This window comes from Leucopleurus acutus (genome assembly GCF_964270905.1).
Source record: "Leucopleurus acutus genome assembly, chromosome: 5".
Lineage (NCBI taxonomy): Eukaryota > Metazoa > Chordata > Mammalia > Artiodactyla > Delphinidae > Leucopleurus > Leucopleurus acutus.
Window position 1 is genome coordinate 79,928,941 of NC_139147.1, and position 72,089 is coordinate 80,001,029.

The window sequence follows — 72,089 nt, forward strand, 5'->3', positions numbered from 1 at the left end:
ATTCCATCTTTCCGCCACCAACTCCTTAACTCACCTGCATCTGCACCCACATACACTGCCTCCTTCCTATCAAGTGGAGAAAGTGTCACAACCTCTAAGGTCACCTCTTCCATGTGTCCTCTGGATCCTGTCTCCTTTCACGTACTTCTTTCCTGCAACATTATTTTCGCTTATTCTGTTACATCCATTCTATAAGCAAACAAATATGTCTTCATAACAACCATTAAAAAACAACTCTCCCTTGACCCTACACACCCCGGCAACTACCATCCCATTTCTCTGATGCCTTTACAAAGAACTTTAAAAGAGTGAGATCTACATTTCCTCTCTCCTTTGCTCCCATCCTCTCCTCAACAGTGCTCCAAATTTCTTCCGATCCTGTCTCTCTACATAACAGCCCTTATCAAGGTTACCAATGATGGATGTTTAGGAAACCAAAATGTACTGAACTAACTGGACTATTCAGTAGAATTCAACGTGGTTGATCCTTCCAACTTTGAACGTTTTCTTCTCCAGCCTTCCTGTGATTCCACACTTACCTCGTTTGCCCTTACCTGTCTCCTTGTCTCCTTGTCTGACTCTTCTTCTATATCAAATTTTGGAGTGCTCTGGGGTTCTTGTCTTAATTCTGTCTATACTCTTCCTAGATAAACTCCTTGAGTCCCATGGCTTTAATATACTATCTATATGCAGATAACTTTAAATCTCTATCTCTGTCTGACTTCTCCCTTGAGCTCCAGACTTGATAACTCTAATTGTATATCTAATAGGTATTTCACACAAACCATGACCCAAACCAAACAATTGCTTTATTCCTCCCCCACCCCCAGTTCCTCCTTCCCAAGCCTTCCCTGTCACGGGAAGTGGCCTTGAGCCTTCTAGCTATTTGTTCAGGGTCAATCATTGAATCATTCTAGTTTTCTTTATTTCCCTCAAAACCCCATGTTTAATCCATCGGCAAGTTGCATTGACCTTACTTCTAAAACAGGTGTCAACTTAGACTATTTTCATCATCTCCACAGCAACCATCTTATTCCAACTACCACCCTGTTTTTCCCATCTAGACTTTTGCTCCCCTACTCAGCTTTCTGTGCAGTCGCCAAAACGGTATTTGTAGAGTCATAAATTATAATGTTACCTCTCTGCCAACTCCTCTTACTGTGACCTATAAAACCCTGCGGGACCTGTCCCCTGACTACGTGTCTAGCATCATCTGCTTTCATTCTTAGCCTTGTCCACAATGTTCACTGGCCTTTTTCTCCCTCAGACTTGCTAACGCCTTCTACTCTGAGGACGTCTGCACTTGCTTTCCCTTCTGCTAGATGCTCTTCTTGCACATTTCCAATGACTGCTTCATCTTGTCATTCAAGCCTCAGCACAACTCTTGTCGTTCCCTGAGAACTAATTCGCTTGACCCACATTGCTAAGGTAGTCCCCTCTAGGACCAAGTAAATAAGTAACCTGCCCACCTTCCCCCACTCCCAAACAGAAGTGTGTTATTTAGGTTGAATTTAGGTGAATTAATTATATCCTCAACTTTCATAGTCAATATAAGAATTAACATTGAAATTTGTGACTACACTATCCCCTGTGGTTTAGAGCACATGATTTGGCATGTCATTCAGTGGACTTTCTATAAAGCCCCATCTGAGGAATTCTGTTAGGTCTAAGGGCTAAAAAGTTTGTTTCCTCTGAGGAACTAGTAGTGGGACACTGACTTTGATTTGTTTTTTGGCTTTGCTAATACAAAGCTCAGAACCAAAATCTTGGCTGCATTATTGCAAATGTGTAGAACTATAGCACCTGGTTACCTGTCTAGACAGCAGTGTCCAATAGAACTTTCTACAATCATGGAAATACTCTGTATCTGCAATGTCCAATAAGTAGCCATTGGCCACATGTAGTCACTGAGCACTTGAAAGATGGCTAGTGACCCTGGGAAGCTAGATTTTTAAAATTATATTTAGTTTTAATTAATTTAAATTTAAATAGATATATGTGCCATTGAGCAGCATGGGCCTGGGTATCCTATGGTCCATTTCTAAGACATTAGAGTTTATTTTTATGCACGCTTTATTATTGATGATTGGATTTCCTATAAGTTGCTTTGATCCTTTGTGGCCGGTAAAAAAATAAAGAAACCATATTTAAGTGAGTAACTGAGTTTGTAGGTAAGTTAGTAGGTTTAGAGCCTTAGGCGACATGGTCAGTGAATGCAGACAATGAGTCTTAAATCCTCTCTCTGTTCGGGAGCTCTGTGGAAAGGGCACCAGCAGCAAGTCTGAGCTCCGGGGTCTAATCTTTGTTTTGCGGTTGTGACTCCAAGTGATCCAGATATTCAGTATGTTCCCATGTAAAATGGGACTTACGGATTGATGACTTGGTGTCTTTGGCATCTGGGATGCCAGATGTGTAGCCCCTGCACCCATTCCCATGCTTTCTGGAGCCTAAGAAGCTGGCCCTTGGCTACCTACTTGGAACATAAGGCAGACCATCGGGAGGTGATTTCATTCATGCCTGTGCCTAAGGTGGGGTCATTGATAAACCAATTTAAAACAAATACGAAGAGTCCCATCTTCAAAACATCTTTAGGGAAGGAGAACCCACCCTAAGTGCTTAGGTATTTGGATGGTTTTGAATGCAGGATGAGGTATCATTTCTTTTATTATATAAAAGCATAGGACTGAAATCAGAAGACTTGGGTTCCAGTCCCATCTCAGCTACTAACTAACAACGTGACTTTGATCAAGTCAGTTTCCTTTCCTCTCAAATGGGAGGATTGAACCAGATGACATTTAATTTCCTGTCTCACACTGGCCATAACAATAAAAACTAACATAACAATAAAAACTTTGAGTGCTTAGAATGTACTGAGGTGCAATACCTTATCTAGTCCTATGGAGCTTGATAATACTACTTCCACTTTCCAGGACAGAAGAAACTGAGCTTCATTGTTTCCCGAGAGTTGGCAAATGGTGGATTCTCTATCTGAATCTGGTCTGCTTTCAGGATTCACTTTCTTACCTGTTCTACCTTCTTTAGAATTTCGTGTTTTTCCATAGGCCAGAACACTATTGTTTTTCTGGAGTTGCCTTAATCCTTTCAACCAATGCTTTCCAAATCTGGGCCCCAACGGCCCCAAATATTGTCTCCTTAGTCCTCGGAGTGACCAGAATAAAGGGGTTGGTTGTCACCATGCAAGAACAGCCATGTTCATTTGCCCAGTATGCTGTATAAACACTGTCACTTTCTAAGGATGCCATGATATGCAAAATGTTGGGAAGCATGTGGACTTAGACATATAACATGACTCATTTGAAGGGTTTAGCTTAGACATTTCACAAGTCATATCATGTACATTATACAAGATCTTATCAGGAAGAGATGGTCTGTCCCACAAATCCAAATCATCACTCCCTGAGATGGGAGTATCACAGTCGTTCCATCTCAGAACGTGGCCTTAAGCTGATCCTCAAAATAGAAGTTATTTTGCTAGGTGATAGAGTAGCATCCCTGTGTTGGTTAGAATTCTAGAAAGTTAGAGCCAGAAGGAAGTTTAGAAATTTTAAGTCCAACCCAAAGAGGGTAGAGGATTTTTTCAAGGTCAGTGTCAAAGTTGGAACAAAAACTCTGGTCTCATGCCCAGTCCAGGGCCCGTCCCCTACCTCTAAACCCCCAACTGATCATCAGAACTGCTTTTTTGGGGAGATGATGCAGAGGAAACATAACTGAAATTTCATCTCGCCTCTGCAGATGTCAGGAGCAATGGAGCACCCGTGGTAGGAGAACGTGCCTCCCTGGCTCCTTCAAAGGCCACAGACCCATGAGAACCATTCAGTGTAGCCTGAGCCACATGCCCGGAGGCCACAGCAGCACACAGGAAAGTGAGGGGAAGTGGAAACGTGTGAGCAGATGCCTCAAAGCGACGGGCTCACCACCGGAAAAAAAAATAAAAATAAACACGCTCAGAAATAGTGTAACTGATATGCAAAGGAGATCAAAACAAGGGTTTTAAAATATCTTGGCTGCTTTAGAAGAGGTGAGAGTGGTAAATGAAGCGAGGTTACAAATGTGTGTTAGGGGAATGGAGTGATAAGTGGAGATGGTTCACTGCAGCCTGCTGGGCCATGGGAACCTGGAACGCAGGGGTATTTCAAATGAAAATGTGGGAGGTGTAAATCCCCATGGGGAGCTCTGAGGCACGCATGGACCCGGGAGCAGGAACCCCAGAGTCCCATAGCCCCAAACTCCTCCCTCCCTGACCCCCTTGCTCTTCCCTGAGATTCTGCCCCCTTTGCAGTCATGGACATTTCTCCTGGGGCAGGGCATTGAGGCTCAGATGAGCCAGCAGTGGAGGCACCCCGAAGGCCACCCAACTTGGCTGAACTTCAAGGCTCAAGGAGCAGTTTGGAACCAATGTTCCAGGGTTAAGGGCTGGGGCTGAGCAAACTCACAGAAGACAAATTCCCCAGTCTTGCAAAGTGCAATTCCCTTTCCTTTCAGTGGGTCGGGAAGAACTGCAGACATGCACTCTCTTCAAAGGAAAGGTTTTCTTTCAAAACTGGCTCCTGAAATGGGAAGCCCAAAGGTTAACGATGGCTGTGCAGGCTGTTTATAGGCTCCCTCTGCCAGTGTAACCATCCCTAATAATAGCTCAAGGGACGTGGGACATTTCCAGCATCAGAAGGCCATCGGTCAACAGCATAGGTACAAAAGGGTGCACTTACTCCTCTATAGATCCAAATGGCCTCATGGATTTTAACAGGGGAAAAATACTGGGCAAGAGTCAGGGGTGGTGCATGGAGGGAAGAGCCTGGGCTTTGGAAATTAACCATCCCTCGTACAGGTCTAGCATTTATACTTACAAAGCACATTCACATCTATTATCCAGTGAAATGGGCCAGGCAGGGGCAATCACCCACATTTTCCAGTTGAGAAGACTGAGGCTCCAAACTGAACGGTACAAGGACACCATTAGCGACCCACAGTGCTGTGTGTTCATGATAGGGCCCCGAGGAGCCAGAGGTGGAAATCTGGTCCCTTTGATCTGAACTTGAACCATCCCTCATCCCTCTCCACCTCTTCCTTCTCCTCCCTACTCTTCCTCCTCCTTTTCTGAGGGAAGAGGTGCATTAACTACTTTAGTTATGGAATAGAAGATTTTTACTTTTTTTTAATTTATTTATTTATTTATTTATTGGCTGCATTGGGTCTTCGTTGCTGCATGCAGGCTTTCTCTAGTTGTGGCGAGCGGGGGCTACTCTTTGTTGTGGTGCACGGGCTTCTCATTGCAGTGGCTTCTCTTGTTGCAGAGCATGGGCTCCAGGTGCATGGGCTTCAGTAGCTGTGGCACGCGGGCTCAGTAGTTGTGTCATGCGGGCTCAGTAGTTGTGGCGCATGGGCTTACTTGTTCTGCAGCACGTGGGATCTTCCTGGACCAGGGCGCGAACCCGTGTCCCCTGCATTGGCAGGTGGATTCTTAACCACTGCGCCACCAGGGAAGTCCAGGATTTTTACTTTTGATCCAAGATTTTTTCTGTGTTTCTTACTTGTTTGGTCATGGGAAGGCAAATCCTACTCCCAACTTTTCTTGAACTTGGTATTTAGTAGAGAACCACCAATAGATGCATGTGACTGACCTTTTTCTGATGTGCAAAGCCTAGCCCTGGGCTGAGGCGGGGAGACAGCAGGTAAAGGCAAGCTTGAATCCTGCCTGATACAGGTTTGCTCTGAGGCCACGGGAGTAGGGTGGCTGACGCAGGCTGAGGAATGTCGCAAGGGAGAGTTCACTGTGGGCTGAGGGTATCCGGGGGAGACTTCTAGCAGGAGGTAGCCCTTAATGAAGCAGCATCTTGAAGGACAGATCTGGGTTGAAGTGTGGGGAGGTGGTCCAGAGAAGCCACAGGATAAAGGTCCAAAGGCTTAAAACGTGCAGAGGATATTGTCAGAAATTCAGTCAGACCCAACAGTTGGAAGCAGTGGAAATAATATTGAGGAGACACTTTGGAATCACACTCTGGAGGGCCTTGAAAGGCTAGCCAGATCACTGGAATTTTATCCTGTAGGTGGGAGGAATCTCTGAAGCTTTGTGGATGTAAGAGTAGTCTGAGAAAAATGGTGATCTAGAAAGCTCCTTTGAGCCAACTAGGCAAGATGGATAATAAAGGAGTAGCTGGGAGAAGAAGACTTACAAGGAGCACTGGACTTGGAGTCAGGAGGCGACAATGCTGCTTTCTAACTATGTAAACTTGGTCAGATCATGCCCAGATATATGCACAGCTACGGGATTGTCTCCTCTTGAATGTGAAAACCTGCCCTGCCCACCCCTCAGGGAGGTCCCGGACATCACATACAATGAGGTTAACATGCTTTGTAAACTATAAAACTGCAGAACAAACGTGGGGGGGCGCGGTAATAGTCCAGGCTGGCAGGAGGCGGTGGAAGCATGAGCTGGTTGGTGGCTCTGGGGTTGGGCAGTTGGGCGGGGAGGTTGAGTGAGAGGCTCCATTTAGGGGGGAGCATCTTCCCTCTAGAGGGATATCTTTTTTCCTCCCTGGCAAGTCCCGTGTCACCTGGCCCAGACGGGGGGCCAGCAAAAGATGGGGGCCTGTAGAGCCAGCCGTCGAGAGCCAAAGACCAGAAGTCCCCTGGGTCCCTAGTAACTTCCTCAAGGGAAAGAAAGAAAATACACAGCTAGCTCTTCAATCTTGATCTGGAAATAAAAACAAACAGTTGGGTTACTGTTTTGCAGAGTTGCCGAGTAATTGTGGAAGGCAAGGAAGAGCCGGTTTGCACAAGGTGGTTGCTCAATGGAAAAGTCTTACCAGAGGAGGTGTCCGGGAAGGTACAAGCAGAAGTCAGCGCAGCTGCTCTCAGAGCTTCTTGTTGGGAGAGAACTTTCTAGGCTTTCAGCCAGCCCTGGGCTGCTAGTGGAAGCATTTCACAATCTCCTCCTTTCTCCGTGGGTTATGTCCTTGGATTGAACAGCCAGTGGGGGCTTCTTGGGTGAGTGGAAAGTGCACTGGACTCGGGCCCAGAGCTCTGCATTCCAGCCTTGACTCCACCACTGCCCGGTGGTGTGACCCTTCCTCTTGGGGCCAGAGTTAGACTAGGCTGCACGATCCCTGGGGCGTCTTTCAAATCTAGACTCCTGGGAGGTGGGGGACAGGCCAGCCTGTCTCTTCAGATTGGGATTCAGAGGGGACAGCAGCTACTGTGAGTGAACTGACCTACGGCCCAGAGCCACTGAGCTCTGTGACCAGGCTTTAGCTCTGGCCACGACGGCAACACGGGGAATTTCAAATGAGGTCAGCCTGGGGCAGAGGCAACTGTGTGGTTGCCAACCAAGTCTGGCAATTCAGATGAATCAGAAAGCTGGGATCCCTCCTAGTTCACCTGCAGTGAGCTGTGGAGCTCCATGTAGCCGGGAGGAGAATTTTCCTAACAGATTCCATGTACAAGGACAGCATCTCCCTTTGAGCTTGGAAGAGCATAAGACACAGATTATTTCTCTCCCACTCCCATTCTCTTTCCCCAAGTCTTAGGAAATAGGACCTCTTCCCTGCCCCTTGTCCCGTTTCCCAAGCAGAGTCTCAGTCATAAATGCAGCATTTTCTCTCTCATACTCACTTCCCCTATTCTTTCTGGTCACCAGGAACAGGACTGGCCCAGGCTTTGGGAAGTATAACGTTGGGGCATGAGGGTAAAGTTCACTGAGCTGACCTGTTGGTCCCTTTGGCTCCCCAGGCTGTGCCGTATCCATTCAGGCAGAGTCGAGTATTGAGCGGCTCTGTCTCATTTCTAGAGAGGGACCCATTACTCCCGAGCAGCTCAGGATCACCAACAACTTTCTCCGGCCTTCTGCCCAGGGTCCAGGGGAACAGTCGAATAAAAGAAACCTTTACTGAGCACCTATGAAATGCTAGAATCCATCTTTAGATGAGACAAAGGATTCAGAGGTAGGTCAGTTTCTGCTTCCAAGGCAGGAGACAGGATAACTGGAAAATCACTATAAAACCATGTAGAACATGGGGACAGCCATCGTACAGGGACGCTTCAAAAGAAGGAGAACTGGTACTCGGTTGGAGATGATAAAAGGCTGTGTGGAACAAATGACTTAAGACAGACGAATCATCAACGTCATTACGAATATGGTTATGATTATAGCTAACTTTTGTTCAACTCTTACTATGTTCTAGGTGCTGTGCTAAGCTAAGCCCTGTGCCTTGTCTGAGTTCCTCTTTATGAAAGCCCTTCCCACTTACCGTGAGGCTCGGAGAGGTTAAGTAAGCTTCCCAAGGCCGTCCTGTGGGTAAATGATCAGAGCCCATGCTTTCCACGGAGGTACAGTGTGAGGTATGCCTAGTGGAGAATAAAGAATGACAGCTTGCAGTGGGAAAGGACAGCATAATTTGATGGGGAGCTGCGGATGTTAAGATCAGTGGGCCTTGAGGGCTAGTGAGGAGTTTGACTTTGTTCCGGCAGCTGCAGGGAGACCGGGGGTGTTTGAGCAGCACTTGGCTTAATGAGAAGCTGGCACTTGGGGTGGTAATTTAGCAGGGAGAGCAGGGGGACCGCAGGAGGACTGAAGATGAAGGGAATGAGCTGAGAGACCTGGGTGTAAGGATAGAGTGATGAGGTGGGAGGAGAGGAACGACCTGCGTCTGAACCCCTCTCCACCCATCCCCCTGCTCTCAGCATCAATGGCACGGCACGCAGAGGAGTGGAGGAGGGCGGCCTCCCTCTGGTGAGGATCCACAGGAGCCTGGGGAGCTTTCCTGTCACTCCAGTCTTACGTCAGGCCCCGGTGGGGTGGCTGGCACTCTTTCCGCATCCTCAGTGAGCGGTGCATCCTCTGACTTAGAACCCTCTGTACATGTCCGATTTCTACCTTTTCCATCACTCTCTTCTCCCCACTCTCAAAACCCCAAAGCAGCAGAACCAGATGAATCACAGAGCTCTTTTAATGGAATCAGGGTCCAAAGGAGAATACCTGGGCGGAACCAAAGAGAGGGTGCTGTGAGTCCTCAGCCACCTTCAAGAGATCAAGGAGGAGGGCTTCCCTGGGGACGCAGTGGTTGAGAATCTGCCTGCTCGTGCAGGGGACACGGGTTCGAGCCCTGGTCTGGGAGGATCCCACATGCCGCGGAGCAACTAGGCCCATGAGCCACAACTACTGAGCCTGCGCGTGTGGAGCCTGTGCTCCGCAACGAGAGAGGCCGCAACAGTGAGAGGCCCGCGCACCGCGATGAAGAGTGGCCCCCGCTTGCCACAACTAGAGAAAGCCCTCGCACAGAAACGAAGACCCAACACAGCAAAAATAAATTACTTAATTAATAAACTCCTACCCCCAACATCTTCTTTAAAAAAAAAGAGATCAAAGAGGAGGTGGGTCAGAGAGGGACAGAAGTGGGGCAGGTGGAGGAGGGAGAGTGTCCGTGACAGCGAACAGCGAAATCTGATGGAAGCCAGTGCGCAAACTCCATCTCCATGCTCCCGAGGAGCCTGCTGCAGCGACGGTGGCCAAGAAGGCAAGAATGAAAGCTGCAGAGTTTTTTGCCTCGGCCAGGTGAGTGTAGCCACCCGTGGTCATGCTCTTCCTACCAAAGAGCTGCTTTGACATCTCAGAGCAGCCCAGGGTGGGATTCCAGGCCTCACTGTCCCAACAAGAAATGCAGTCAACATGACAGCAAGAGAAAGGGGCCCCTAGAGGCAAGTTAATCCAATCTGTGAGTGTCCAGAGTGGGTATGTGACTCACTGCCACTCACAGTCACCTGTCTTCCCAGTTTGCTTTATAAGCACGTGATGCTTACGTGCCAGGCACTATCCTAAGCATTTTGTAAGTTATTAACTTATTCAATTCGCATAATGTCCTGTGACGTGTCTACCTTTACCCTCTCTTGATGATGAGGAAACTGAGGCACAGAGACATGAACGAACTTGGTCAAGTCCTCACAGTAATTGGTAGAATCAGGATTGAGCCCGGGCAGTTCAGCTACAGGGTCCAAACTCTGAACCCCTGAGCTCTGTTAGTCTTTATTCTAATTTCCTCTTTAAGTCCCTAGCACTCTTACAAAAAAGGGAGATCAGAGCAAATCATTTCTAAAGTTGCACCGAGCTCTAACACTGTGATTCAGTGGAATCAGTAAGTGGTTAGGTCTCAGGCTGTGAGTTTTCAGGGGGCTGTTAAATACGTTTTGGTGTGACACAAATACCCCGTGTGTGTGCATTTCACTGAGTTCTGGCGTTGGCTGGCCACCAGCCTGGCTGTGACTCAGTGGATCTGCTGGCCCATTGCAGGGCCCCATATCTTCACATCAGGGACTCGCAGATTCTGCACCTCTTTGCAAAGCTCTAGCCAATGGCATTGTGAAAACAGCACTCAATCTAAGCAAAGAAGTGAGATGCGGAAGTAACTAAAGATTTGGGCTGCAGGGGTACAGTGATTCAGTGAGATAAGGCTGGGAGGAAACACTTAGCCCTGAGCGCTGGCTGTGGAGGTAGACCAGAGGCTTCGGTTTCCTGAGCAAGGACAGCGAGGCAGGTGATTGGGTTGTTGGCAGTGGGGTTACTTGAGTGGAAGAAATATGACCTTTCTAGTGGCCCAAATGAGAATGGCTCTGTATGGTAATACAATCTCAAGTTTCCCAGTTTGTTTAAACATTCAAATGGGAAATAGCTAAATTCACATTGTGGATTCCCCGGTGGGAAGGTAGTAGGTAGAGTGGAAAGAACACGGGCCTGGCGTTTGGACATCTAAGTTCCAACCCTGGATCTTCCCCTAGCTAGGTAAGAGGTGTCAGACAAGTCAAGTCCCACCTTGGCCTCAGTTTACCTATGATAGCAGTGACAATTTCTTGAGTCGTTGGCACGCTGAGAACGATTCTCAGAGCTTGACCTGTATTACCCTTTCTTTTTTTTTTTTTTTTAATAAATTTATTTTGTTTATTTATTTTTGGTTGCATTGGGTCTTCGTTGATGTGCACGGGCTTTTCTCTAGTTGCAGTGAGTGGGGGGGGGCACTACTCTTCACTGCAGTGCGCAGGCTTCTCACTGCGGTGGCTTCTCTTGTAGTGGAGCATGGGCTCTAGGCGCGCGGGCTTCAGTAGTTGTGGCTCGCGGGCTCCAGAGCGCAGGCTCAGTAGTTGTGGAGCACAGGCTTAGTTGCTCCATGGCATGTGGGATCTTCCCAGACCAGGGCTCAAACCCATGTCCCCTGCATTGGCAGGCGGACTCTTAACCACTGCGCCACCAGGGAAGCCCGTATTACCCTTTCTAATTCTTATAGCGGTGCCGTGAGGGATGCACTGTGTTTACTGCTATAAGCCAGAGGAGGAAAAGGAGGCTCCGAGAGGTGAAGGAACTTACCCAGGGTCATACACTAAGCAGTGGACTGGGAATTGTTCCCAGGGTGTCTAGCTAAACCTCCCACATTCTCAGACATGACGCTCTACTGCCCTTGCCTTTATAGAGAGGGGTGGGTCTCTGGAGGGGCTACAAACAAACCTATTTAGGATGCTTGTGATGAAGATGGCCCTTCCAGGAGCCTGTCTTTGCTCATGCCTTTGTGCCCGTGGAGTTCGGCAGCTTCCATCAACCTCGCCTGGACGGCCAGCTCTGTGCGGGCAGGGCTCCATCCCTGAAGTCCTAGTGAGAAGCACCATGCTTGATCCGTAGTATCAGTGAATATCTGTTGAATGAATGTAAGGAAGAATCACGGAGCCTGGCGGAGCTGAGCAACAGTTGAAGTGATGGGAAGCATGAGAGAAGCAGAGTGGAACTAGCTCAGCGCAGTGTGAGCTGGTCCAGACAGTCTGAAACCTGAAGATGCTCACCAAGAGTTAAGATTCGGGCTTTCAGATCCCCTTGTGATCCCCTTGTAATGAACAAACTCTCCACTGAGGAGCTCATGTACAGAAATGCCTGCCCCGTAGGGCCTGGCTGCTAACGAAGGCCCTTGAGAGTGAAGCCCAGGTCTGTCAGCCCTCAGGGAGGCCTTGGCAAGCCATTCAGCCTCTCTGGGCTGGGCTTGCCTCCTCTATCTAATTCCTTCTCTAGCCAGTCGGGGTTGGGACTAAGCCCTCAGCCTCTTATGACCCCACCTCAGCTTTTCTTCCTGCACAGGGAGCATATCAAGCCCTGTTCTTCCCAGCCACCTACTGCCCATCACAACTTACCTGTCTTGTGTTCTGTGTCTTCAGGATCCTGTCCTCTGCTGAGCGACATTTATCCTTAGCTACTGCAGTGAACACACCTGCTGATGTGCACTTGGGTATTCACGTGCTTTGCCCTGGTAAAATAGTCACATTTCACCAGGCCCTTGAAGACATAGTTACTGATGGGACGTTTCAGCCCCGGAGAGGTTTGTGGAGGGGGCAGATGGTTATTAGTCACAGGGATAACAACTACCAGTACAATGGGCAAAACGCTTTGTCGTCCTTTATCTCATTTGACTGCCATGTGCAAGGGCAGGTTGGAGGGGCACCGTGGGCCTGTGAGAGGAGACCTGTGTGGCTCCAGCTCTGCCACTAACTGTGGGATTTCTTTCTCAGTGTCTTCGTATGAGAGAAGGTTGATGAGATGATTCTAGGGCTCCCTTGGATTGAACCTTCCTCAAATCTAGTGTTAGGGGCTTGTTTTACAGAGAGCAAGTGAGGTTTAGGTGGTTTGGCTGTTTAAACTGCATTATTACATGGCTTCCTCATGTGGCCTTCTTACTTACGTGGTTCCCCAATGTGTAAAGTGCTGGCCCATGCTGAGACAGGCAGCACAGAGGTTATTATTATTACACTCATTTCACAGACAAGGACACAGAGACTCAGAGAGATTAAATGAATTGTCTGGAGCTACACAAAGCAAGACGAAGGCACTGGGATTTAAACCCAGCCCTCAGGATGGCCAACCCTGCCTGCGGGGTTAGTAGCAACTCTTGGGAGCTCTTGGTCTGGTTTTTCTTGTGCTCCCCTGAGACTTAGGGCCAGATTGGCTCCCAGAGAGCTGCAGCAGGGCTCTAGGGTGACTTTACTCTGAGAGCATCGGGCTACTGCTTCCTCCTCAAATCCCAGCCCCTCAGATTCTGTGCTGTGCCCCCTTGCCTATGGCGGCTGCGAGCAGCTGTGTGCTGGGTGTTCTCTCTCTCACCCTCCACATTCATGCTCCTTCCTTCTCATTCGGCCTCTCCAGGAGATCAGTCATTTCCTCTGCCCTCTGGCTTCTGGTTGGATTCAGCTCAGCACTGATTAGGTGAGCAGAGGGTGGGAGAAGGGAGGATGGTTCTCTCCCAGCCCCTTCTCTGCGGGCCGTAGGCTGGCAATGGCTGCGTGCATCTGTCAAAGGCCACAGAGCCATCTGGACAGCCCTCTCCTAGCTCTCCAGAACTGCCTAGCCCACGAGGTTCTGGCAACTGCCTCTCCCTTTGCCCTTTCAGCCCAAGGACTGGTAACGGCTCTCAGTTATCGTTAGCCTCAGGGTGCACCATCATCTCCTGGCTTTCCTTAACCTTGTCTACACCTTCATAAATTATCCTTTAATTAATCTCTCTTTGGTCACCCTCTTTTGAGTGTGTCCTCTGCTTCCTCCTTGGACCATGACTGATATACGCTGCCTCTTTCCTTCATGTCTCTAGTCTTCCATTTCTTAAAGGCACGATGATCCCAGGCTTTTAGCATGAAGGTCTGCCGATATTGCTTCTTGCAGGGTTTAACAGAAAAACGAAACCAAGCTAAAGAGAAAAGCAAAAGGTTGAGGGGGCCATGGGGTATGGTAAAGGGCACTGAGCTTGGACCTGGGAGCTGAAGACCCAAGCTTGCCACTAACTAGCTCTGTCATCTTGCCAGTCCCCTGGCCCTTCCAATAAAAACAAGGAAGAATCATTTTTGCGTTATTTTCCCCGTAAGCCTCTTGGGCAGATCAAAGGAGGTGATGCCGGTGGAAGTACTCTGTGAATGCTGAAGTCTTTTCTGAGCATTAGGTGTTACTGTTGTTGTTTTTATCAGACACGACATGTAGACAAAATCCTCAAAAGGCCATGTGCTGCATTTTCCAATGCACTCAGATTTCCCTGTTGCCCATATGCCTCCTGGATTAGGAGATCTGGCATTTGCGGAATCCAAGATTGATGTCCAGGGAGGGTTGGCCAAGTCTGGACCCACATGAGCAGAGCTAAAAATACCCTTGACCTCAGCGGGAGCCTCTCAGTCCTGAAGAGGATGAACCCAAGGGACAGAGACAGTGAGGGAAATGACCTCCATCATTCATCGGCTGGGGTTAGGAGGGGGCAGGGAGAAGGTGGCCGTCACAGGCTGTCCTTGTCAAGAGCCAGTGGGAACACTGGCTTGATCTTTCTCCCTGTCTCTGTCTGTCGCTCTGTCTGTCTGTGAATAGGATTAACCTGAACCTTTTGTACTTTCCTGTTAGAGAGAAGGCTGCATCTTAAAAGCTCTTCCTCATGGCCAAGCCTCTTAGAGGTTTTCCCAACCTGCCTTGTGGGGAAGACAAACACCTCCAGCCAGAGGGAGGTAAGGAGGTGATTCTAGGACCCTGGCTGACTTCCATCCGGAGAAGGAGACGTTGATCCAGGAGCCTTGGCTTGATTTCTCCGGGGATGGGGAGTGGTGAGGTTCATCGCGTCTCCATCCTAAAGATCAGTGGTTTGGGAACAACAACCCTTAGAGCTCCAGGCTGTTGCTGTGTAAAGTGTGGTCCATGGATCACCAGCGTCGATATCGACCAGGAGCTTGTTAGAAATGCAGAATTAAAAAAAGAAAAAAAAGAAATGCAGAATTTCAGGTCCCACCACAGACCTCTAGATCAGAATTTGACTTTTAACCAGATCCACTATGGATTCATAGGCACGTTACGGTTTGAGAAGCACTATTCTAGAATCCTTCTGAAGAAGCTGAGGGGGTCACACAGATAGGTTGTCTATGTGGGGTCCCATAAAAGATAACATTTCAGGGCTTCCCTGGTGGCGCAGTGGTTGAGAGTCCGCCTGCCGATGCAGGGAACACGGGTTCGTGCCCCGGTCCGGAAAGATCCCACGTGCCGCGGAGCGGCTGGGCCCGTGAGCCATGGCCGCTGAGCCTGCGCGTCCGGAGCCTGTGCTCTGCAACGGGAGAGGCCACAACAGTGAGAGGCCCGCGTACCGCAAAAAAACCCAACCAACCAACCAAACAAACAAAAAGATAACATTTGAAAAAGAAGTTTCACTTGTATTTAAAAGAAGAAGAAAAGGTTGAAACAATGTGATCTTTCCCTTTCTTTGATAGGAACTTCTGCTGATGTTAGGACTCTGCTCCCTGTCTCTCCCTCAGTCCCCACGCCCCAGCCCCAGCCTTTCCATTAGATCCTCAGTGCCTGGTGCAAGCCTGGCATGGTGTCTGCTCCATCAGTGCGGGGCTATGTTAGGCGACTTGTGGGAATCGGATTATTTCCCAAGCTGCTTCTCGGCTCCAGCCTTGACAGGGCTGCCTGGTGAGGCACTGAGGACAAAAAAGGAACTTGCCCTGAGCTGGGAGTTTAGGACTCAGCTCTTTTCTCTGGAAGGGGAGGGCAGAAGGGTGTGGAGCTGCCTCCTCCGTAGGTGGAATTACTCGGGCAGCTGAGTGTTTGTTGTACGAGGAACAGCCTGGCAGGAGCTGAGAAGAGAGAAGTCTGCCACCAGCTGGGATCTGGGCCCAGCCCCACGGCAGCAGGTTTTCAGGATTTCCAGAGGGAGTGCTTGGCGGCTCGCAGTCTCAGTTTGCTGCAGTTATAAATATCTGTGATTTGCATTCCCTTCACATCCTCCCCTGGAGCTGCTCAGCGTGTTCTGCCGTCGCTCCCCCCCTGCCTCCACCCCCAGCTCACACAGGTCCCTTACCGGCAACATTCATGGCTTCCAGTTCACAGCAGGGGAAACTGAGGCTCTGCAAAGCCACCCAAGGGCCCCACCTACATCTGAGCTGACTCAGGGAAGAAACTAGCACCTTAGCACAGCCTCAGAGTCCTTCACACTCCAGCCGCAGACCTCCTGGCCTGAACTCTAGCCCTTTCTCATCCTGCGTTTACCCTCGGTCCAGACCACCCACCCCTGCTAGCCTTCCCTGAGCACATGAGCCCTCGAGTTGAGCAGACGTGTTCCTTTCTCTCCTCTCACACCTTGACACCCCAGACATACACCTGTGCCTCTCTCCGGTGGCACGACTGTCCTCCCTTGATTGGAGCCATCTGACAAAGTGCCTCCCCCGGTGCCACCCTCGCCAGCTTTCAAAATCATGGACTCAGGTGTGTTGCAGGCCTCTTGGTCCCAACTCAGTGCCATCCTCAGAAAACACTTGTGTAATGATGAATGAACCAGAAGAGAAAAATACACAAGCTAGTGGATGAAGCAGAGACAGAGTATTTTATAGACTCTCATGGGTGAAACGAGCATGCCATTCAACAGCTCTGATGCTTTGCAGGAGCTCATGTGAAAAAGATTTGGAGCAGAAGCTGCAGATTCCTAATGAAAAACATCTCTCTGGGGTTCCCCTAGTGGCGCAGTGGTTGGGAATCCGCCTGCCAGTGCAGGGGACACGGGTTCGAGCCCTGGTCCGGGAAGATCCCACAGGCTGCAGAGCAACTAAGACCATGTACCACAGCTACTGAAGCCCGTGTGCCTAGAGCCCATGCTCCGCAACAAGAGAAGCTACTGCAATGAGAAGCCCACGCACTGCAACGAAGAGTAGCTACTGCTCGCCGCAACTAGAGAAAGACCGCACGCAGCAATGAAGACCCAACACAGCCAAAAGAAAAAAAAAAAAATCCCTGTGGCTTAGAGACGTCTTAGGTACAACCTGACACTAGCTTGTGATTCAAGACACTTGAGTTATCTGAGTCCCAGGGTTGGTTGGTTGGTTTTCACCTGAAAATGGACATTCTGAGATTATTTACCACCTAGTATTGTTAGGAAGATGAAATAAAGTGATGTACATGTAAGATGTTTATTAGAGGATAGGCACCTCCTATACTCTTAGCACTTCTCTACCACTAGCTCCTAGGAGGACTCTTCCTTTCTTCTCCTATCCAGAATCTCAATTATGCCTGAGGAAGAGGAGAGAAAGGTGACAGGTAATCCTGCATTTGGAATTGAGATATTCATTTCAGGTCACAAATGCTCTGCATCTTCAGAACTGGTTTTCCAGGATTCTAAACACAATGATTTAAAAAATGGAGTCTGATCCAGCCCACACTAAGTTCTTCGTTCCAATCACGGAACTATCCACCAGTGATTCAGGAATTACGCAAGCCCAGCCTCTGGGCCAGTGGTCTCCATTCTGGCTTCGGTCTGTAGAACCAGTGAAGTGGGGTTGAAGAAGGACTGGCCTGGGATCCTCAGGGCCTGAGTTTGTCCTCTGTCCTCTGACTCACTTGGTGACCATTGACCGTTCATTCCTCCTTTTTGGGCCTCAGTTTCTCATCTGTCAAATGAGGAGACTGGACTAGATGCTTCACAGGGTCAATCACCTTAGATCTACATGGAAAACAGGAACCTCCATAGCCTCTGCTCTCTAGGTTTCTCTGTTTCTTTCTTCTCACCCTGTCTACCTATCCTGATGAGTGGGGTCTGAGTTGAAGGAGAATAAGCCCGTGAAACAGTGCTTTATGTAATCAGAATGGTTCCATACTCACTCTAGCTTTACAAACACCTCAGTGGGGGGCAGATAAGATGGATGTCATAATCCCTATTTTATAGACAACAAAACTGAGGCTCAGAGGAAGAAAGGGGCCCAGGGCACATTGCTCAGCAGAGGCAAAGCAACGCCTTTGCATTCCCAGTTCTGATTTTCTCTGCCAAGGACTCCCAGGACGGGTGGCGGTTATACTGCTGGGTTGGTTCCTTGGGCCCAAATGAGCCTCTTTTGGTTCCTCCCAATCTCCCTCCCCTGCCCGGGCTCTGCCATCTTGGTCCTTGCTTGGCCTCCCAGTAAGAGAGGGATGTGGTGAAGCTGAGTCCCAGGTGTGTACACAAGACGAAGACCCATGAGGCTCCATTTCACGCCCTCTGCTGCTTCCTCCTGTGCTGAAGTCCTCATCCAGGTTTCACCTCCTGACCAAACCTCCTTGTGAGGGCACAGAGATGGGGGGGCTATTGTTCTCTGCATCTGCAGGTAGAGGGTGCTGAGGACAGAGACAGGGCAGGGGAATGACCTAGGCCAAGTGTGACAGTGAGACTTCTGAGCTGCGCGGTTGACCTGCTCTGATGGGTTGAAGACAAGTAATTGGGCAGAAAGTCACGGACCTGGGAGATGGAAAGATAAGCTTCCAAAGAGGGGGTGGGTAGGTAGTATGACACCTGCAGTGAATGGGTGTATGAGTTACTGCGGAGATTAGTCAAGGGGATTCGGAGGCATGTAGGCAGCTCTGTGGAAACATTTCTCGCATCCATCCCTTCCTTCCATTTTCACTGCCGCCACCCTCTCACTTCTCATCCAGGAGGTTGCAAGCGCCTCTTGACTGGTCTCCCCGCTCCAGTCTCCTGCTCCATCCCACGCCCACATGCACCCCAACCTACCTGTTGAGCTATCGTCCTCAGAGCTCCAGCTGAGCATGCAGCCCCGCTGAACTGTGAACTCTTCCTGGCCCTGTACTTTTCCATCTCTGGACGCGGCTGGTGTTTTCTTCCTGTTGCTTGGCTCTGCCTGTGAGTGCAAATCCTACTTCACTCACTTCAATACCAACTTCTCCCCATGATACCTTTCCTGGTCCTGCCCTTCTCCTCTCCTGGGGGAGTGATCCCACGTGGCTTGAGTGTGTATAATACCTGCTGGTTCCATCTCTTCTTTTAGAGCGTTTATTGCCATCTACCTGGTATCATAATGATTTCCGTGAGTGTCCTGTCTCTCCTGCTAGACTGGGATCACCTTGCAGTTAGTAAGATTACTTTCAAGTTTGTATCCCTCATGTCTCAGCTGCTATTTAGTTATTGGATGAATTAATAAAGACATAAGTGAACCAGTGCTTCTTTGGACAGGAAGCAGAAGAGCTCTACCATCTAAGCTACAAATCAAGTTAACCATAAACCCAAAATTAAACTGAGAAAGTCATTTTGAGGCACGTGTGGAGGGAAATGCAAATAGATACATTCAGAGAAAGGCGGATCAGAAAGAAAAGAGCTTGGCACGAGAGTGCAACCCAGGGGACTGAGAAGATAGGTACGAGGGAGACGACAGTGTTTTATGCCTGGTAACAGGAGAATTCAACAGAAGCTGGAAGAAGCGCCTTAGGGTGGGACCAGAGGAATCATAAGTCTTCCATTTAACCCTTGAATGGCCCCATAGGTCCTCCCCCTGGTAGAAGCCGTAGGAAGGAAGAGTGCCCAGAACATTAAAGGGGCATCAAAAGTTATTGAATTCATCCACATTTAGTATTTACCTTGAGTCAGTGAAGAGTAGCAACGTGAGCAAGACACAACTCTTTTTTTAAATTTTTTTTACATCTTTATTGGAGTATAATTGCTTTACAATGGTGTGTTAGTTTCTGCTGTATAACGAAGTGAATCAGTTATACATATACATATGTCCCCATATCTCCTCTCTCTTAGATCTCCCTCCCACACTACCTATCCCACCCCTCCAGGCGGTCACAAAGCACCGAGCTGATCTCCCTGTGCTATGTGGCTGCTTCCCACTAGCTATCTACCCTACGTTTGGTAGTGTATATACGTCCATGCCTCTCTCTCGCTTTGTCACAGCTTACCCTTCCCCCTCCCCATATCCTCAAGTCCATTCTCTAGTAGGTCTGTGTCTTTCTTCCTATCTTACCCCTAGGTTCTTCATGACATTTTTTTCTTCTTAAATTCCATATATATGTGTTAGCATACGGTATTTGTCTTTCTCTTTCTGACTTACTTCACTCTGTATGACAGACTCTAGGTCTATCCACCTCATTACAAATAACTGAATTTCGTTTCTTTTCATGGCTGAGTAATATTCCATTGTATATATGTGCCACATCTTCTTTTTTTTTTTAACATCTTTATTGGGGTATAATTGCTTTACAATGGTGTGTTAGTTTCTGCTTTATAACAAAGTGAATCAGTCATACATAAACATATGTTCCCATATGTCTTCCCTGTTGTGTCTCCCTCCCTCCCACCCTCCCTATCCCACCCCTCCAGGCTGTCACAAAGCACCGAGTCAATATCCCTGTGCCATGCGGCTGCTTCCCACTAGCTATCTACCTTACTACGTTTGTTAGTGTGTATATGCCCATGACTCTCTCTCGCCCTGTCACAGCTCACCCTTCCCCCTCCCCATAACCTCAAGTCCGTTCTCTAGGAGGTCTGTGTCTTTATTCCTGCTTTACCCCTAGGTTCTTCATGACATTTTTCTTCTTAAATTCCATATATATGTGTTAGCATACGGTATTTGTCTTTTTCTTTCTGACTTGCTTCACTCTGTATGACAGACTCTAGGTCTATCCACCTCATTACAAATAGCTCAATTTCATTTCTTTTTATGGCTGAGTAATATTCCATTGTATATATGTGCCACACCTTCTTTATCCATTCATCTGTTGATGGACACTTAGGTTGCTTCCATCTCCGGGCTATTGTAAATAGAGCTGCAATGAACATTTTGGTACATGACTCTTTTTAAGACACAACTCTTGCTCCCAAAGAGTTCACAGTCTATTAGGAAAAAGATGACATGGTTCCAACTAATCATGACAAAACATATGGTCAGATGTGTAAGTGTATGTATGTGTTCGTAAGAAGGTATCAAACATGTGCCGTGGCACTACGGAAGAGGCAGCAAGTTACTCTAAGTAAGGGAAGGGGGAGATGAGGATAGAGATGAGGGAAGATGTTATAGACAACGTGCTTGGGAAGCAGAGGCTTTGAGAATGGGCTGGCTTTCCACCAGTCTCCAGAAATTGTCTGTGAGAAGGTAATCGTGGTATGAGTTAAAGTCGTGAGGTTATCCAAGGAGGGCAAACATGAGTGGGTCAGGGCACAAGAGACTGTCATGCCCAGATAGGCAGCAACAGTGGCCTGTCTTTTCTAAGGACAATGGGTATTGACTGACCAGTGTTTATATCTTAGAATGACTAAAAAAGCCCACACTGCTTTGTGTGTGTCTCTCTGTGTGTACGTGTGTGTGTGTGGTGTGCAGGAAGGCTCAACGAAACTATGAAATGGAAAACTCTACTGAAAAATGGAAAGTAATTCCTCCTTCTTCAAACCTAGTCCTACCTGTGCAGGTGGAAGGCAGGGTTGAGTTCCACAGGGAGGAGGGTGTTGGAAAGGAAGCCTCACCTTGGCCGCTATTGGCTTAGGAAAAGTGAAAGGCTGAGAAGAATGTGTCTTTTCCCTTTGGGCAGCCCTTGCTTATTCACAGCCTCATCTGCATAGGGAAATCGGAGCGGTCAGCAGTGCAGGACGAGCCAGCTGTGGCTGTGCAGCTGCATGGAGAGATGCTCCGGCAGCAGCAGTGGTGGGGAGTCCCCAAAGCTACTCCGGGCTATCAGCGCACACCCTGTTTGGAGCTGGGGGCCAGGAAAGAGGAGATAATGTAATGGGAGACTGCCAGAGAGGAAAGGGGCCCTGGGGCCATTTTGGCTAACTCCTTTATTGGGGAAACTTAAGAGGCGCAATGGGCTTGTCCATGGTCTGTCCCATAGTCAGTGACTGTCAGGACCTTGGTGAGAACCCACATCTCCTGGGCGCTAGTGCTTAATCCTGTCCCCTTGCAAGACTGACGCGGAGGAGAGGGACAGAAAAGGAAAATAACCGGGGTGAATAGCCCCTGGGTACCCCATAAGACACACTGGCATTCCCACCTGACCAGCTGTTCCCTGTCTGTCAGCTTCTGTCTTTATCCCACTCACCTTCCAAGCCACGAGGCTCCCAGGGCTATAGGAAATTAGGGGGCAATATGGCTTCTGTAAGAAACACTTTCACAATTTCCATGAAATTTGCAAGGTGTTTTTGTTTGTTTGTTTGTGTTTATTAGAATCCTTTCGAATCTCGTCAATGTTGCTTTCATGGGTAGAGAACTTACAGTCACCAATTATATCTGAAGGTTTTGAGTGGCAGAAAGATGAGCATTAAGACATTCATGCTTGTTCCACAAATTTTACTTTATGTTTCGAAGAGATTAACCCCAATTTTATAGTAGGTTTTTAAGGTAACTAAGCTGAGAGGCAGTTATGCTCTACTGAGAAAAGCATTCACCTTGACATCAGAAAACCTGGGTTCAAATGCTAGCTCTGATGTTTCCTAACCTTTTTTATTTTCATTAGTTTCTCTCTCTGAGCCTCAATTTCCTCATCTGAAAATGGGAATATTAATAATTCATTAATATTAATCATTTATATTATTAATGTTCATTTAAATTTATTTAACAGATATTTATTGAGCCCCTATTATGTGCCAGGTGATGTTCACGAGACTGAGATAAAATCATGAACAAGATAGCTGAAATTCTGGCTCCCTGAGTTTATAATGGAGATGAGATGTGATAAGCTGTTTTAAAGAGCTTAGCAGTATTCTGGGCGTGTAGTAGTTGCTTAATAAATTGTAAAATTAGAACTCTCACAACACTGGGTGCTGGGAGAGCTAGTTTAGTTTTAGTTGTGCTATTAACCAGCTGGGAAACCTCAGAAGTCTCTGGATACCTAAATCTTTGGAGTACTGTCCCTTGGCTCATGTGACCTTCTGTAGCACAAATGATTGGGGACACTCCTATGTTTCACCGTTCTCATAGGGTTTCACAGACAGAAAACCCCTTTGCTTGTGTAACTCCCATTCATGTAGGGACCCTGGGTTACTGGCCTTAAATATGACCATTGAATAGTCCTTGCCTCATGGATCAGTTCCAAGGTCTGAAACTAAATTTTTAACTTTTTTTCTGTCTGTTGCTTGCTTTCTACTTAACTTTTCTCTGGCTATTAATAAGCAGCTTAGCTAACAAAAGTCTGATGAAATCTGCTCTAACCTTAGATGAACCTGCTTTCACAAGGAATGGGGGTGAGAGAGTTAGTGGCCAGTAATCATGGTCAGTGAAATTTCCATCCAGTTGTGTTGGTCCTTCTTAAGGGACTGATAAAACTCCTTTCCACTGATGGTATATTGAAGAGAGTTTCAGAAGTGGATTAAGGTTTCACCACTACCACTGGCTGACTAAGCTGAAGCCAGAGAATCATGGACAGAAGGGAGAATAAACATGATCATGTTCAACCTCTTTATCTTATAGTTAAGAGAACTGTGGTCCACTATTGACAACCACCAAGACATGGAAGCATCCTAAGTGTTCATCAATGGAGGAATGGATAAAGAAGATGTGGTGTGTGTAATGGAGTATTTTTTCAGCCAAGACAAAGAAAGAATTTCTACCATTTGCAATAACATGGATGGACCTTGAGGGTGTTATGCTGAGTGAAATAAGTCAGACAGAAAAAGACAAATACTATAGGATCTCACTTCTGTGTGAACTCTAAAAAAGCCAGAGTCATAGAAACAGAGACTAGAAAGGTGGTTATCAGGGGCTGGGGTATAGGGGAAAGGGGAGATGTTGGTGAAACAGTACAACCTTCTAGCCATAAAATGACTAAGTTCTGAGGATTTAATGTACAGCATAGTGATTATAGTTAACAATACTGTGTTATATACTTGAAAGCTGCAAAGAGAGTAGATATTGTGTTCTCAGTACAAAAAAGAAATGGGAATTATGTGACTTGATACAGATGTTAGCTTACGCTATGGTGATCATAATTTTGTAATATATAGTATATGAAATCAACCTCTAACTTACACAGTGTTGTATGTCAGTTGTATCTCAATAAAGCTGGAAACAAAAAGGAGTGAGGGTTGGAGGGAGAGAATTTGGTGTGGACCATTTGGAGTATAAACATACTGCTGGATGTGAGAATAAAGATAGCCAAAAGGCATTTGGAAGATGATTCTGAAGGCTAAGGAGCAAGGGATGTGTGTGTGTGTGTGTGTGTGTGTGTGTGTGTGTGTGTGTGTGTGTGTGTGAGAGAGAGAGAGAGAGAGAGGGAGAGAGAGAGAGAGAGAGAAAGAGAGTGAGAGAGAAGGAGAGAGAAAACCTGCGGTCCAGAAATGTGAGGTCCCTGCCCTCTAAGATCCCTTTACTAATTAGTGACAGATAAGTGACATGGACTTCATATAAGAAGTTACTGAACACCACTAGAATCTAGGTCTCCTGATTTCCAGTCTAATACTTACTCTTTAGCCCTCTGAAAGCTGGAAATGTGACATTATACTCTTCCTTCAGAATTGTTAAAGTGCCCCCCCCCGAAACAATTGCTGCCTAAGTATGACTTTTGTTCATGACATTGACTTTAACAAATAGGGGTAAGAGCTGGATTTAAACACCTGAAGGAACGTGAAAAGGAAGAGTTTTCAGATTTGTTGTGTGGCATCTCAAAGGCAGAGATGGAGCCAAAATGAATGTAGTAAACAGAGATAAGTTTTGTTTAAACCTAAGAAAGCACTTTTTGATGTGCAGAGCTCTCAACAGCTGGAATCACCTACCTTGGGAGAAAGCGAGCTCTTTGCCATTGGACGTAAACAAGTGGATGCCCATGAGGTGGTAAGTCAGGCCAGGTCGACTTTAAGTTCTCACTCATCTTTAATAAACCCATGTGGAATTTATGAGCCTCTATGGTATTTAAATAATCCCTTCTTAAACCCATTTCTAGCTAGTGACTACCTCTGCGCTCATTGAGGTACCACCTACTACGTAAAGTATACTTCCTTTCACTTTCACTGAATCTAACTCTTGTAAACTTTGGGCTAAGGGGAGGTTGGGATAGTTCTGTTTTTCTGAGATTTGCTGATTACGTGCGCAGTTCCATTCGATCAAGCATTGTAGTATCTCCTCTCAGCCTTCTCTTTTTTGATTGAGGACATCTAATTTGGTTAAGTCTGCCTGTTTTACCGACAAGCTCCGTCACGTTGACGATTTGAATAGTCCTCCGTCCTTTCCCCACCTCCCCAGCTCCACTGAATTTTTCCTGAAGGTCCATGACTGTAACTGCCATGTCTTTCCTGAGCCCACACACTGCTATCATTTGATCATAGGATAATGTCTTTCTGTTGGCTTCCATACTCTTTCTGGTGAAACCCAAGTCCCTCAGCTTAAGCTACTGGAGTTCAGATTTGTCAAGTTGATCTCCATTTCTGCCCTGTCACTTATTAGCTATGTGACCTTCGACATGTCACTAATTTTCCTTTGGAAATGGGGAACACTATACTCCAAAAAATTGGTAAGAGACTCAAAAAAGAGAAGATCCATGCAAGTAGCTTGCACAGTACCTGGTACTTGTTTATAGAAGTGAAATGAAAGAAACTTAAATCTATTTCCTGAGTTGTGATACGTTAGTGTCCATCATTTTATAAAGAGAGATTAGGGTATAAGTTACCTAAGAGCACTGCTTTCTATTTTCCCAAACTGAAGCTCCGTTGTTACATCCTCCCCTCCCCACCCCATTCTCCTGAGATCTTTATGCCCCTGAGATTTAAAGTCAGGGAACTCCAGTTTGAGTTCTTTCTCTATGATTTAGTAGCTTTACAGTTTTGGTTGATTAACATTTCTAAGTCCATTTCCTCAACTGTCACATTGAGATAATAGAAATATTTGACCTAGAAGGGCTTTGAACCTAAATAGACTCAGGTTTCAAGTCTGAGCTTCACCAATTTCTGGCTTTGTGACCATGGACAAGTTGCCTAACCTTGCTCTGTTTCCTAATATGCAGAAAGAAAAAATGACTCCCACCTCAAAGAGTCATGGTCATAATTCAATGAGACAACTATATAGAGCATCTAATATAGCCCCTCGTCACACACAGCAGGTTCTCAACAGCCAGTTGCATTCCTCCCCGTGTCACGGAGCTATCTAGATGCTTTGTAACTTCTGAAGAGATGTGAAGATATTAGAAGCTGTTGTTTCCTGTGGTATTTCTTTTCCCAGAAGCAATGCTGTGTAATGAAAAGTGCACTGGATTTGGAGTCCAAATGGGATTCAAGTGATGTAAGGTTTGGAAACACATTCTGCTCCCTGAAGCGTGGCTTCCTCATCTCAAATGGGGGATGATAGAGCTCAGTCTGCTCAGCTCACAGGTGCACCTTGAGCATCTGATGAAATATTAATGGTGAAACCATTAAGGTAGTCTGAAAATGAGGCACCATGATGACTAGAAATGCTCATGACGTTTGCAAAGGTGGAGATTTCACTACTTTATTTTCTTTCTTCCAAGTCCTCTTATTAAAGTATGAATTAAAACCCAATTCTGGGTGATTTTTGATGTCTGGAGATTTCTTTGTTAATAGTCTCTATTTGGGGAGGTTGCAACAAAAATATTACCATATTATTTCCATGATCCTTGTGAAAGATGACATAGTATCATGACAAACAATTCTGGAATCAAGCTGCTCTCTGATGTAAAAATTCAGTCACGGATATCTTGAATCTATGAAAATTGAAAGCCTTGAGTTTCAATAGTCCCCTACTTAGACCCTAGCCCTAGTTACTTAGAGAACATTGGTTTGTTAAAGTCCTTCTGGTTTTTTCCCCTGATAGGTTATGCTTTTATATTTCCATGATCCCACCTGTTCTCATGAATTCCAGACACGGCAATGAGGTTTAGTAGCTTATACTTCCCAGGTGGCCCTACAGATGGGTGGGAAACCCACTGGCAGCGTGACATTCCATCTGGTTCAGTGGCCATTTATAATGACCGGACGTGCATTCTTGACAACTAGCATGGCAATTCTACCCATGACTTCCTCCAAAATTCTGGGGTAGATGCTTTCTGGCCCAGATGACTTGTTTATTTAGTTTGTCCATTCCGTTTATTTGGGGAGGGGGTGGGCAGAAGTACATAGCATGCAGCCCTGACTTGAGAGGCAAGAGATTTGAACTCTTGCCTCCAATATGCTACTAACTTGTTGGAAAAAAAACTGAGCAAATCATTTCTCTCTACGGCTCAGCATCCCCACCTGCGACTTGAAAGTGTTGGATGAAATGATCTGTAATGTCTTTTCCAGTTTTGTCATTCTGTGATTCTAAGATATGCTGTCATTCATAGCTCTTCCTGGCAAGGTCATGGAGGGCCAAGGCTGAGGTAGCTGAAACATCTGATAACACATTTTTCTTTCCTGGCCAGCTACTCAGAAGCTCCCCTCCAAATAAACTCTAGGTGGCTATCCCTTCAAATAAGCACATCAGACTCTGTAGAACTCAGCAACTAGAATGGCAACTTAGACCAGACAGGAGTTCAAAGGAGATGATGGAAAATCATTTGTATTGATCTTCTATTAGTGAAGTAAATTGTAAAAATACCCATAAATGAAAATTAGAGAAAACATTAAAAAGGGAAAGAGATTGCCCGGCTTGTTTCATAGTGCTGGCATTGGAACTATATCTTCATTAGGGCCTTGTACAGAGGAAAGGGACTTAAACTAGACAGTTCGCTGAGTTCCATCCTGACGACATTCTCGTGCTGTGTGACCTCGCGCAGGTCCAGCTCCATGTTCGAGCCCTTATTTCCTCCAGCCCAAGGTGATGAGCATCTTGGGCTAAGGCAGTGGTTCTCAAAGTGCAACGTGCATATGAATCCCCTAAAGATCTTTCTAAACTGCAGATTCTGGTTCTGTAAGTCTGGAGAGGTGCCTCTGATTCCGTAGTTCTAACAAGATCCTCAATGCATCTGCTGTTGCTGGTCCTTCACTCGTTGAGAAGCAGGGGACTAGATCATTTTTAAGGCCCTTTTCAACTGTGAAATCTCCATGATTCAAATAATCCCCCATACTAAGGTGGGAAGCAGAATAGGAAAGCCTCTCTAGATGGTCCACCATCTATATTAAAATACGTTTTTTTTAAGAGAGATAAGAATAGAATTCCTAAACCAGGGCTTAAGCAAGACGGAAGGTGGGCACCATTGGGAATATTTGCTCTGAAGCCTAAGACAATCTGAAAAGGATTGCTGGAAAGGAAAGCAGAGGAGAGAGGCAGAAGGTTTGCTTGAGGCAGGTAGAAAAGTCAGGGAACAACCGTCCATAGAAACCACAGGTGAGAGTGCTGGAAACGGTCATAGAAATGTAATAAAGAGCTTGATGCTAATTCCGCTGCGAGGCCTGGTTGGCCCTGGGTTTAGAGATGTTATCTCATGCACCCTCACAGCATTCCTGCAAAGCTGAGGAGAACAGCAGACCTCTCCCCATCATACAGGGGAGCTAGGTGGAGAGAAAAGGGGGCCGAAGCTGAGAACACCAGGGAGGTGGGGGTCTCTGGGATCTGGGAGCAGATCCTTGGCTTTGACATCCCAGCAACAAGCCCGGTGCATCTGTCTCTGCACACGCTGGGGCATAAGCCTCCGAGGCTCTCCCCATGTCACCCCGTTGGAGCCGCCCGTGGGCAGCAGTCGTGGGGGGGAAGGAAAGTGTCTCAGCAGAACCTCGGTTTCACTTCCTGCCTCGAGCACAGAGAGTCATTATATAAATATCCACCTCAGCAGCTGCTACTCTCACCCCTCTTCTCGCTATTACTCCTGAGGCCCGGCTCACAGGCAGGACGCCTGCAGCCTCTCACTTTCCCCTGGTCCCACAGCCTTGCACCAGGCCAACCAGGTGGGTGCCTGGGGCAGAAATGAATCACAACCTCTCTCTGGTCCTCCAGCCAGCCGTGCCCCGTGGCCCTCGCCTCACTGAGCAGGGGAGGTTGTCCTGACCAGTGGCCCACATTAATCAAATGAAACCTCGTTTACAGACGTGACAGGCAGCCAGCCCATCCGTAGAGGCCACAGAATGCATCGTCAGCACTCGTGCTGGTCGAGGTGGGGCACGTTCGTATGTGTATACTCTATTCTATGAAATGAACGAAAATCGTCCAACCTTCCAAACCTAAGTCAGCAAGGCAGTGTAGCATGGCGTAAAGAAAAGTCTGGAATGAAAGATCAAAAATGAGTTCAAGTCTCCACTCCAGTACAAATGGATAAAATCCTCTGCTAATCTTCAAACGTAAGAAACCCCCCCTTGAACATTGCCTCATAGTTGTTGACTTACTGTATTTCTGAAGATATTATTTAAAAAAAAAACAGCAGAACAAAAATCCCAGGCAGGTACACGTAATCACCTTGATCCTAAATTTCTTCATCTTTACAATAATGACGTGAGCCATGCTTCTTCTCCGGGGTTGCTACAAAGACCATCCAAGATGTACGATGTCTCTCTCTCTGCCTGAGTGCACTGACTGACATATAATAGTGGGTGTGCGTGCAAACTGAAAGCTGTTATTCCAAGCTATTTCAATTACTCATATCTTAACCATGTTTTAGCCATGGCCATATTAGAGGCAGGAACGCCTCTGCAGAACCCAGCGAAATGCCTTCATTGGGCCCTTGAAACAGTCGATGGGAAGCAGTTTTGGGGGATCTCAACATCTGTGTGTTACTCAACAGATCAAATGTTGTCAAAGTATTACGCTGCTTCTCCCACTTGACCCACTTATGACCCAACCAGATATTTGTGATTTATTATTAAATGACAGAAACAGATTACTAGGCAGTTTGTTCAGCATGAATCCATTAAACAAATTATATATACGCTTGACAAAAAGACTGAAGAAGAGTAGATGTTCACCAAGATATTAACTAGTGGTAATCTCTGCATGGCGACATTGGGGAGGTTTAAATTTCTGCCTCCACGCTTTTGTGGAATGATTGGCCCATTAAAGATCAGGGGGGTTAGGTGCTGCTAGTTCTTCCTCTTCCCTTAAGCACACATATGAGGTGTCAAGTGAAGGGAAACCAAAGGTGAGGGAGCTGAAGTAAGTTGTCATGGGTCCAAGCAGAGTGAGGGTCTGGAGTTATTTTTTTAAAAAAATCTTGGAAACCCCAGGAGTGATTGGTTGATTCCTATGTTTGTCAGCTGTTCATTCATTCATCCATCGTATCACCATTCATTCACTTTTAGTCACCAAAGAGTTATTGAATTGCTTATGCTGTGTAGAGGAAGGGCATGGACTGGTTGTCAGAAGACTGAGGTTCGTGTCCTGCTACCATTTTTCCGAGACCATGAGCCCTTTTTGCCCTTTGGACCACCTGAGGCTCCCCAATCTGTAAAATGGGGCTCAGAATGAACATGAAAACTCGTTGAGAACTTCACAGTGCTGAGAAAGAAAGAGTTTCTGTGAAGTCAAAACACTAATGCTAGCAGTGCAAGAGAGATGGGTAAGTCATACAGAACCTGCACTCTTGAGAAGCTTGCACGCAGGTAGTCTGCTGGCTTAATGCCAAGTCTAACACCATGGGACATGGAAAGAATCTCTGAACCGGAGTCCAGGAAGCCTGGGTTCCAGGTTAGTCTGAGCTGCTGACATGCTGTGTGACTGTGAGCCACTCAATCTCCCCCTCTTGACTCTTTTCCAGCTGTCCTATAAAGGGATTATTAAGCCCGGTTATCTCTAAGGCACCCTGCAGCTTGGACATTCTATGAAATGAGTAAAATCAGGAAAAATTTGAAACACGTTAAGATATCCATCATGAACCAATACGCATCATGTGCTGGTTTCTGTTTGTGCAGCAAAGACACAGGAACATTTTAGGTGTCACCGGCCTCCCACAGGGCAGGTCCTCGGTCTGTAGATGTTGATCTTCTGCCGTATCTCTGCTTCTCTGCTTAGCTTCCATCACTTCGGGAGAAAGAAGGAGTGCAAACTCTTCTACAAGATGACTGGGAATCTACCTGGGAGTCATCAATAAACATCATGGGCAGAACTGTTTGCACACATTTTGGCCATGTTTCTGAGCTGTTTCTCAAGCCTATGACGTGAACCTGAATGGGAAAGGCAGAAAGCATGAGCAGAGGGGAGCCCAAGGTTGCAAATCTAGAGCCTCGGGTCTAGGGTCAGTTTAACCAGGGACTGACCAGTGACATTCATTTATTCATTGTTCATTTATTCAGGAAGAATTTATGGAGCACCTACTGCATACGTTAGCTAGTACTGGGTTAGACATTGGAGACAATGAGGACAACATAGTTTACTAGACTATGTGTTTCCTGAAAGCAAGCGTCTTGCTCTTATTTCTCCAGGGCCTAAGCATGACCTTGCCTTAAGGAGCACATAAACTAGTGGGGTTTTTGGACAAGTAATTTCCCTTCCTACAACTCCCTGTTCTCATTTGTAAGATGGTTTTGGGAGAGTGGACTTAATGATCTCCAAGCTCCCTTCTAACCTGGGTGTTCTGTTCTGTGGTTGCGTTACCTGGTGTCTTGCAGTGAGAAAGGTTTGCATACAGAGATGCAGCAAAGGTCAGAGAACAATCTGCAGCGGAGGTGAAATGAAACCGCAGAGCCTCCAGGGAGTGCGTGAAGCTAGTAAATCCGCCCCCCTCGCCGCTGAAATAAGACAAAGCCTGGTCCAGAAATTCAGTCTGTGTGCTCAGACACTGCAGGAACAGTAGCACCGGCTCTGGGTCTCGGTGGACCCTTCCCTTAGGGCAGGGGTGGGGCTTATCGGGCAACGAGCTGGACAGTGCCACAGCCAGCCCCCTGGGCCAGACCAGGAGCCAAATGTTGAAGCTGAATACACTCAGGACTGAGAACCAGAATCTCTGAGTTCCTGTCACAATCCCCCACCCCCTGCTTTTACCTGTGTCACTAAAACTCTCCGGGGATGGAGACACCTACCTCCCATATTACTGTGATGATTAAATGTGAAAACACATATGAGAGGTCTTCGTAAACTCTGAAGTGCTTTATACATGGAAAATAGAATTAATATTCATGAAGGAGGGAGAATTAAAGGGCATCTGAAAGAATGAATAGGCACCACCTAAGTGGATAGCTGTGTGCAAGGCATTGAAGTTAGCACTTCATACAACCAACTCATTTAAACCTCATAACGTGAGGCAGGAGTTATTTTTCCCATTCTACAGATGAGGAAACAGAGTCCCTGGGAGTTTAAGTAACTTGACATGGATCACTCCACCAGTAAGTGACAAAGCTAGGACTCACAGAAAGGGAGACTGACTGCAGAATCTGTGCTCTTCACCAATGTGCCCTTCTGCCTTCCTGCATGGAAAAATGGTTTCTAATTCAAGTTAATTCCAGCCCATAAATGTGGCCTGAGAGCCAGACTGAGCACTGGGTACATGACAATGAAGATATAGGAGCATAAACAAATAAGGAAATAGATACCACAAATATGATCTGTATCAGAATAACGTAAGGAGATGGAAAAGATGAAGAGTGATTCAGAGGCTCTGCATTTATCAGACTAGGGAACAGAGCGGTAGATAAAGAATAGTTCAAGGTAAGGCTGAAAAGGTGAAGTGCTGGAGCCTTATGGTGAAAGATCTAGGGCGCCAGGCTAGAATGATAGGGGTTTAACCTAGAGCTAATAGGAAATGATGAAATTTCCAGAGCAGGTGAGCAGTGCCTCAAAAGTGGAATTTTAAGAGAGTTAAACTAACAAAAGAGAAGAAAACCATTCATCTTGGACCACCACTATTACCATAATCTGTGGACTAGTAAAGACGTAGTTAGATGAAAGTGAACTTTTCAAGTTGGACCCCTCATCGGGGAAAAGAGGGGATGAAATTTCAGGGATTTAGTGCATCATTGATACTCAAAATGGTGAAGAATGAAGATGTGGTCGCAGAAGATTGGGTTGAAAGGCTGTCAGGGGTGACGTGTCTCCATCCATGCTTGACTCTCCCACTTCATTGTTGCGGAGGTGACCTTGCCTCTGGCAGACTCCTCAGGTGATGGGGAATCGTCGTCCCAGGAAGCAGCCTGCTCTCTCCTTGGACAGCTCCTCCTGCTAAAATGAGTTTTTGTTCTTTTCTTTTCCTTCTTATTTAACTATAAAGCGCTCAGCACTGCTTTATTCAAAACTGAGAATATCTTTATTTCAGTATCATCAAGTTGGCAGCCCCCATGGGCCTAAAACCTGCATTAGGTGTCAGCAAGGGAACTTTGTGGGTGACCAGAGGGGCTGGATCTGGGAGGCTCAGGACCCAGACAGACTTAGCAATTCGGGACAGGAAGTCCAGCCAAGTAGGTGAGACACAGAGCTTAGAGGTGGAAGAAAAGAAGGAGCTACTGTTTATGGGCCTCTGCAGCCAAAGTCCAAGAGCTGGGCTTCAAGAATCACTGTGTCAGTCAAGAAATAGGTGAAGTGCTCCAAATGAAGCTCGACTCTAATTCCTCTTAAGAAGCCTCTATCCCTTTTATCTGTGATCTTACATCTGTGAGGGAAACCTCACAGATCATTCCTGCAACCAATACCTACTGGGCGTCAGGCAGTGAGATTTACAAGTGGGCTAGGCACGCCTCCTGTCCTGAGAGGCTCACACCCTAGGGGGCAGATGAAGGGGAGGAAGGGGTGAGCAAAAAAAATTATATAAAGAATCTGTGATGTATGCATAGGCAGCCACCAGTCCAAGTTCCATGAGGTCAGAACTGTGTCTGTTTCGAATAAGTGTCTGACAGCATCTGATCTAAATCCATAACGAAGTTCTTCTGACCTTCAACTTAATACTTTACTCGCCGTCACCTGGTGATCCTTATGTTGTAAGGTCTCCTGTGAGGCTTGTCTGAGCAGGTAGATATTAACTAATTGAGGATAGGCACATGGCATCTACTGCTTTCAATGACAACACTGCCCATCCCAGTACTGGTTCCTAGGCCACATGTTGAATCAGCAGAAGCCTGACTTGTTGAGTGAACTTGGGCAAGCCACTTAACCTCTTAGAACTTCAGTTTCTTTTCCGTGAAAGAAAGCGAGCATCCTATCTAGTTCACATTGGTTATTAAATAATTTCATTCCAAGAAAGAGCTTGACCTTGTTGAGAAAGGAACCGAATGGAAGGCAGGCCTTTTTCCTAAAGCAGCTCGATCTTATCAGAACATCCAGACTCAAAGGTTAGCCCCAGGGAGCAGCTGACATTAGAATGGTATTTGAACCTGTGAACTTTTGCCTTAAAAGTAAGAGTTCAACTCTCCCCCAGTTCTCTCTGGTGTTGCAATGTTGGCCAAAGGCGGCTGCTGTACTCAGCGGAAACCCCAAATTGCGTTTGCATCTCTCTGGCCGAGTTACCTTCCCCAGCTTCACCTCCAGATGTTTCACGGGGGTTTGAGGTGTGGAGGAGGGGTTAACAGAGCTCAGTGTCTCTCTGACTGAGGTGAGTCTGTGCACCCGCATGCATGAGGGAGCTGGGGATTGAGGGGTGTCCCAGCCCGATTCTGTAAACGGGTGCCACAGACTGCCACGGGGTGCTTTAGCCAGAAGGAAAATAATGCTTCTGTAATCACGAGACAGAGGTTTCCCCACCTTCTCTCTGAGAAAATTGGGAGGCCATTTCTTTTTCAGCTTTTCCCTACATCAGTAATACTTCAATGACTTTTACAAACTCGCCTGCCTGCTTTTTAATAAGCAGGGCTTTGCATTGATGGTACATGTGCAAGGTCTGACCTTTTCATAGGAAAAAACATTCATAACCAAAGCCTATATATAGAAGCTGAAGACGGGAGCAGATAAAGATGTAGGTCATATGACTTTTTTTGTGTGTGAAGCATAATGCAAGAGGGATGCAGCAGACAATTCAAAACTCATGAAATACTGCCACTGGTTTGAGCCTTCCTAATATTTAACAAAGGCTTTCAGTAATGATTTTGTTTTCCTCTGGGAGTTATAATGCCACCTTCTATCGCTGACCACAGGACTTTTTCTCCACAGGGGAAATTTACTTAGTTTAAGAATGCATTTCACTATCTGGTTAACTCTTAACGATTCCTGTTAAAGGAAAGAAGAACAGTGACCATAAAAATTTATTCAGTCAATAAATATTTCACATAATATGATTGGTAATCCAAAAATCTGATTTGTGTCAGAGGAAAACATTTCCCCAGGCTCATCATTACCTAGGCGAACAGAAACCAAATTCCTCTGCATTCAAGGCTAACATGATCAGGAAGTTGCTTGTCTTTCCAACAATCTTTCCAGCGCCCCTTCTTATATGCCTTGTTCCACCAAATCTTATACTCCTATCTATGTCTCCGTGTTCCTTTATCTTTGCCTTTGCTCCCTTTCCTCTCTCTTCTTGGCACCTCCCTTCCTGGACATCTCTGTATGTACAAGTCTATTCTGAAATCTATGGCTCAAACGCTGTTGCCTCCAAGAATCCTTCCTTCTCTCCCTTCCCAAGCTTTTTGTTTTTTTATGAGCTGATCATAGCTTGCTCTAGATTATGCTTCCTGGGGTCCATTATATTCCATTCTGTTAGACTGTAAGCTCGTCACGAGCAGGGCAGGAGTCATGTTTGAGGCACTCTGAATCCCAAAGCACTTAATACTGAAGATCATGTACCACAGGTAACACCTATAAAATACATTCCTGCAAAATGTTTATTGAGAGGGGCTTCCCTGGTGGCGCAGTGGTTGAGAGTCCGCCTGCCGATGCAGGGCACACGGGTTCGTGCCCCGGTCCGGGAAGATCCCACATGCCGCGGAGCGGCTGGGCCCGTGAGCCATGGCCGCTGAGCCTGCGCGTCCGGAGCCTGTGCTCCGCAACGGGAGAGGCCACAACAGTGAGAGGCTTGCATACCGCAAAAAAAAAAAAAAAAAAAAAGGAGATTTAAACCTCACCAAACCTCACATGGCTGACAGAACAATAGGCCAGGATTCAAACTCAGATCTGTTGGCCCAGTGCTATGCTGGGGCCTGACTTGTTCCAGCTTACAGGAGCTGATCAGGAATTTGATGAACGGGTTGAAAGCACAGCTACTGTTAAAAATTAAATCATGTAAACATACAAATAAATTACATTAAAAACAATGGTAGAAAATACTCAAAACTCATCGCTTCTTATCTATTTTATGAAATTTTACTATCATATATGTTCTTGAAGTTATTAATATTGCTTTTATCTGCATGTTAGAACCATTACATACTGTTGTGCATCTCTTCCAAACTACACACTCAGCAATGTTGCACTAGTAACTTGAAAGTAGCTGTGGTGGGAATATCTATACCAAGGATATTGGAAAACACAGCAAATGGGACTTTCCTCCTACCACACCCCTCCCACTTAGAGCCAGTTGTTAAATATTTACCAGCACACCACTGATCTGGCCCCAAAGTGACACAAATACTTCAGTAAGTAATAGGCTTCGGATCCAATACACATACAGACTCCTCTGTTTCCAGGCTTAACTTTCACCCTGTAAGGTCTAGCTTTGGCCCATCACAGATAAGCTGCTTCCTGATGATAGAACATTGACACTTACATGGCTCCTTTGGGCTTCAGGGTTGGAATAAAAGAAATTCTTAGTAGTTATGCTTTGCCTACCCATCTATCTTAAACCACTAACACAAATTTAATTATGCTCTTCATCACATCCTATACCCAGGAACACATGATGAATCTCTTAGAGAGTAAAATGGGAATTCCAAAATATGGATATAAACTTATTTCCCCAAATTTACATGAATATAATAACCTACTGTTTGATCTACATCACCTCCGAAGCTGTATTTCATGTACACAGTTTCCTCACTATGTATTTTATGTGTAGTTCTCATGAAATGAGGTCTGAACTTTGAACTGGAGGTTATGGGTTTTGGTACTAATTCTTCAACTCAAGAGCAGGTGTGTTAGCATCGCTGGGCTTCAGTTTCCTCATCTGTCCAGTGAGGAATTTGGCTTAGATATCCTTATAGATCCTCCTGGCTCTATTTCTAAATGACACTACATGCTGCTTCTATTCTCTAGGGCTCAGTTTGTGCATCTGTAACCAATGGGGAGTTGATCCACGTAGGTCCTAATATCCTTTGCAGCTCATCAGTTTGTGGCTGCATGTGAAAAGCCTTGTCTTCCACCCAATGTGTCATGCCTACCAGATACCATCATGCCTCACTTACCACTGGAAAAATGCCCGGTAACCTGCTGAACACCCAGAACTCAAGCGCCAAGAGAGGACTTGGAGGTGGAGTTGCTTTTCTTGCCAGGAGCTCTAACTGCCACAGGACCGGGCTGCCACAGCCCTCAAAACAAAGGGAAATGCGTAGGCGGAGGGAGCACCTCTGCTGTTTTCTTTTAGATGGTCTAGAAGACTAAAGAAGTGAGGGTGAGACATCTGCACAGGGGTTTTGATTTGACACTCCAGCTGGGTCTGCAGTGAGGTGGGTGGGGGTGAGAGAGGCACAAGACGTAAGACGGGTGACACTTTCTGTTGGACCGGGGAGACGGGGGTGACGGTGGAAAGGAAGGAGAGGGTTATGCAGGAGCCGCCGGGGTAGTTCTCAGGGTGAGCAGAGCACTCAGCTAGCACATCTCCGTCCCTGCCCTTACTTGTTGACCGTGAACCTATAGCTCATTTGTATCTCTATGGAAAATCAAAAAGCGTTCATAACCCCTTATCTACATCTTCATCCTCATCCTCCCCTACACAACCCCTTATGCTTTTCAGGTTACAAGCACTTTGACATCTAAAATCTCATCTGACCCACAAGACAACTCTGTGAAACAGGTATTATTACCTGGACTTTTCAGAGGAAGAATCAGAGGTTGAGAAAGGGAACTGAAGTTGTTTTAAGATCACCTAGGTTGTAGAGCTGAGACTGGAATGGAGCCCATTCTTTGGACTCCAAAATGGGTGCATGCTTCCCATGGCTACAAGAGTTGGAGTAAAAGTAATTCTTGGTGTCAAGACTGTTAGCTGAAATCACATTTTTCTGAGCTGCTGCTCCCTTGAGGACTCACAGAACTATACTGGGGAAAGGAGGAATTGACACATTCATGGGCTCAGTGAATCCTAGAAGTGGAGGGGACCTTGCACATCCCCTGTCCCACCTCTTCAATTTTCAGGTGGGGGAAACGCAGCCCACAGAGGCACGTCCAAAGTCAGGTACAGAGTCAGGGTCAAGGCTGAAACTTCACCTGCTGGTCATTGCCATCTGCTCAGGCGCTGCTCAATTTTGATGGCTTTTTAGCCACCAGAAGCATTTCAAGATCATAACGACTCTAAAAGCCTTCACCATCACTGTGGGGCAAAGTAACATTTTCTACCAGCATGAACATGGACAGAAGAACTGTGGACGAAGGGAGGCCAACATTTTCCAACCTCAGCCATCATTTTGCATTTGATCTCTTCTGTGCCAGCAATTGGATTTATTGCTGGTGAGAACAGTGATTCGTGCTCTTTTTTGAAAAAATTTTTTAACATCTTTATTGGAGCATAATTGCTTTACAATGGTGTGTTAGTTTCTGCTTTATAACAAAGTAACTCAGCTCTACATATATCCCCATATCTCCTCCCTCTTGCATTTCCCTCCCACGTTCCCTATCCCACCATTCTAGGTGGTCACAAAGCACTGAGCTGATCTCCCTGTGCTATGAGGCTGCTTCCTACTAGCTATCTATTTTACATTTGGTAGTATATATAAGTCCATGCCACTCTCTCACTTCATCTCAGCTTCCCTTCCCCTTCCTTGTGTGCTCAAGTCCATTCTCTATGTCTGCGTCTTTATTCCTGTCCTGCCCCTAAGCTCTTCAGAACCTTTTTTCTTTTTTAGATTCCACATATATGTGTTAGCATACGATATTTGTTTTTCTCTTTCTGACTTACTTCACTCTGTATGACAGATTCTAGGTCCATCTACCTCACTGCGAATAACTCAATTTCGTTTCTTTCTATGGCTGAGCAATATTCCACTGTATATATGTGCCACATCTTCTTTATCCATTCATCTGTCAATGGACACTTAGGTTGCTTCCATGTCCTGGCTATTGTAAATAGAACTGCAGTGAACATTGTGGTACATGACTCTTTTTGAATTATGGTTTTCTCAGGGTATATGCCCAGTAGTGGGATTGCTGGGTCATATGGTAGTTCTATTTTTAGTTTTTTAAGGAACCTCTATACTGCTCTCATAGTGGCTGTATCAGTTTACATTTCCACCAACAGTGCAAGAGGGTTCCCTTTTCTCCACACCCTCACCAGCATTTATTGTTTGTAGATTTTTTATAATGGCCATTCTGACTGGTGTGAGGTGATACCTCATTGCAGTTTTGATTTGCATTTCTCTAATGATTAGTGATGTTAAGCATCCTTTCACATGTTTGTTGGCAATCTGTATATCTTCTTTGGAGGAATGTCTATTTAGGTCTTCTGCCCATTTTTGGATTGGGTTGTTTGTTTTTTTGATATTGAGCTTCGTGAGCTGCTTGTATATTTTGGAGATTAATCCTTTGTCAATTGCTTCATTTGCAAATATTTTCTCCCATTCTGAGGGTTGTCTTTTCGTCTTGTTTATGGTTTCCTTTGCTGTGCAAAAGCCTTTAAGTTTCATTAGGTCCTATTTGTTTATTTTTGTTTTTATTTCCATTTCTCTAGGAGGTGGGTCAAAAAAGATCTTGCTTTGATGTATGTCATAGAGTGTTCTGCTTATGTTTTCCTCTAAGAGTTTGATAGTGTCTGGCCTTACATTTAGGTCTTTAATCCATTTTGAGTTTATTTTTGTGTATGGTGTTAGGGAGTGTTCTAATTTCATTCTTTTACATGTAGCTGTCCAGTTTTCCCAGCACCACTTATTGAAGAGGCTGTCTTCAATAAAAAAAAAATAAGGTGACCATATGTGTGTGGGTTTATCTCTGGGCTTTCTATCCTGTTCCATTGATTTCTGTTTTTGTGTCAGTACCATACTGTCTTGATTACTGTAGCTTTGTAGTATAGTCTGATGTCCAGGAGCCTAATTCCTCCAGTTTCTTTTTTCTTTCTCAAGATTGCTTTGGCTATTCAGGGTCTTTTGTGTTTCCATACAAATTGTGAAATTTTTTGTTCTAGTTCTGTGAAAAATGCCATTGGAACTTTGACAGGGATTGTATTGTATCTGTAGATTGCTTTGGGTAGTATAGTCATTTTCACAATGTTGATTCTTCCAATCCAAGAACATGGTATATCTCCCTATCTGTTTTTATCATCTTTAATTTCTTTTATCAGTGTCTTGTAGTTTTCTGCATACAGGTCTTTTGTCTCCTTAGGTAGGTTTATTCCTAGGTGTTTTATTCTTTTTGTTGCAGTGGTAAATGGGAGTGTTTCCTTAATTTGATTCATGCTCTTTTGATGCCAGCCAACTAATTTTTCCTGCCATGGTTTAGTAAGTACAAATGTTTAATACGTGATCAAAATTAGAGACGCCCCCCCCCCCGCCCCGTCATCCAGTTCCTTATGATTGGTCTTGCCTACACCCGAGGACTTTGTCAAACCCAAATCAAACTTTTACCTCAAATGTAATCAGCTTCATTTCAGGAATCACTGACTTGTAACCCAGCCATGAAGGCTAGCATAATGTAAAAGGGAAAAGAGTCTCACCTAAGAGTTCCCTGATCCTCATTTTGTAAATTGAATTGCTTTGTCACCTCTGGCAACTCATTTCCTCTCTCTGAGCCATGTTATCCCCATTTGCCAAATGAAAGGGTTAAAGTGGGCAACTTTGGGGGATTATCTGTTTTGAGGAGCTCCTTATAAGAGGAGACAGAGACATCTTGTTACCTCTCAGTTTTTCTATATGGTCTTGATATGCTTTGGGGATGAGGTTTAACCTGTGTTTTAAATGGGGTTCTGCTCTATTTCGAAAAAGATGAAGAAAGCTAAGAAGAACTATATCTATTTAACCTGTATAAAGTTAACTTCAGGATCAGCAATGGAGGGGTGTACCATGAACTTCCGAACTAGACATCACTTAAGCTTTCTTTCTCTCATTACTGTATTTCTTTTGAAACCTACTTTTCAGGTCAGATGGACAGGGCACACACCATAACTATCTAAGAGGTGAAGGTGAATTCAGAGGAAAATCCTGCAAGGCTAAAAACAAACGCGATGTTTTATTTTAAAAGTCACAGATAGTCGTCTCAAGATTCAGCCGGTTTTGATCCTGGAGAGCTGGCTGTATTGATTTTTCTAACACGACTGTCAGAACTCAGGTCTGAAACTTGGGTCTCTTCATTCACTTATTCAACGAGTATTTCCTAAGTGCCTATGCAGTTCCAGGCACTTTGCTATGGCTGTGGGAGAACAAGGATAATTTTAATTCCACCCTGATCATAAGGAACTTAGAGTCTTCCAGAGATGATTTGGCATGTGCACAGATTACTATAGTTTCAGGCAGTGCTTCAACGCCACGAGAAAGCTAGAAGCTGTTCAGAGGAGAGAGAGTCCATCTCACTGGAAGTTCTTCCCAGAGGAAGTGGCGTCTCCAGTCTTCATGGTGGTCAGGCAAGATATTAATTCAGTGTTAATAAGCCAGAGATTGGGGAGCTTACGCCTCTGTGATTCATTTTTTTTTCATCTATAGAATGTGATAAGAATAGTATCAACCTCATAGACTTGTAATATGTGATTTCATGTGTATTAAAACTCTTAGAAAAGTTCCTGGAACATTGTAAGTGCTCAAAAACATTCATCATTATTTTTATTCTTAGCATCAGAGTAAAATTAACGAAAAGTTTCTTGCAGTCTCAAGAGAGAGATCTGTGGAGGGAAGACCCACGCTCATAGACTTTTTTCATATGTTACGGTGAAATATACTCAGGTCTTCCCAGGTGTCCAGGCTGTGCAACTCACAAGAGGCTCTCACTTTCTCCCTCTCCCCCAAACTCATCTTTCTGTCTCTCGATCTCAAACACACCACACACACACACACACACACACACACACTTTACTCTTTCTCTCTGTAGAAGCTGGACTCTTTATCAAAAGCCCCAGGTGCAGGAGTGTTTCAGATGATTTTTGGAAACTGAAATGATTTCAGAGATAATAGGCATCAAGACCGTGGGTGTAAAATACAAACAATAGGTGAGTTCATAGTGAAATCTTTACACTGAGAAGTGGGTTTTCCTTTTTGTTGCTTTTTTTTTTCTTTTTTTTCCAAAAGCATCATCATTTATGTGGTTTGAAAATGATCTTTCCTCTGGAAACTAGACTTCGTGACATACAACACAGAGATGTATCTGATTAATTGTATGAATGGCTCAATCTCTTCTGAGCACGGCTTTGTCCTCCTTCAGGCATGGCAGCCTACAAGAATGAATTTGCTTTGAGTCATATATTTTACATAAACCAAAGAGGTTACCCCTAAGATGAACTGTCTGGCTTACTGTTCCCCACCCCACTGCGTCCCACACGCAGGAAGGTATTAGCAGTTTCAAAACTTGAACTTTCTCTCAAACATTTCTTTACTTGAACCAAGCAAGATTTCTATATTAAAAAAAATGATTGTCACTGTACCAGTTGTAATGAACGATTATGGGCATGTTGTCCTTTTAGATGTAAAGCTAATGGGATAATATTTCTCACTTGCCATCAGTGTGGCAAATACTGGGGAGAGGTTTGCCCTCCTGGATCCAGCTGTGTTTTTTGTCTCTCTGGTCACACTGTGAACAAAGACAAGAAGTCGCAAGAGGCCAACCATGATTAGGGTCCTTGAAGCTCATCTAGTTTACCCCCCACCTCTTCTATTTTGGAAAGACTGAGGTCCGAAGAGAGAGTGACTTGCCGAAGGTCATGGAGGGGTTAGAACCTAGAACTTTTGAATCACAGTCCAGGATTCTAACAATAGAACAAAAGATTAACAGTAGCCCATAACCACGGTGCTCCCATAAAGCGTAATAACATGATACAATAATATCTGGCTTGAATGGTTGTTATGGGGATAAATAAGATAATGAAGGTGAAATTTTCATGTAAAATCTTAAAGCACTACCTAGGTGGTTGATAAGAAGTGCCAAACATCTACCTAAGTCAAGGGAAAAATAAGAATTGTTTTCTTCCTGCAAATAAAACAGAAGTCCCAAGGTCATTTTAAATGTGTTTGCCTGTATGCCTTCTTTCAGCCCGAAGTTTCATTGCATAGTTCAGCACTAGGGAGTTTCATGTCATTTTAGAACAAAAGATAATTTGTCTCAGTCTATCATATAACTTGCGATCTCTAACCAAGCACAAATGTGGCTGAGGTCAAAAGCAGAAACACTACCTTAAACTTGAAGATGGCATTTGCAGACCTAAACCCAGAGCAGGAAGTCTACACTCAGAGTGGAGGATCCCTAATCAAACAGGTAAATAATATCTTTGGCATCACAAAGACTTCCTCTAGAGCAAGGAAGATGGGAAGAGACGGTAGAAGGTTAGTTCACAAGATACTTTGGGCTTGAGAATGGAAGTACATGCCACTCATGGGACTTTTAAGATAGGGATTTAAGACAAGTCAAGTCACCTGTGAGATTGGCAGCAACACATTGGATGCTGGTGGAGGCAGGATCAGACTTCTTCGGAGCCAACCACAGCAGGAAGTTCTCATGAGACAAAGTGTGGTTTAGAGCTTTCAGACAATCTAAACTGTTAAAACACGGAGCCAGGCTGCCTCTGAGAGGAGAGCACGTCAACCCAGAAGCTGTCCTCCTGGGGCTGTGGAAGGGATGCTGAAAGGAAGAGTCAAGCTGAGAAGGGCTACAGACCAGATAAAAACCCCTGTGCTCTACCCCAGAGTCTCTCCAAGAGTCTAGAATTCCTTTTTCCAAAGAGGAAGGATGCTGGAAGAGCCACAGGAGTCAGAATGACAATAGATAGAGTGGAAAATCCTTAAGCGGTCTCACCTTTCTTCTCTCGCGAAAAGAGGATGATGGTACCCTGTTCTCAGGGAAATGAAAGGGCAGTAACTTTCCAAAGCAATCAAAGGAGCTGCCTCTGGTCCTATATTCAGGCCACATGTGCCAGTGCTTTCTTTCTGATGGATTGTGGTGGCTTCTCTTCAGCACAGAGGCTTCTGTGGCTGAAGTGATGCTATCCAGATCATGCAGTTGGATTGCTCCAGGCTAGGTGGTACCCAGAGTGGAGGACCACCCACCATGGCCTAGCAAGTAACAACACTGGTGTGGGGCGCAGCAGGAGGTGGTGGTGGTGCTGGAGTGGTTGTAATATTTCTCTTGGAATCTGTGATGCTGCTTTAAAAGACCAATGGGATCATCAGAGAATTTCCCACTATTTATCAGTTTATCAAAATGGGCTTCATAGAACATTAATTCCATGAGATCCACGTTCTAGCGCTAACTTAGAGGAATGTTTCACATCCATAGTCTCCCTCCCCACGTAGATTTGCATGTAAAGGCTCTGAGAAGGGCCAGCGCAAAGCAACCTGTTTCATTTTGAATAATCCTGCTTTTTTCTAACTTATTTGACCATGGTAACCATTTTTACTTTATACTACAGTCATCCTGGGCACTGGTGCTCCAGGGTGAATCCTTAGAGGAATGTTTTACATCCATAGTCTCCCTCCCCACGTAGATTTGCATGTAAAGGCTCTGAGAAGGGCCAGCGCAAAGCAACCTGTTTCATTTTGAATAATCCTGCTTTTTTCTAACTTATTTGACCATGGTAACCATTTTTACTTTATACTACAGTCATCCTGGGCACTGGTGCTCCAGGGTGAATCCTTTGGGTAATATTTTTGGGTAATCCCATGGATTCAGTAGTCATTGACACAGGGACCCACAGAACGTTAGATCTGAAAGCAACACAGGATTTAATGCCTTCCTCTACCTTTTAAATAAAGAAAGCAGAGACCTAGAAGGGTTGTACAAAAAGTAATGACCAACAGCCATTAACCCAGACCTATAAGAACCTAAAATTTAAAAATGTCGACACATGACTACATAACATTAGGTCATGGATTATGATGTAATATTATATTATATATAAGGTTAAAAGGGAGTTACAAGAATACTGGAGTTTGAATGAATAGAACTGGCTTCTAATCTGAGGTCTATGGCTTTTCCACTCTCACCGCTTGGGCCCATCATTTTTACTAGCACTGGGTACTCTCTCCTGTCTAAACTGGGGAGGATAATGCTTGTCTGGATAATCTCACAAGTTCTGGTGAGAATGAACAGAGATAAAGGATGAGAAAGTAGCTTAAATTGTAAGGTACTGTATAAATGGTAGAGATCCTTCTCCCCCCTAATAGGTTGATGTGTCAGTTGGCGTTGGGAGGATGTATACATTTTCCATCACTTTCCTGTTTCTTGAGGTTTGCATATACCTCTCCACACACTCCATCTTTTAACCACTTTCCTGGGCTAGTGAGGTGACCTGTTACCTTCGTGTGGAATCTCTCAGCAAAGTCAGTTGCCCCCTGGAATGAGACACGGAATCTAGGACCTTAACTCACACACAGCCCAGCTGACTCGCAAGAGAAAGCAGAAAGCTATGCGCAGGGCCAAACCCTCAGCAGTTTTAGGTATTTGCCTCCTACTTCTCATAAACACCTGTGAAGAACATGAAGGCCTCCAAATTCTGTGTTGTCAGGACTGAACAAAAGAAAAAGAAAAAAACAACAACATTAGCACCAAGAGAAAAGAGAGTGACAGAGACGGAATGACTCGGCTGACAAGCCTGGGTATCTTATCTCTGGAATGTTATTGATGATCTGAGTGTAGTGTGAGATCTTAAGTGAAATGAATTGGTGGTTTCAGTTCCGGATATGGTATGCAAAGAAAAAAAAAAATTGCTCTTTGAAATTCAGAGCTTCCTCGTCTGGGCTTCAGGAAGCCGCACGCCTGAAGTTGAGTGTGGAAACTGACTCATTTCTAGCCCTTTGAGATTAGTCTCTCCAGCCCCCAGACTGTGAGCAGGATCTGAGGCCTAATGGGAAACCAGAATTGGATCCGGCCAAGCCTGGAGCAGGAGATCACAAAGAAGGGTGTCGGATGCACACCTCTTTTAAGGTGCTTGGCCTCCCAGAAGGTTCTATAGGCAGTGGACCTTCTGGACAAGCTATCCCCAAAGCTTTTCAACTTACAGTTGGTGGTGGGTGGGTGGCCTGAAGTGAGAGGAAAGAAAAATTCAAATGCAGCACTTACCTCATTTTCAAAGTCACGTTAAAGCAGGTTAGCTGGCTGACCCACTTGGGGGACCAACTTGACCCTGAGGTTCTGAGTATAAACCATATCATGTGTTTTTCCACACCGTCCAGCCCTCAGAAGCAATGAGTCATTCTCCACAACTGTCCCAACAGTCTATGGATTTGGTATTCTGTGCTCCACTCAGGGACAGGGGAGGCCTAGGAGAGGTATCGTAAATAACTTCTTTAGAAGAGAAAGGCATGTTAGAGATCACATTTCCCCATTTTCCCTTTACACCTCAAACAGGGTTGCACATGATGTGTCAGTTAAACTGAAGCATGGAACCCCAGGAGGACAGAGGGGAACTCAAATTTTCTAGAAGAACCATTTCAAGCTCGACCCTTTAGACCTTAAATCAGTGGTTTCCAGACTGCCTGCAGACCATCTCAGCAAGAGAAACAACCACTAAGATGACCTTTTGTTTCTATCTGATCGACACATTAAAAAACCCCAAACAGCTTGTTTGAGGATAGTAAGACGAATGCTGGTTTAAATGGAAACCAGTGAGAGACAAGGTGATACGGGGAGTGGGGACCAACAAAAGACACGGCTCTGGGTCAGAAGATCTGAGTTTACTAGCTCTGTGACTTCGGGCAAGCCACTTAATCCCTCAAAACCTCACTTTTCTCATCTATAAAGGGAGAACACTAATTACAAATGACGGCACATATATGAAGGCATTTGCCTTATTAAGTGGTAAGGATTATACAAAGGTCCATAGCTGTTATTACATATAAGCTTTTAAATATAAATGACTAATTTGTGTTAGAAGTGAAATTTCAGACTTCATCGTAGAATAAGCATTCATCTCCCAAACTTTCTCGCCTGGAAAGCACTCATGAAACATATTAACCCACATGATTGATTTATTTGCGTAGCACTTCCCAAAAGTATCCAAAGTAACTCATAAGACACAGAGACAACAGCCTCATCAAAACACAGATAAAAGATTAAGACCTGGCCAGGAAAGAAGAGGACAGTGAGGAGGAAGAAAACTCAGAATCAGAGTAACTTTACTGAAGCGTATAGTGTGATTTTAAGCTTCCCAGCAGCTTAGACAAAAAGGGAAATGCGCGGTATTATGCAGTCCTTTTCATTCAGTAAAGGAAGAATGGCTATGTATGGATTGTGAAGGGGGACCAAGTCCTTCCTGTCCCTAAATGCCACAAGAAATGTATCACGGATAGCTTTATTTAAGGGATTTGAAAAAATAAAAAGGGCAGGATCTTCAAAAGGAGATGCAGCAAAGATACTGTTCCAATCTAACCACTAGGCGATATTTCCCTCTGTGAAGCAGTGCTTGCCTTCCCAGAACGAATAAACAGCAAGATGATTAATAGAAGAAGTAGGCTGCCTTTAAACAACAGGGCAGTGAATATTAGAATGTTTGTCCGTGGCTGGGGCACGTACTCACTGGCCCAGGTACTCTTGGAGGCAGTCACCATTCATTAGGGGAGTACGGTCAACAAGGCAGTCTACAAGGTGCCTTGCGCAAGGTCACTTGGTGTCTCTGAAACTGACTCTGCATTCTGAGTTCCTTAATATTATTTTTTTAGGTCACAGTGTTCTAGGCAAAGCTCCCTATTGATGTACATCTCTCATGCAAGATTTAGATCACCTCTTTTCGGGCAGAGCTCCATGGAAACACCGCCCATGGTTTCTGAAGTGGAGACTGATTGGGTCCCGGTAATGCCTAGCTGCAGTGGACAGTGAGTCTGCAGTTGACCCGTTGCTGGACAGTTGGTAAGCCTGAGACTCCCAGAATCTAGTCTTCAGAGGCTACCATTATTTTATTTTTTATTTTTTCACACGTACACTGTATTTTATTTTTACAAGAGATAAATCAACTGACACCAAGCATTGTAAATGGATGGCCACAAGAAAAGCAACAATGACTGCAATTACCAAACATGAAGCACACTCACACTATGTCATAATATTGACATCCAGTCCAGTAATCCTCTGCTGGAACATCTCCTTTACTTTGCAGTGAAACTTGATTTGTGTATTTTTTGTAGAGGCTACTACTATTTTGACGCCACAGTAAATTCCCATTTACCTGAGATGGCTAGGGAATGGGGTATTCTGGGCAACGGAAAATTCTGGTTTGTCTGTTTACTGTCTATATCATTTACTGATGCTTGGCTTCCAAATAGTTAATTACAACACACTTTGCTAAACACTGAAATCATACGCTGGTATGATTTAAACTTTCTTTGATATTTCATAAGATACTTCAACATCTATTCGCATTCAATATTAGCATTAAGATCATAACCTCATTTTCTGGGATCCTGGGTGCAAATGCAGAACGTGTGGAAAATTGGGCTGCTTCTGTACTAACTCCCCACCAGGCCATCGGAATTGTTGTTGTGGTTCAGTTGAATCATTTCGTCCTGGATATCACTATGTTGTTGGTGAAATAATAAATGTAAACATATTAGCCTAGTGTCTGGTAAACGGTAAGTTATTGTTTTACCATTTTTTTTTCCCTCATGGACATCAGGAAAAAAAGGAATCTGATTCATTGAATTGGCTAAAGCGTCTGAACAAATTCAATTCACAGTTCATTTCATTAGTTCTGGCAGGGGCCACAAAAATAACACGCCGAATTCCCTGGATTCCTATAAAAGAAAACTAAGGCCCAGAAAGAGAGTGTGACTCTGCTAGTCTCGTGGCTGTTACGGGTTGGACTTGGTGCAGAACCCATATGTCCTAGGCTAAGGCCAGTGCTCTGCCTAGCGGTCTGACTCCTACCGCTAGGCAGAGTTTCTGCACAGCGGAAAGTCAAGATGGAGGAGAAATGTCCCCTTTTTGAATGGACTCCGGGAAGCCATCGTTATCAATACTGTTGGAAGGTTCTCAAAGTCTTCTCTGCATAAAAGCCTGGCCGTGGCTCTCAGACAGTTCACAAGGTAAAGGACCAATGACGTCCCCAGCATCCTGTCAAAATGAAAACTTTTCAAATATTGCCAAGACACACATTGCGAAGCAATTATACTCCAATAAAGATGTTAAAAAAAAAAAAAAAGCCAAGAGCCATACAACTCCCCACATCAGCAACAGTAAACTTATAAACAGCCACCAGACGAGTTTCAATTCCTAGCATCTTTCTTTGCGTTGCCTGTTCTGCAGCTTGCTTCGTTCCTATTTCTGCCTCTTGGATACTTTGAAAAGTAAGTTTGTACTCACTTAACTTCCAGATTAATTTACGGTAAAGCCACTCCCTGCGTAAGAAGGGGAAGAAGGAAATGAATGATTTGAATGCTGATTACATTTTTGAAAGGCAGGCCTCAATCCCTTTAAAATGAGCTGCTCTTTGGGTTTAGAAGTGTTTTCTTTTCCCTGGTTTCAAATTCTGACTTGTCTCTTTTCTCTTACCAGTCTCTGCAAGCTCTCTCCTGCCTTTAATCCTGGGCCTGGGAATCTGCTGTTTGCACATGAGCGACCAGAGGGCTAAGATCTCTACTGCCTTCCAGAGGAGATCTCACAGGAGACCCATCCTAGCGTCTGGGGCCCCAACTCCTGCTCTTACTGTTGGCAGAAAGGTACGTTTTGTATCTGGTGTTCTATATCACATCTTTTTAACTCCAGGAGACTTATTCTCAGAACTGTGTGTGTGTGTGTATCCTGATATTTCCTGTAAAAGTCTTGTGTTGATTAGAAATAGTAATTGATCACGTAACCTCCTAGGAAGGGATTACAGAAGTCATATAGGGAAAAGCAAGGTTCTCCACACTGTCAAACTCATCCCCATTCAGGATCCTCCAGTGGGTCCCATCGCTTACAGGATGCATTCTAAACGTTGGATATTGACCCTCAAAGGTAGGAACAGGGCCTGGCAAAAATTGGCACTGGATAAATATTGTGTGAATAAATAACGAGGCAGGTGTCTAACAGCTGGCTGACCCCTTCTGCCCCACCTCTTCCAGCATGGTGAAACCTCCCCCTCCCCTTCCTTCTCTTATGAACCTCTGCTGTAGCCAAACACACTGCCCACCTTCCTCCACTGCTCTGACTCCGATCCCTCCATGCCCTTGTTTGAGCACTCTTCCTGACCGACACGGTCAGTGCCATTTCTGTCTGTTGCATACACCTCCTTTTTTGTGAAGTATTCCTTCCTTCCTTCCCCAACCTTCATCCACATGGACTTCCTTTCTTCTCTGCTCCCCAAAGAACTTACGTCTCTTAAGTACACCACTGACCTCCCTCATTCAAGTATAAACTCCTTGAGGACAGTTGGGACCCATTTCATCTCTCTCTGCCCTCTGCACAGCCCCTGACAGAGGGCCGAGCATGTGGCTGCCATGCAGACAGGCTCTCTGGCTTGAACTGAATCTCTGGTCACCTTCTCCTCTAGCCCGATAAGGAGGGAATGCTGTGTCCTCACTCTTTTCTCCTCCATGAAAAGCTGAGTTAGGAATTATTTCTGTCCTCACCTCTGACCTAAATCTACACAAGTCTGTCCTGACAACCGCACCCACAGACGATGGGTAAGCAAAACTAGCCGCTGGAGCTGTGTAACATAGTGGCCCATGCTTGCCTCTCCAGGCCCTCACTCGGCCCTGGAAATTTACAGGCATGTATAGCTGTACTATTGCGGAGCCAGCTCGAAACCTGTTCTGCTTGAGTCTTCTTCCCTCAGCAGTTATGTCAGGCTATGAGCGTTGCCAGCTGGGACAGGAGGGCACCCAGCCCATGCCCAGGCTTTCTTTATCCCGGTGCAGCAGGGCTCTAGGGGAATTTTGATGCTTAATCATGAACCTGGGAGCCCTTTGAGTTCTCTCAAGCAGTCAAGCCAGGAAGGCTTTCTGATTCCAATGGCAGTAGCCACTCGTGATTTATGGACTCTCAGAACCTGGAACATCAGAGCTGGAGGTAACCTTCAGAATCACCTAGTCTGATTCTTCATTTCACAGATGGCAGACCAGATTAGAACTGTCTTGCTTTTAAAATGAGGGGGGATAGACTGTATTCATCCATTTAGTAATTCCTTCATCCACCTACCCATCCTTCCATCCAGTGGTCTATCAGTCAACCCATTTGCTAAGTAGCCACTAACAGTAGGTGACCAGCCCTGCTAGACTCTGGATAGAAAGCACAACTAAGGCATGTTCTCTGCTTGCCATGCATACACACACACACACACACACACAAATAATTACAATCCTGTGTGATACATTATAATGCAAGTGTGAACAAAATGTGTTATGAGCACATAGAAGGCAGTGACTAATTTGCTCTGCATGGAAGAGTGGGAGAAGACTTTTAAGAAGGGAAGGCATAACCTTAAAGGAAGGGAAACACAACCTTAAAGGAAGGGAAAGGGTTTTATAAAGGAGGGAGGAGGGTATCACAGAGTGAGGGCAGCCTGTGCCAACGCCCAGCCTCAGAAGAGTGGGCAGCATGCTAGTAGGGCAGTGAGCATCCTCAGGGGTTCCGGAAGAGGCTGTGTGGGGTGGGAGGTGGGACATGTCCTGAGGCTGCAGCGAAACTGGTGCAGAGCCTCAGGTGGAGGTCTCAGTAGCTGTGCCTACTGTCTGAGCTTGATCTTGGGGCTGACAGTGGGTTTCTGAAAGTTTCCAAACTTTCAAATAAAATTTACATGTTATTAAGACCTCTTTGGCCAGCCTTTGCTAAGGGCTGGTGTAATTGTCTTAGAATAATAAAAGCAGACAGTGAGCTTTCAAACATATAAATCAGATCACATCACCTCCTTGCTTACTACCCTCCGTACTTGTCCGCTAACTGTACTCTTCATCACAAATTCCTGTTGTTGTTTTTTTCTCCATAGTACTTACTACTGTATTAAATCATCTTGTTTATTTGTTTGCATGTGAATGGTCTGTCTCCAATCCTAAAACGAGAGCCCCATCAGATCAGAGCTACGTGTGTCTTACTCACTACCGTGTCTCTAGGCTCAGTACAGCGCCTGGGACGTAACAGGTGCCCACAGAGTGTTTACAGAATGATTGACAAGACCTTGGCCTCAGGAAATGGTAATGAGGACGGAGAGGAGATGACCTTAAAGGCAGAAAAACAGATCTTCCCTTTGCAGACTCATTATGTACTTAATGAGTGAATGGTAGATGGTCTTCAGCAGACAGAGGATAAGGTTATGCTCAGCTGACTGATGTTACTACCCACATTTGAGAATTTTTATGACAGGCAACCCTATCTTTCCTCTTGCTCTCTTCGCTCCAAGTGTTTCCACAAATTATCAGTCTCTAGAATATAACCGTCCAAGGACCCTCTCCTTGGGCTTCTGTTCTAGACCCGGCTCAGCCACTAACCTTGTGGGGTAGACAAGATACTTTTCTCAGCACTTCAGTTTCTTTTACTGTAAAATGAGAGTGCTAGCCCAGGACCTATAAGATGCTTGTTCACTTACATGCAATGGTTCTCAAGTTTCCTTAGCTAAGACAAGAGTTCTCTGTTTTCATTTTTTAAGTATATAAACACTGATTATCTACAAAATCTCATAAAACAAATACTTCTTTTATACTTCTCTGTTGTCCCTTTCAATTTCTAGCCATAAGTATTTTCACAGAGCTGTAATCAGAGAGCATGTACAATTTTGCGTTCCACTCTTATCCTTGAATGTTATTTGTTATGCGCATTTCATGTTGTCACAATCCTTCCATGTATCATTTTAATGGCTACATAATTTTCCACAGAGTTAATATATCATAAATTATTCAACCATTCCCAAACTGCTGGGAATTTGGGTTCTCTCCAGGTTTTGATATTTTAAAGGGCTTTGAACATATAGGTTTTTTTTCCTTCTTAGAGTTATTTTCCTTAGGGTAAATCCCTCAGAGTGGGATTATTAGATGTGTTTTATGGCTCTTGAAAAGTATGGCCAAATGGCTCTCCAAAAGGATTGTTTCAATTTGTATTCAATTTGTGTTCCATGCGGGAGTGTGCCAATTTCACAGAAACCTTGCCAGCATGTTTTTAAAAATCAATTTTTTTAAAGTTGAACTTGTATGAAATGGGGCTTCCTGATTGTTGCTGTATCGGAGCCATCATCAGTCAGGCTAAAGTTATAATACAGTGCTTGGCAAATAGAAGCGCTCAATAACCAGTATTGTTATTATTATAGAAAGAGAGATCTTAGGAGAGCCAAGCATGCTTGTCCTACCCTCGAACTCAATTTTTTTTCTAACATGGTCTCCAGTTCAGCTCACTGCAGATACATACCCCTTACCTTCAATGTTTCCTCCAATCAAAGTGCCACAAAGTGCCCTCTATTCTAAGGTGGCCAAGGTTCCTTAGACTTAGAAATCATGGGTCAAGCTCCACCCCTTGCTGATTCTCTCCTCCCTTCTATTTTCTGGCAGGAGATGGTCCTCGCTAGAGATGGGATGCTGACTGCTTCCCCCCACCAAATGCTGCTTCTATTAATCTGAAGTCATTCTCCATAGCTTCTCCCATTCCACGTCTTCCTCAAGATAGCCCACTGGCTATTGGAAGATGGGAAATTAGCTCCCCAGTGCGTATTTTCTTCTCCAAGTTGGATATCTCATTTTAAATCTATCCCTTATCCTATTCAGGTTTTCACAGTCCTGGTTGCTCTCCTCTGAGTTCCGGTTTGTAAAGCTCTCGCTTTAAGTGTTGGGCCTTTTCATTTACTAAATTTACAGAGCATCTTCTGAGTGACAAGCAAGATACGAAGATGAATAAGCCCTAGTTCCTGGCCTCAATATGCACAGAGTCCAGTGGGTCAGAGTGGAGCCCAGGTGTCCAAGGTTCTGGTCTTAGAGAACTCTTAGACAGCATTGAAACTCTTAGAAAGGCATCCCAGAGCCTGAATTTCTGAGGTTCCAGCCATGAGAAGAGTTCTAGGAAGAGTAGGGGATAACCACCCACCAGACAGAGCTGATCCTCAGCCCCATAGATCAAGGAGGCTAAAACACCTGGGCAGATGCGTTACTGAGGCTGCTGCCTATTCAGGGAGCTGGCACAAGTCTGAGAAAAGCCAGTTTCTTAGGGAGGAAGAAAGGGAACCTACTATTAACCAGCAAGGAGGTGAATGGAGAAAGCTCCAATCCTGGTCTGCCATTGTTGGGTGACCTGCGTTATGTCACTTAACCTCTCTGGAAGTCAGTTTCTTCATGTGTAGTAATGGGTAGGGTTGGACGATTTATTTGATCTGTAGATGTCCCTTCCAACTCTGAGAATTTATGATGCACAGAACAGCAAATCCTAACTTGTCAAATCCCTTCAACGACTCCTCGCATGCTCCCTCATCTGTTCCAGAAAAGCACAGGAAAGAAGATGACCTCCTTGGTCACTGGACGGATGTTGGGAGAGTCCACTGGGATTCCATGGCCTCTGTAGCTACTATGGTGACCATGCCCAGTTGCAGCTAAAATCTGTTGCTGGCAGCGTTTATACCCCATTTACTGAGCCTGGTGCTGTAACTGCTGCCTTTTACTTCCTCTCATTAAGGCGAAGCACCATCTTATTTTGTTTTGTTTTCCCTGCATGTTTTGAGTTTGCTGCTTCCCAGCTCTTGTTATTAGAACAGACATAATTAATAACTCCTGGCACACAGAGCAGCCAGATTGGACAGTCTGCCTTTTGCTTTCTCGAACTGTCTTTTGAGCAATCTGCAAGCCTGAATTTATAGCCTGGACCCCATACCGTGGATTGTTTTGTAATCCCCAGAAAGAATCAGGAACTCACCACATTGCCAGCCTGAAAAAATAAAATTCTCTTTGTAGTTCACAGTGGAAGTTTTATCCAACCTCTTCAGTTAACAATTGAAAGCAACATGTGGTCTCATCCTTTCTTAAACCTCTCCTGAGAAGACGATTCTGTGGACTTCTTTGGTCAGCATTCTAGAATTTTTCACTCGGGATTATCAGGAGTTGGTTCCTAAGGTCTAATCCACTCAACTTCTGTGGCAGCCTAGACCCATTTCCTTAGCAGAGATTAAAAGTAGAGACTCATGGGTTTCCCTGGTGGCACAGTGGTTAAGAATCCGCCTGCCAATGCAGGGGACACAGGTTCGAGCCCTGGTCCGGGAAGATCCCACATGCCGCAGCAACTAAGCCCGTGCGCCACAACTACTGAGCCTGTGCTCTAGAGCCCACGAGCCACAAGTACTGAAGCCCATGCACCTAGAGCCCGAGCTGCACATCAAAGAGTAGCCCCCGCTTGACGCAACTGGAGAAAGTCCCGCAGCAACAAAGACCAATGCAGCCAAAAATAAATAATAAATAAATTTATTAAAAAGAAAAATAGAGACTCACCACTCTCATTTTACTTTTTCTTGTGATTGGAAAAAATTACTAAAAACCTTATCAGAGTCCTCTATTTTCACCCCAAGCAATCATAGATTGTTGGCCTTTTCCACTTCAGGAAACACTCCAAAACGTCAGGCATTTCCAATCCTGTCATTTGGACTTTTGTTAATTTGTCCATGTTTAAATTGTTAGAACCTAAATTAGACAGATGCAATCATTTAATAATATCCACCGAGCTACTACTTTTATCTTGGTGTTGTGAGGGATACATATTTAAATAAAATAAGATTTCTGCTCTCCAGTAGCTTACAGTTTATAATCATAGTGCAGTAATTATAATACAAGGCTGAGATGTACCAATTTACAGCAGTACTACAAACTTGTCTGCACTTTGGATCTCCTGGGGAGCTTATGAAACTACTGAGGACTGTATCCCAGCCCCAGAGAAGTTCTGATTTAACTCTTTTGCGTGTATGTCTTGGGCTTTGGAAGTTTTAAAATATTCTCAGGTGATTCTAATGTGCAAACCACTGTGGGGACCACTGGTATATTTGAAGGACTGAGACACACACACACACACACACACACACACACACACACACACAAGACATTTCAATAGAGAAATTGAGAAAGTCTTCACAGAAGAGTTTAGTATAAAATTCTGTTGGAGATTCAGTTTAATAGTGAGGGTTAAGTTACTGGCTTTGAGGTGATGCAAACTAGAATTTGAACATCAGCTCTGTCTCTTAGTGGCTGTGTGTTCCTGGGTGGGTTACTTACCCTTTCTGAGGGACAGCCATGGGCGAGAGCACACAGAATCTGAAGGAATGTAGGGATCATGAAGGAAGTAGTAGGAGGTAAGGTGGCAGGTGGGAGACATAGTTTTTCCTGCTGAGAAAAGGGGGGGATTTGCAGGAGGGCAGGCTCAGAGGAGACACAAAGGACGTGGTGGATGATACAGATGTTATAGAGGAGGAACTTTTCCTAATGTCCAAGCATCTCTCCTCTCCATCCAACCCACCCCCCCAAATCGAAGCCAGTTCAGTTGACTCCCTGCTATGAACCAGATCAAAAATCTATGGCTAAAGACTAAGACCAGAGTCCTGTTTGAGCAACTGATTCCGATGAGCAGAGTATACATGTAGCTTCTTCATCAGCTGCTTCCTATCTCTCTGTTACTTAGATTCTTCAGCATTCCCATTGAGAACAAAGGAAATGATTAAAAAAATTACATAGAATATATAATGAAATGTGGACAGAATTAGAAATTGAGACTGAAAAAGAGAAGGCTGAGAATAAAATACTTCTACTCTGAATAAATCCAGATATGCCCAAGTTAGCATTAATTGCTTTTCATGGTTCCATTGTAAGGTTTATTTAAGTAACAAGTGGTTATTACGCTGTGAATGTTGGTTCCTTAAGTTCTGTCATGTGGCCCATGACTGGGCTAAAAGGGAGTAAACCTACAACTGCAAGTGAAGAACTCGTTTTGCTAGAGCAGACTGATGAATTCCAAGGAGAATGTCACGTAAATTGCAAACGCATGGAAGAGAAAGCTGTAGACATTTCGCAGAATAGAATCAAGTTATAAAATGTAGGGGTTAGAAAGGCCTTTGGAGTTCCTCTCATCCAACATTCAAAGTGTACAGATGAGGAGATGGGGGCCCAGGGTAGGTAACGTGATTTGTATAGGGTCACACAGTGAAATAACTGCTGGGGAGAGGAGGAAAATTAAGTGTTTTGTCTCCTGGTGCTCATTTACCATAAGACAAACAATCTTTTTTGGTTTTTCAATCAGGAAGGGCTGGTCTTTTCTGGAATGACAGGTTACCTTACAACCACTGAAGCTTGTCACATCCCTACAACATGGCCAAAGGATTCTGTATGCATTTTGCAAATCAACCTGATTTCTTGAGTCCAGCTTGGTACTCTAGCACCATTACTTTGCTTTGTCTCATTTTCTTTCTTTTTTTTTTTTTACATTAATTTCACTTTTGTATATTAGAAACATCAGCACAAATTGTCTTAATTCCTTTGTGGAACAAGGTAGGATAAAAAGATAAGTAGCTTTATTCCACTTGTACCATGTTCTCAGAAGAGAGAAGAGAACTTATATTTATTGTTATCAATTATGTGTTTATATACATTACTTTGTTTTAATTCTCTCAACGGCACCATGAGGTATGTACTATTATCTTCATTTTACATGGGGAAACTGAGTCTCATAGAATTTAAGAAATTGCCTGAATCTTATACCTGGCAAGTGGGAGGGATGAGGTTAAATCCAGGTTTGACTGGTCCCAACGCTCATGTTCCTTCCCCTACCCTGGGTGACTCCCTGGAGATATTTACTGCCCTGAAGCGGGAAAGCTGCCCGAGCTCTGCTGAATGGCCCGAGTGTGCTGTTTCCCACAGTGCTTTGCTGCTTTATTCTTTGGAAGTGCCTAATTATTTCACTCAGCGAGACCTCAAATCTTACTCCAAACAACTGGCTTCCAAAGAATTGGCTATATTCCCTGTTTCTAGTGTTGGGGAAAGAAACTCAACCAGCTATTTTTTCTTTTTTACTCCATTACTTTACAAGAACAAAAATAATCATATTAAGATGTCAAAAATTAATTTTAAGTGTGCAAATGTGGGAGAGAGACACCTCCTGTCTAGGAGAGTCCGAAGGAATTTAAATAGACTCATGTGTGTTCTTTGTGTGCAATGCGGTGGCCACGGTTCAAATTAAGATGTTAATAAGACATTAATAAGAATGAGCTGGGGGTTAAACACGGGACTGCAAAATAAGTTCATAAAGTCATGTAAGTGAGAAGCACATTATGTGATTGGGACTCTGCACTGTCCTGTCCCTGTTATCAGTGCTGACCCCACAGAGACAGGCTTCCTTCTTGCTACTGCTTCTACCAAGTAGATTGCAGGACCCTCTCTGCGCCCAATCCTGAGCCAGATTCTTCAGCAGAGCAAAGGCACTAGTTTGTGCCCTTAAGAACTCCAGTATGGTTGATGAATTTGACTTTGGTTACAGTGAGCAAAGCTTATACTCAAGAAACAATTAGAATTCATCTTATGAGGCAAGCTAAGTTTCAGGGCTGAATGAAGTAATGCCACAAATTTGGATGGCAGTATAGTCTTGCAATGATGGGGCTTGAGGGAACCTCAGCGACAACAGTCTGTACCTTCGTTTTGTATAGGAAGTTTCCAGGGAGGCCCAGGGAGAGGAAGGGACTGGCCCAGGGTCATACAGTTAATACATGGTCATAATCATGGATACTTGTTAGGTACCAGACCCTGTGCTACACACTTAACATATTCAACTTCTTATACAATCCATGACAATGCTCTGCGGTAGTTATTATCCCCATTTGGAGATGAGAAAACTAAGGCATAGAGTTGGGAGCTGTTTGCCTGAGATCACACAGCTAGTAAGTTGTAGAGGAGAGATTTGAACACCAGTACAACTGACTGGAAAGTCCGCCTTCCTTTTAACCATTAACAGCAGAGCTGGGACTGGCATCAGAGTCAGGTTCATCTTGGAAATACTTTCTTTCGCATAGAGAACCTTTGAGTATATTCAGTGATTTTTCTGGTTCGCATTGTTCTGAGGGTCCACTATGAGCAGATCTTGGGCTAGACCCTGGGGATATCAAAAATTAATAAGTGCAGGTTCTTAACCTCCTGGATCTTAAATAATGGAGTGACTGACGCTTGAACGGGAAAATTACAGTACAGTGTGGTAAGTGTTATTGTGGAGATATAAACAAGTGCTGTGGGAGATCAGGACAGAGTAAAAGTTCTGCCTGGAAGGAATGAGGGGTGACCTCACAGAGATGGTGAAATGGGAGTTGGGTCATGACACATGACTGAGTTTTCCAATCAGAGAAGGGAAGAGATACATTCCAGAAAAAGGGAACAGCACGTGCAAAAGCCCCAAATTGTGAAAGACATCGGTATGTTGGGGTAAGAAGTTCAGGGCAACTACACGAGGTGAGGAGGCAGGCGATAGAGCCCGGGATCAGGTTGTGAAGGGTGTTATGTGCGCCCATCAAGGAATTTTGTCTCAATTCTATAGGCAGCAGGTCATCAACAGGGATTGCTAAGCAAGAACATGTCTTGGTTAGATTTGCTTTTTGAGAATATAACGCAAGGAGACATGGCAGACAGGGAGCAGAAGTTGCAGTGGTCCGGCTGAAAACTAATGAGGGCCTGAGCCCAAGGTATTGTGGATGGAGAGGCAGGATGGATGAGAGCTATTAGTTTCCGGGTGGTGTGATGACTGGCTTGTGGAGGGAGAGGGAAGGACGTGTCTGAAGATGACCCCATGATTTCTAGCTCTAGAGGTGGAGTGAATGCAACACTTGTAACCGGGACCGAACACAAAGGATGTGGAGCAGGTTTAGTGAAGCTTGAGTGAGAGGTGGGGGAAAGGGCGTTCTCTACTCAGCCTGCCGTTTTAAGCTTTTACACAAACGTGTCACTGGAGATGAGGGGCGCATTTGGAAGACAAATGCTGTGGTTGGGAGAGATGGAGGAGATGGAGAGAGAGATTCAGGAGACCTCAGGATATCGATGGTAATAATACTCTAGAACCAAGTGAGTGTCCCCAGGGAGATCTTCAGGGCTGGAATAGATGAAGCCCCAAGGTAGACCATGAGTGTATTCTATGTTCCCTCTGAAGAGTCCCTTAAGCAGGCAGGGATTCCCATAGGGCAGGTTCTCACTGAAGTCACCCTGGCTTCCTTGAGTAGGATGTGGACCAAGAGATCATTCCATGCTGACGGCAAAGTCTCTACTAATTTACAATTTTTTCAAATAATTTTCTAAAATTATTAACCTAATAGCTATTTATTGAGAGCATCGTGGCTGGTAGGGCATGGAGAGATGAATCAGACACAACCTCTGTCTTCAAGTAGTTTCTGTCTAATATTACAGGGTGCTATACAGCAAATTAAACAGCAAGTGTGAAAGTGCTTAGCAGGGTGCCTGACTTAATAGGTGAGAAATTATTATTATTATTATTTTTTCTTTTTTTTGATACGCGGGCCTCTCACTGTTGGGGCCCCTCCCTTTGCAGAGCACAGGCTCCGGACGCGCAGGCTCAGTGGCCATGGCTCACGGGCCCAGCCGCTCCGCGGCATGTGGGATCTTCCCGGACCGGAGCACAAACCCGTGTCCCCTGCATCGGCAGGCGGACTCTCAACTACTGCGCCACCAGGGAAGCCCCGAGAAATTATTTTCATTAAAAAAATGTTATCCATAAGTATCTGAGAGAAGGGATAAAGATGGTTCTGAGGAAGAGGAGATTCCTAGATTTATCAGAGGCATGAGGGAAGGCTTCTTAGAAGAGGTGGGATACAGGCCTGAGGTGTGGGTAGAGTTGAGCAGGCAGAGGTGACAGTTGCTGGGGACAGGGACACATTGTCTGATCAGCAACTATGCTTACAGGTGGGACCCACTGTTAAGAGAGGCCCCCGGCAGTGTAGTGCCTCCTGTCCCACAGCAATGGAGCACGAGAATTGAAGACTCACGCCAGACACTGGGTTCACAGGGCTGAGTGACCAGAAGCAAGACTTGTTCCCAAGAAGGGTCAGAGGGCTCCAGCCTCACACTCCCTTCCCCCATCCTGACTCATTGTGGGATGAAGCTGTTTTAGTGCTTCATTTCCCTTGGTCAAACCAGGATGATTTGAATGCACCTGCCTCTCTTCCGTCCCCACTGCCTAGCAAGGGTGGCCGTTGTGAGGGGCAGGGAGTGCTTCCTAATTGTGGTCCTGTGGCCCAAGCGCCACGTGAGGGCTCTTGGCGGTCTCACTCAAATGAGGTGGGGGCCGGCTGACTGCTCAGCCGCAGTTGGAGGATGCCTTGGTTATTCCTTTTCAGTAGACTTCTGGTCTGGTTTTGAAGTTGCACATTTCAGAAGCTCGCTGCTTCTCTTTAAAAAAGGTGAGGGGAGGAAGCGGGGGTGGCGGGGGGGGGGGCGGTGAACGGAGTTCCACCTGCCAGATGGCTGCCAGGCCTCAGCAGTGGCGCTCTGCATCTCACTCCCGTGGACCCACCATTGAACCTCCCAGCCCCCCTCCTCCCCACGAAATTAGACACATTTGAAACGCAGAGCAAGTGGTCTCATCGAAAAAAAGAGAAAGATGAAGAAAACCAAAAAAACAAAAAACAGTAAAAGCTATAAAATACCAACCACCATGCTCCTGAAATGGTCTTAGGGTCCTTTCACACCAAGTGGATTTTTCGGGGAACTCCTACTTCATTGTGCGAGGGGTCACCCTGTTTATCTGCAAGGGCACAGGACCTTGGCTTCTCCATTCAGAGCTCTGCTCCCACCAACCACACCTGCACAGTGGCCAAGAAACCACAGAACCCTGAGCCACCATCCCCAGGGACTGCGAGACAGTTGGGGTCAATGTTTTAAACACAGCAATTAGAGATGTTGACCCGTTTGAATTCTCTTGGTCTGCGGGGCACTTGAGGATGGTGATGATGGTAAGAATGATGATGAGAATAATGCCATCAATAACTTTGTGTAGTCGTGAGTCATACTGCTACAAAGCACTTTCACATTTATTGACTAATTTTCTCTCAAAATCATACTGGAGATCCCAGCTGCTTTCATAGTATCCCCAAAAGATAAGCTACCACCTCTAGCAAAGTGAACTTAAATGTGGATTCATTATTTAGAGCTGCGCATGGGGGAACTTTTCAGATTTGCATTGTGGTCTTGCCCTTGCCAGCTGGGTGACCTTGGACAAATCACTTCACACCTCCTAGCCCTTAGCTTCTTCATATGTAAAATATGTTAATAATAACGGTCTCAGAGGGCTATTGTAGGGATTTAAATGACTTCATGTAAATAGAAAAGGACATTATAGCCTCTAAAGCATTATGCAAATATTAATTACCATCTATACCAGGGTGCGGTATTTGCAAAAAAATGAACGTAAATATAGCTTTGAGATGGCCAGTAGGATGTGCCTGAAAGAGCACTTTACTTGGAATCAGAAGACATGGGTTCTATTCTGGCCTCTACATGTCAGGTGGCAGCGAAGAGTGTGGCTTTCAGACAGACAAACACAGCCATGCGAGCGATGCCTTTACCAGCAAAAAAACGGCTGCCACCATCCACCTGCCACCTTGTCACCTGTAGTAGGTTGAGTAATGACCCCAAAGGTGCCCATGTTCTAATCCCAAGAACCTGTGACTATGTTACCTTCCATGGTAAACGGACTTTGTAGATGTGACTGTGTTAAGGATTTTGAGATGGGAAGATTTTCCTGGATTATCCAGATGGGTCCAATGTGATCACAGAGGTCTTTGTAAGAGGGATGTGGGAGAGTCAGAGTCAGAGAGATGGCTGTGTGACAATGGGAAAAGAAATTGGGGTGATGGTCTTGAAGATGGAGGAAGACGAAATCAAAGAGTACAAGTAGCCTCTAGAAGCTGAAAAAGGCAAGGAAACACATTCTGTATAGAGCCTCCAGAAGGAACCCTCTCTGCTAACACCTTTGACTTTAAAGCCAGAAAAACCAGTTTTGGACTTCTGGCTTGCAGAACTGTAAGGGAATAGCTTTGTGTCGTTTTAAGCCGTCTATGGTGGTAATTTGTTACAGCAGCAATAGGAAACTCATACACCACATTTACCCTGAGCTCCCCAGTCCCTGAGCACTGGGGCTCCTGTTTTCTTCCTTCCAACCTGTACCTAGCACCTGAGTAGGCTAGTGGGCAGTGCCCAAGCATCCCTCTACCAGCTTCCCAGTTTGGGCGGACCAGCATGTAGCTCACGTATTACTGGGATTGGAAACTGATGAACTCCTCGGCTCTGTACCTCTAATCGGCCAGAGATCTTCCTGGGGCACCGTGTCTCAGGAAACACACCTTGACTGTGGGTAAGTCACTTAAACCCTCAAACTGTCTATTTTCTCATCTATCATTTGGGGATAAAATTTCCTTCCACCTCTACCTCACAGGGTATTTGGGAAACCTAACAGAAGCTCTAGCAATGAAAGCGCTTTGCCATCTATAAAGTGCTCTGCAAGTGTGCACTCCTATCACTATAATCACCAGTAATTTGGAAACATAGAATTTTCCAGCTTAATCTCTTCTTCACTCAATATATATGTCGTGGCACGTGACAAACGCTCTGATTCTAAAGTGGAAGGGAAAAGTTTTTGGAAGGGGATTATCCAGTTGGGCATTCGATTTTGGACATATGGATTACCCATGAACTTGCACTTTCAATATGGACCTAAAACTATTAAAAATAAAACCAAACAGATGTTGTGAGGACATTAAATATTGCTCAGTAATATTGCCCATTTGGAGATGGTGAGATGGGGCAAATTTCACTTACCTTTCTCTTTGTGGAACTAAAAATAGAAACGACACTTTGTTAATCAGTAACAGAGTCTTCTGAAGACAGGAGCTTTTAAAACATCTTTCAGCCACAAGACTGCTGAGAGCCAAGAAGCTGTGTGTTACTGCAGACCTGTGCTTGTGCATCTTGCCACCAAAAAATGGAAACCCCCGCTAGTTATGGGCTCTTTCTTAAACATTAAAACCACAATTTACCTAAAACTCACCCTCGACCCTCAGAATGGTTTATGCACCATGACCTCACTAACCTTCTCTGACTTCATTAGGGTCAGAAAAAAGCAAGCAATCGTCTGGTAAATTTGGTCAGAGAGCAGAGAATATTAGAATGTAAGGTGAAGGAGTTGGTGGAAGGGAAAAAACATTTACCAACCACTTAGTTCAAGATGCAAGACTATGCTTTTCCACACATAGTATCTAATTTAATTCTCACTGCAATCTCTTTATGTAGCTATTATTCTCAGTTTACAGATGTAGAAGCTGGGGCTCAGAAAGATTACGTAACTTTCCAGAACATCACAGTAGAACACGGTAGAGCTGGCTCTTCAGACCACTTCTAGTTCATCCCTTTACAAAAGAAGGAACAGGAGAGGACTGATTACCCTGGAATCATATATTTGCTTAGTGCCCTTACAACTTCTAAAATTTAGGTTCACTAAATAGGTTTTGACTCTTCCCTTCGAAACTTCCTCAAAGCTCTCTAAGTCCTTGCAAACCCAAGAGAACTAAATAACACTCCAGAACCATCTTCCTTGGACCCCAAATTTGGTACTTGAAGGTGTATTACCTTGGGTTCTGAGTGTGTTGAGGCCCATGGCTTTCCCATTAGAGGCTGAAGTACCTTCCTTGACTGTTTGCTGTGTTCTGCTTTGTGATGAACAGCACTCAACTGGAAGCGCTGAGCAGAAGTTTTGCAACTTTTCTTCTCTGTGCCCAATGCCAGGGGCAAAACACATCTTGGTTTTGAAGCCACAATACTGGAGGTCAAGACCCAGGTTGGCTATTATCTCACTTTGCCATTGTGGGTCAGCCAGGAGTGGGCTAGGTAACCTCCCAAGTGGGGATTTCTCACTTCTAGGAGATTAATTTGATTGGGTTGGTTGAAATCCCAAATATATGAGGTTAGTGAGGGAAGCTCTAAATGGATTCTGGCTTTGGCTGTCTGAATTATAAACTCTTGTTCATTCATGGAGAATTCAAAGCAATCCAGCACCCCTTCTCATGTTTCTTTGAGAGTGATGATCCAAGGGGAAACTATAAGGCTGTGATCAGCTGAGTCTGTACCAACTTGGTAGAGCTGAAGATGGAGAGAGGGTTGGTTAGAGGCAGCAGAAAAAATGGAACAGACTCTTAGGGAAGAGAGATAGGATATAAGTGGAGAGGAAACTAGAGCAGGTTAGAAACCCTGGTATTCCATGGGATGGTGCAGACCAGGGCCAGGTTCCAGAAAGCAGAAGATCTGGACTCTGGTTCTGACTGGACCAAGTGCTCCTTGGACCTACCTAAGTCATTCAAGCTCTTTGGATATCATTTTCCTCCACTGACAAGGGGGATAATGACATCTTCCCAGCTGCCTCATAAAGTTGTTGTAAAGATTAAAACGAGATGGTGTATGTGAACTTTCTCAGAAGAATGTGGAGTGAGTGTTGTACAATATAATAAAAAGCATTAACTGTAGAGCCCTCTCAGAGGGTGCTGTTGGGAAACAATTCTTATTCCCCTTTTTCTGTTCAGGGAAACCAGGTCTGAGATGTGATCTTACTAAGAGCATTCATGTGGTAGGTGAAGGAACCAGGGTGTTGCTACTAACAAATAGCGGAAGAAAGGGACATGGCCGAGTGTTTTCCTGGATACCGGAGATGCACTGACAGTAACCAGGTGCAGCGCAGGATGGAAAAAGGGGGATGTGCCAGTCGCTATGGCTGCATTTAGCGATTTAAACTGTGAGTAAGGAGTTCAGTAGCAGCTGGGCTGTGTAGTTCTGGCTCAGGGGCTCTTGTGTTGTTTCAGAAAGGGGCTAGAGCTGGAAGAGTTGGGGAGGGGGTACTGGAGCAGCTGGGGGCAGGCCAGGCATCTCTCAGGACCCCTCCATGTGGTCCCTCTGTGTGGGGACCACACAGCGTGGCAGATTCAGGGCAGTTGGACTGCTTCTTTGGCAACTCAGGGCTCCATGTGAACAAGGAGGAAACAGCATCATTGCCTTGAGCGACATAGCTTCAGAAACCATACATCGTCTCTTACACTGTATTGAAATGATTAGCACCCAGTCATAACCCCGCTCAGATTCAAAAGAAGACTTAGACCCCACCTTCTGATGGGAGGAGGGGCAAGTTTCTAGAAGAGCACATGGTATGGGAGAGATTGTTGCAGTCATCTTCAAAAAAATGCAGTCTGCCAAGGAAGGAAAGTCTGCAACATTGTTGGAATGAAGATTAAGGGTCTTGAATCCTGGGAGAAAGAGCAGTTACTTCTGCACCAAGGATATTGACTATAAAGCACAGTCTCATTGACAGATAAGTCCTTTCACGAAGAGAGACTGAAAAAATACCAGCAATGTCCTATCAGGTAACAAAGGAGTGTGTTAAACTAGAAATGGGATGGGGGCATTATTAGGGAAGGTCCTGAAATGTTATCTGGGCACATCAGTCAGTTTGTTGAGAGGCTAACAGAGAAGATGTTTATGGAAGCAAACAGGAAGAGCTCTTTACAAATGGCCAGATTGTAACTTGCGGACTCAACTTTTTTTTTTTTCTTTTTATTAAATTGAAGTATAGTTGATTTACAATGTTGTGCCCATCTCTGCTGTACAGCCAAGTGACTCAGTTATACACATCTAGACATTCTTTTGTTTATATCCTTTTCCATTATGGTTTATCACTGGGTGTTGAATATAGTTCCCTGTACTATATAGTAGGACCTTGTTGTTTATCCATTCTAAATGTCATAGTTTGCATCTACCAACTCCAAACTTCCAGTCCATCCCTCCCCCAGCCTCCTCCCCCTTGGCAACCACAAGTCTGTTCTTTATGTTTATGCAGACTCAACTTCTTGTCTGAAACCCTTGGCAAGCTCAGGTTTTCTACGTGGCTTAGTTATCTTGGAACATCCCTATCTTCCTTTTGGCTTAGCTGAAAGTTGATGGATTCTGGATAGAAATCAAAGACGCCTTCCCACCCCATTATTCCTCAATAAAAATATTTTTTAAACAGAAATATTAATTTATCTATCAGGTCACTATTTATTTAATTAAACTAATTTAAATTAAATTAATTAATTTACTTATTTATTTTCAACTGATATTTCACCTTGTGCAGAGAGAGCACTGTGATATCTCCTGGGACAAACAGACACGAGGAAGAGTGTCCTGCCCTCAACAGCCAAGAGCTTCCCCTTCACTAGAAAGGAGGTGAGAGAAGAGGAAGTCAAGTGTGGCCTAGGAATGGAAGCCCAGGTCCAGGTTTCTGGACTGTGTAAGAGACTGTGTTGAAATCCTGCTGTGTATATGACCTGGTTTAAACCTTGCTCCAAGCGTATGGTTACTGGTGAGAGTCCTCCTTGGGTCTCAGCAGGCATTAAAAGAAATGGTGTATGTGAAGCCCTTGGCATGTGGATGGCACTCGGAAAAGTGCACTTTTGTTATTAGGCTGTGTGTTTTTATTATAATTCAATCCTAACATTGAAGTATGAATAATAACTTCCTATTTACAAATTACTGATATTTTTCATGTCATTTAATATCAAAAATCTTGTCATTTAGGCAACGCAATTGTGCCCCCGGCCCCCCAGTTTTACAGATTAGGACATTGATGTCCAGAGAGGTTAAGTGACTTACCTGGGGTCTCCTGGCTGATAACTGGCAGAGCTGGGATTTCAAACCAGGTTACCGCCCCAAAGTCACCCCTTTCCACCCTACCGTGTGGTTTCCTAAATTGCCAAGTGACCTCGTGCAAGCATTCTACATCCCGTCCCCCAATCTGGCCTTCAATTTCTACATCTGCAAAGTGAGAGGAATTAAATCATGCCTGAGGTCCCCTCCTGGTCCCAGTGTCTCTGATTAAAAGCGTATGTTCAGGAACGGACGCTGCTTGCTGCCGGGCTCTGAGATGCACAAGGAGCCTGGGCTCAGGGGGCTGGAGACTGGACCTGTGCCCAAACACAGGCTGGCTTGGCGTTCAGTACTGTATCTGGCTGCCAAAAGGCCAGAATTCTCTAGAGAACCTGAGTCCTATCTGGCCAACTTCTGATGGCCTTAAGTTATCCTCTGACCTCGAACTTGTGATTATCTGAAGCTTATTTTTAAAAAGACTTAGGAATAGCCATTCTATCTCTCTGGAGACCCGCTTCCTTTCTTACTTTCTTTATGTTCTTCCAACAACAGGGAATGGGAACTAGGAGTCAGGCAATCTATCTGTAATTTTTTTTCTGCTGCTGTCTTTCTCATGACTCTGGGCAAATCACATCCAAAGCAAGATTATCAAAAAGAAAGTGTTCCCCTGGCTGGAGGGTTTGTGAAGCCATATGGCTTCCTCTTGAAGAAGAAATGGAAGACCAAGGTTATATGCACCTTTAAGATATGAAACCGATCAGATTTACTAATAACAATGTCTGATATTCAGGGCTGGTCCACTTCAATTCCTTCTTTAAAAATAGCTTTTCTACTGTATTACGAAGGAAATAGGTGAGGAAAATGCTCTCTGTATCTGGCCCCAAGAGCAGTTGTAAGGCTCAAAGGTAATACTAGGTTTAAAGCATAATTCCTTTTCCTTCTGCATACCTCCTTCCCCATTTTTGATGGGATGTGAAGTGACTCACAGTCACTCAGGAAGTACGTCTCTGAGCCATGCTGGATGGAGTCTGTCTGCACCTTGACTGAGTGTTGCTTCTCCTGGGTCAAGTGCCTTGCTCTGGTCTCACCCATCATCTGGTTTCATTCTGCAGAGACTGAAGCAGGAGATCCACCTGCCCCCAGGAGAAGGGCCTTCATACTCCCTGATGCTGGGGCTCTGCATAAGCTGAGGCTGAGGGGCACTCTCCTCCGGCCTCTCTGACCTGTAAGTTAAAGAGCTGGTTTTGCTTTGGAAGAAAGAGCCGATTTGATCCTTGCTCCACTTCCAGGGCAAAGACTGCTCAGACCCCTCTCCCACAGCCCTCTGTGCGCTTGTAATGGCCTAGGCTCATTTCAGACAGAAACTTCAGACAGGATGTTGGGTAAGAGCAGGGTCAGCTTGGCAACTTGGCATTGTATATAGACAAAGAATTGCAGTAACCACCAAGAGACCCATGCTCTATGTCCAGCTTGGCCCGTAAATCACTTTGTGACCTTGAACAGTCCTCATTTTCCTTCCAAGCCTCAATTTCCCTGTATTTAAAACAAGTTGATTGAACTAGATAATCCCTAAGGTACCTTCCAGCTCTGCTATTCCCTAGCAGAATATTGCCCAATCTCTTAATTCCTTAGGGGATCTTGCTTAGAAACTAGGAGAATGATCTTTGCCACAGGAAGTCTGAGAATGTTTTCAGGATCATAAAACAAATATTAGGAAAAAAATGTAAGAAGATTATGTTGTCCTGTGCTTTGGGCTCATGTTTTCTAAGGTCCGTGTCAAATATTTGCGGCATAACCACATTTTCATTTTCATATGCAGAGAGGAAGAAGGGGAAATAGGAGTAACAATTGCTATGGAAATTAGCCATGCTGTATCAAAATATGATTGTATCTGGTGAGCCATGGGTCCTCAGCATCCTGGACATAAATTCTGCCTTCAGAGCTTATATCTACCAGGGATCCCAGACACGGAGATAAGTAACGCAAATACAAAGTACGACATTTTAAAGCCAATATAAAGGACCTTAGAGGGGAGAGAGATCACTTGCTGTTTAGGGATGTCAGAAAAGTCTTCATGGAGAATTTTGCATTTGATCTTGGTTTAGGGAAAGAAATGGTCATGAGAAGCAAGAGGAGGCCAATCAGAGGAAATACTGTGAACAAAGGCAGAGGCAGGGAAACCAGGAGAAGTTCGGTAACTAGTGAATGGGTAGTTTGTTTGGCTAGAGCACAAAGCTGTGAAATGAAGTAGTGGGAAAAACACTACTTAAATTTATGTGTTATATTTCCCTGGTTAGCATATACATTATTTTAGGGCAAAAATCTTAGCTCAATTTATCTTTGTAGCCCTATCAAAGATGACACATAATCATCTCTTAAAACTTGTTTAATGAATAGATAAATTATATTAAGTGGTACTTTTTCCTCTAAACCATCAATGCACTGTGTAGACCTAACTATATCTTAGAATCTCAGAAGTTAAGTTGAACATGACACTTGTTGTGTTGACTGTCACGGATCTGAAGTGCTATCCCTCAGTCCTATAAATGTAGGTAGGTGATTTCATCTGGGGAAGAGGTTGTGTCATTTTCATCAGCTTCTAACAGTTAAAGTGTGATGTGTATTGGACAAGTACAAGAGGCTGAATTCAGCAACTCGGTTGCAGAAATCAACCATTGTCCCTTGCAATGGCCTATGAGGCCAGTTCTAGGGATAATAGAACAAAGGAGACCCTAGAAACACCCATGAGTTGTAACAAATGAAACTAAGGTAATGCACTGATACGTGTTCCAGTGAGTTTCCATCACTTAGCAGTGTAGTGTCCAAACTGCTGCAGAAAGGATGAAAAGAAATCTGGACTTTTCTGTATCTTGACTATGATACTCAGTAATAAGATTACACATGTGGTAAATATGTATACATGTGTATACTAAATGCTAAATTCTCACACAAATGGGAAATACAAATAAGAGAGGTGGACTGTATCAATGGTAATATCTTGGTTGTGATATTGCACTATAGTATTGCAAGATGTATCATTGTGGGGAACTGGGTAAAGGGCACATGGGATCTCTCTGTATTATTTCTTAGGTCTAAGCGTGAATCTATAAATATCTCAGTAAATATTTTTTAAAAATTGGGGCCCAGGTAGATTCAACAGTGAATTCTACAAAACTTCAAAGGAAGAAATTGTATTAATTCTCTACAATCTCTTCCAGAAAATAGAAGCAGAGGGAGTACTTCCTAACTCCCTTTATGAGACCAGTATTACACTAATACCAAAACCAGTCAAAGATGAAGAAAACTACAGACCAGTACCTCTCATGAACATAGATACAAACATCTTCAACAAAATGTTAGCAAATTGAATTTAACAATGTATAAAAATAATTATAGGGGGCTTCCCTGGTGGCGCAGTGGTTGGGAGTCCGCCTGCCGATGCAGGGGACGCGGGTTCGTGCCCCAGTCTGGGAAGATCCCACATGCCGCAAAGCAGTTGGGCCCGTGAGCCATGGCCTCTGGGCCTGCGCTCCGCAACGGGAGAGGCCACAATGGTGAGAAGCCCGCGTACCACAAAAATAAATAAATAAATAAATAAAATAAAAAATAATTATATAACATGATGAAGTGAGATTTATTTCAGGAATGCAAGAATTGTTCAACATTCAAAAGTCAATTAATGTAATCCATTATACCAACAGGATAAAAAAGAAAAATCACATGATCATATCAACGGATGCAGAAAAAGCATTGGACAAAATTCAACACTTTTTCACGATAAAAACTCTCAGCAGTCTAGGAATAGAGGAGAACTTCTTCGACTTGATAAAGAACATCTAAAAATCACCTACAACTAACATCATACATAGTGAAAGTCTGTTTTCCCTCTAAGATCAAGAATAAGGCTGCTTTTCAACATCATACTGGAAGTCCTTACTAATGCAATAAAGAATGAAAAATAGATAAAAGGCATACAGATTGGGAAGGAAGAAATGAAACTGTCTTTGTTCTTAGTTAACATGACTGTCTACATAGCAAATCTGAAAGAATCAACCAAAAAAACTCTTGGAATTAGTAAGTGATTATAGCAAGGTTGCAGGATACAAGATTAATATACAAAAGTCAATTACTTCCCTATAGACCAGAAATGAACAAGTAGAATTTGAAATTAAAAACACTACATTTACATTAGCACTCCAAAAAAAATAAAATACTTAGGTATAAATCTAACAAAAAATATAAGATCTATATGAGGAAAACCACAAAACTCTGATAAAAAATATCAAAGAAGGATTAAATAAATGAAGAAATATTCCATGTTTATGGTAGAAAGACTCAATATTGTCAAGATGCCAGCTCTTCCCAACTTGATCTATAGATTCAATGCAATCCCAGTAAAAATTTCAGCAAGTTTTTTTTTTTTTGGTAAGTATTGATGAATTAATTCTAAAGTTTATGTGGAGAGGCAAAAAGACACAGAATAGTCAACTCATATTGAAGGAGAAGACCAAAGACAGAGGACTAATACTAACCAACTTTAAGATTTACTCTAAAGCTGCAATATTCAAGACAGTGTTGTATTGGCAAAAAAAAAAAAAAAAATCAATGGAACAAAGTAGAGAGCCAAGAAATAGATTCTCTTAAATACAGTCAACTGATCTTTGACAAAGGAGCAAAGGCAATACA